A 72,089-nucleotide genomic window follows, 5' to 3' on the forward strand; every position below is an offset into this window, starting at 1 on the left:
CTGGAGCATTCGTCACGCCAAACGGCATTACTACGTACTCAAAGTGTCCGTAGCGAGATCTGAAAGCCGTCTTTTGTACATCTTCCGTCTTGACAAGAATCTGATGGTACCCAGATCTGAGATCAATTTTCGAAAACACCTCTGCTCCCCTCAACTGATCTAATAGATCATCGATTCTTGGCAAAGGATATTTGTTCTTTATTGTAACCTTGTTCAACTGTCGATAATCCACGCACAACCTTGAACTTCCATCCTTCTTCTTCACCAGCAATACAGGAGCTCCCCATGGAGACACACTTGGACGGATAAACTTCTTCTCCAACAGATCTTCGATTTGCTTTTTCAACTCTGCTAGTTCAGCAGGAGCCATTCTGTATGGAGCCATAGAAACCGGGCCAGCTCCGGGCACTAGATCTATTGTGAAATCGATCTCTCGACTAGGTGGTAAACCTGGTACTTCTTCTGGAAAAACATCAACATATTCTTCTACCACAGGTATTCCGATGATTTGTTCTTCAGTATTTCCTCTTTTCTCCTGAGCTAACACCACATAGCAGGTAGCTCCATCTTTGATATCTTTCGCAACGACTCGAGTTGAGCTTAGTTCTAAATCGTTCAAATTTAGAAACTCTATCTTTTGTTTCCCGCAGTCAATAAGAACGTGATTGGCAGTCAACCAATCCATTCCCAAAATAATGTCTAGATTTTGAAGGGGTAAGCAGATCAAGTTCACTTTGAACTTGCGTCCTGCAATTTGGATCGGGCATCCGACACAGACTGAACTGGTCGCAATAGGTCCCGATGCTGGTGTAGAAACTACTAATTCACACCCTAGATCATGCATCGATAATCCGAGTCTTTCTAAACATGCTAGGGATATAAAGGAGTGTGTGGCTCCAGAGTCAAACAAAACATATACGGATTCTCCTAACAACATACAGGTATGTAAGATTAATGTACCTGGCTTAGTAGCCTCTTCTACAGACATTGCAAATACTCTTCCTGTTGCCCGGGGCTTTACTTCAGCAGAATCTTGTTGTTGTGGTTCACCCACTTTCTTTTTCTTTGGACAGACATTAGCAAAGTGTCCCGGATCATTGCAGATGAAACATCTCTTCCCTTCAACTCTTTCCCCAATAAGTTTAGGGCAGTCACGTCTGAAATGTGCCCCTCCACACTCAAAACACTTCACTGTTCCTCGATATGATAATTGTGGTTTTTCATAAGGTTTTTTGTTGAATTTCATTGAAGATTCTCCCTTTGCAAGTCTGGAAACTCTACTTGGATCAAACTCCAACAATTCTATCATTCTGGCTTTCTCTACCAATGCTGGAAACTCTTGTATTTCCAATGGCATAAGTACCTTCTTCAGTTCATGCCTTAGTCCTCCCTCGAATTTTCGACATCTCCATTCTTCTGTGATATTCTGAGTATAAAACCTCGAGAGATAATTAAATTTTACTACGTACTCTTGTACTGATAACCTTCTTTGTTGTAAGGTCAGAAACTCCGCCTCCCTTGCAAATTTTGCACTGTTTGGAAAATATTTTTCCAAGAACCTTATCTTAAAGTTCTCCCAATTCACAGCCTCACCACGAACCGTCATCAACTGTTGCATACTTTCCCACCAATATTCAGCCTCACCCACCAAAAGAAATGATGCATAAGTTAATTTTTGTTCTTCTGAGCAAGTTATTACCCGAAAAATCTTCTCGTTCTGCCTTAGCCAAGAGTCAGCCTCATCAGGAGTAGCCTCCCCATTAAATTTAGTTGGATCATGCCTTAAGAAGTCATTCAAGCTAGAATGATTTTGAGGTACTTGATCAACTTGTTGTTGCTGCATCTTTGTCGAGTTTAAAATTTCTTTAAAAAGATAATTTCAACTTATAAGTTTTACACAACATAATCTTCCCAATACAAATTTATTCTTTTTACAAAAATTCCTGAAAGTTTTTCCCCGCATCTCTCTCATCTCTAAGCTTTTTCAACCGCATCTGCAACATTATCTAATCACATATAACATGAGTTATATGATCATAGTACAAACAAATAAGGGTAAGCCAACCATATCATAAAATCATTAAACTTGTAATAAAAATATTATAATCATGTATTTTTGCAATTGATAAAATATCATTATTCCGATGTCATTAATTCATCATTATCAAAATCATCTTCCTCATTCCCATAAATCTTACAAGTGTACCATGCATACTCATGAAGCCTTATGGTCAGACCGCTCTCTGCCTGCTTCCTTAAGCCTCACTTATATACTATGTCTTACTTTCTGAAGCCTTATGGTCAGACCCCTCTCTGCCTGCTTCTATAAACCTCAATGTTACTTTGTTCATACCAAACTCTCATGGTATAACTCGATCATACTACTCCCGGTAGTAACATCATTTCATAAGTAATGAATTTCTCATATCCACCCCAACATTTCATAAAACCAACAATTCATACCCTCTTATCCACCTAACTCAATCATGTTCATTCTTTAATCATGAATTCATAATAACCCGTTTTGGTATCAATAAATTAAACACATTGCCAAATATCATGCTTCATATTATAAACTCATTTTGCTCATAACGAGTATAACTCAACATATTTTCACCAAACAAAGATTATGGATCAACAAAAATATATCAACATATCTTAGGAACTACATAATAAAGTCTGGGCTCAATGTAATAACAAATAAAATATATATGAAGTTTTTACCATGATAACGTTATGCATCTACAATTGACTTAGTTTATTTTATTTTCATCCTATTAGAGATCTTTCTTTACCCCAATTGGTCACCGGAGAGGACCCAGATGTCTGAACGCATCAAACTCACCTTCAACGCCAGCACATATGACTAGTCACAACGCCAGGGCTGCTCTATGATCAGGGATGTGCCAACTCAGGTTTTTAAGGTTCCTCTATCCTACCAACAAAGGGAGGCCCTTAATAATTTACAATTTATTTATTTAATTTATCTACCTTGTTCTCTTATGCTCTAAATCTAAAATACCTAATTTTAATATTTTACTTCCTCTCACAACAACCTCAAACAGTATCTGTATATTTAATACCCATATACAAGTTATTACAGAACCCTTTCTCCAAACCTTCCAACAAGATCAATTTCAGCCAACAAACTCATTCAATAAATTCATCACAATAAACATCCATAATAGAATTCATACAAGATAATTATAAATAATTAACAATAATAAAATATTACTATAAATGGTCATAGAAGAATACAATATTTGACAATCATAAAAATAATCTTAATATAAAATTTTATGGGGAAACAAGAAGTTGAATCTGGCAGAGCCGGTTAGACAACTTCTAATCCATCCAACAATACAATATAATTAAATAACAAGAACAATACATGTTTGGGGAAATAAGAAGTTGAATCTGGTAGAGCCGGTTAGACAACTTCTAATCCATCCAACAATACAATATAATTAAATAACAAGAACAATACATGTTTGGGGAAATAAGAAGTTGAATCTGGTAGAGCCGGTTAGACAACTTCTAATCCATCCAACAATACGATATAATTAAATAACAAGAACAATACATGTCTGGGGAAATAAGAAGTTGAATCTGGCAGAGCCGGTTAGACAACTTCTAATCCTTCCAAAAATTGCAATAAAATAAATAAGTAAAGCAGTAAATAGTTTGGGGAAACAAGAAGTTGAATCTGGCAGAGCCGGTTAGACAACTTCTAATCCTTCCAAAAATGTAATAAAATAAGTAAGGAAAGAAATAAAAATGTTTGGGGAAACAAGAAATTGAATCTGGCAGAGCCGGTTAGACAATTTGTAATCCTTCCAAACTACAATAAAATTAAATAAGGAAAACAATAAAATGTTTGGGGAAACAAGAAATTGAATCTGGCAGAGCCGGTTAGACAATTTCTAATCCTTCCAAATTACAAAAATAAACAACTAATAACATACAAATGGCATAACATATTCAACATCACAATTTACAACTATCACACTCGGATATCAACACAAAAGCATACTCTCATTTAAATTCAAGATCATACATAAACAAAATATTCCATATTCAAGATTTAAGATCAAACAAAAGCAAAATATAGCATATTCAAGACTCAAGATAATATAAAAGGAATTACTCAAAGTTAGCTCCCCTTACCTCTATTCCAGACTTAGTTTCCTCTTCTCAAACTGTTCTCCGGAAACTTCCAGAATTTCCCCTCTTCAACTAGAATTTCCTCCAACTCTCTTCTCTCACAATTTCTCTAGAATTTTGGTGTAAATCTTCAGCCTCCCCCCTTGGCTATTTATAACCAAAATTTTTACTATTCATTTTTACTATTCACTTTTACTATTCATTTTTACTATTCAAAAATTATTTTTTATTCACCATTCTTATCTCTGAATGATTAATTCTACGTGGAGTGTTCTCTTCCACAATTTATTTTAATATTTTTTTTTAACCATTCACTATTCACTATTCACTATTTACTATTTACTATTTACTATTCACTATTCACTTTTATAAAAAAATCCTAAATAAGTTATGAAAATTTTGAAGCTCTCCCTCTAGAATTACTATAATTTTATATCCAAAAATTTACATTTTTCTATCCATTAAAATTATTATTACTAATAAAATGCTAAAAATTACTATTAGAAATATATATATTTTTTATGGGTCTTACAGTCTCGAACTCGAAGAAGAGGGAAGGGGTTTCCCTGCTTGCGAGTGAATAAGAGGAGTCAGCGTTGGTGACGTTGACGCGGTGACCGACGACGAGCTTGGCGGCGACCGGTGGCGCTGGTAGCACCCTGGCTAGTGCCTCGCGGCGACCGAGCTCGCACAAGAGGCGATTGGCGGAGGAACGAGAGAGCTTCTCTCTCACCCTCGAAGAGAAGAAGGAGAAGGGAGGACCTGACGCCATGGTCGGTGATACCTCCGATGGGGAACATTGATGCTGGCGACGCCTTGGACAGCGACTCGCGACGATCGATTGGGTGAAGGCTGAGGCGGACGCACATGAGCGGAGGAGATGAGCGCTTCTAGGGTTCCTCTGGTTCCCTTTTGGTTTCAAGTGGAGAATGCAGAGACCAATTGGTCTGGTGGGAGAGGCGAAAAACCTTAATGGGTTTCGGATTGGTAGAATGCAGTTGATTGTCTTCGTCTTCTCTAGGATTCCAATTTCTCTTCTCCCACTGACCAAATCCATAATTCTCTTTCTCTAATCTTATTTTAGTAAAAATGTTTTAATTTGAAGAATTTTACCCTTGATTGAGGGAGAAAGGGTGTGTGTCTGGAGAGTGAGGGTTTGAGGGTGGAAGTTGGTAGGAAGCAGTTTGGGCGGAGGAGCGGAAGAGGTGATCAGTGGTTGGAGGAAAGAAGAAGCACCATCGCCACGTGGATTTGATGATTATAAAACACATCACCCATTGAATTTAATGCACAATGCCATGCCATCAAAACATAAAATATAGCTTAGCTAAATTTAACGCCGTCTAAGAGTACTTAACAATTAGGGTAAAATTGACTTATTTTTACAAAAAATATGATTCAGTTGAGACAAGTGCAAAAATAGGACCCAACTGAGATTATGATAAAAAATTGAGGACCAAGGGTTTAAACATATATTTTTTATTCTTTTTTATGCTAAAACTAAAGTTTAAAAAAATTTATTTCCTCTTTTGTTTTTTTTAACCTACCATTAATGACAAACATTTTTTTAATATTATATATATATATATATATATATATAACTTTTTTAAAATAAATTTATTATCATGACGAAATTGGTGTTGTTAAATGTTTCGGTTGTAGGGGCCGAGTCGTCTAATACCTCCACGTCTTTCTCTTCCAGTCTCTCAGCCGTCCGGTCTCGCTTCCTACTCTTCGTTTCACTCCTCTGTGTGCGGGTGGGGGAGACCTGCTAAAGATTCTCCGATGCTAAAGTTAGTTTCAGAGCGATGGTGTTTTCAATAGAACAGTAATAAATGTGTAGTAAATGCTCCCTCCTACCACTCACCTTTGACCTGTATTTATAGTTTTTGTTATGGGCTTGGGATTAGTGAAAGGTTAATCACGGCCCAACTTCGGCCCAATAGCTTTTAGCAGCTACTTATCTTAATCTTAATCTTAATCTGGTCAACTAGTAGTAGGGTCGACCGGCCTCCTGATATTTGGTCTTACAGCCAGCCGGGTCATATGAGTTGCTGTTCATCCGGATGCCGAGCGGCAAAGTCGCGTAATTGGGTAGTCACTGGACATATAGATGTCCGATCTATACGCTGCCCGACTCCTCCGGATAACGAGTGACAAAGTCGCGTAATTGGGTAGTCATTGGCGATGCGGACGTTCGGTTCCGGTCCCTATTGGTACATTAATTATATTAATATATATACCTATCACTGTTTGATTTGGATTATTAAATATGAAATATTTTATTTTAGTAGCATAATAATATTAAACATATTCAATTACTTTAACCATTAACAAATTTTACTTTAACTATTTACAAATTTAGAATAAAAAAAATTACAATTTTTGTACTAAAATTATAACTCTTTTTATTTTACTGAAATATGTCAATTTATTATACTGAAGTCATTATTTATCTTTCTTTCCCCTCTTTTAACTATCTTTTTTTCCTCCTTTAACTGAAACATTAGGAACATTAACTGAAACATTAGGAACATTGTTTCTATTCTTCTTCTAAAATCAAAATCAGTAATTTTAAAATATTCTCTGGCGATATGTCTGGGTAAAAAGTGGAGACGAGAATATGTATAAGTATAGCCGATTGGACTCATGAAAAGATTAAAAACAAATTAGACTATTTTATTTTATTATTATATTTTTTATTCTTTTGTACTAAAACTAAAATTTGAGAATTTAAAGAAAACTTATTTAAGTCTTTTGTCTTTTTTTTTAACCTAATGAAAAACATTATTTTATTATATTATAAATATATATATATATATATTATTTTTTTAAAATAAATTTATTTATCATGACGAAATAGTGTTTGACAACTATATTACTATATTATTCTGGTTTGGATTATTAAATATGAAACATTTTGTTTTAGTAACATAATACTATTGTGGATATTCAATTACTTTAACCATTAACAAATTTTACGTTAACCATTAACAAATTTTGACTAAAAACGAAATTAAAATTTTTATACTAAAATTATAATTCTTTTTATTTTACTGAAATATGTCAATTTGTTATACTGAAGTCATTATTTATCCTTTTTTTCGTCCTTTAAATTTTATTGATAGAAATTTATTCCAATTTAAAAAAATTATCATTATCGATAAAAACTAATACATGCAATTGAGAAAAGACTATACGCATTGACAAAACACACAATATATATATATATATATATATATATATATATATATATATATATATATATATAAATATATATATATATATATATATATATATAATATTCTCAAGATTTATAAATGATATCGTATTCAATTAACCAATAAAATAGACAGTATAGATACATTGCAGTCTCATACTATCTAAAAAATTGAAATAGTTAAAATGTATATAATTAAGAGAAGAACATAAGATTGGATTATCCATCTCCTTTTCTAATCCAGAATCGTTTCTATTGATAACTAAAGTGTTTTTGCTAGTCAACTCCTTTTAAATCTTACACTGTGTCATCTTCCAACAATGAATTTTTGATATACATGAGTGTGGAAAATATCTAGTTAATATTTTTCGAGTTGTATTTATTGATCATAACGTAGACGTGACCATGTATTTTTCCCTCACTGGTGGTTGGTTGGCTATATGTAATGCTTAAGCTAATAGTAACATGTGAAACAATTCATACATGTTAAGACTTAAGTGGGAAAAACTTCCTAATTAAGAGTATAAATTCCTCTATAAGCCTATGTATTGTTTGTAATGATTTGGAAAGTTCATAGAGAGTTTTAGTTTTTGTCTTTATCTTTGTTCCAGACAGGAGGTCTTTTGTTCAAAATTGCACTTGAATTTTCCACGTTAATGAGAGTCTCGGTTTCATTGTCTCTTGCCTGAAAATAATAAAGACATGACGAAACACAGCGAAATTTTTAGTCCATGACCGACACAAAAAACACAAGAACATGAAAACTGACATAAAACAAACCTGTGATACTTGACCACCACCTTCGACTGGTTTTTGTTGACTCTCAAGAACACAACAGTAGGAATATATAATCATCCCAACCATAGCTACCATAATTCCCAATATGTTCCTCCAACTGAAAGGATCATGGACAATAATATATCCAAAAGCCAATACAAGACATGTCTTTAGATGTCCAAGAACCTGATAGGTCACTGGAGATGTCTTTCCAATTACAAGAAATGTACTAAAATTCACCGCGATAGAGATCAGACATGAAAGAATAATGACAATCTACAATGCAAAAAAGAAAAAATAAATAAAATTGAAAGGTCATTATTTAAGAAATAATTTATGTTTAAAAGTAAGCACACATGTCGACTATTTAAATCTCACCGTCACTTTTGTCGTGTATTTGAATGAAAAAACATTTAAGTTTGTCAGAAGTTTATCCAAATATGGTCCGGAGATTAACAATGTAGCTGCTTGATATATACATGACTGGTACAGAAGTTGGGTAGAAGAAACCTTAAACTTCTTCTGTATGGTATTTGTCATCTGAAAGGGACTAATTAAGATTTCAACAAAGTACATCAACACTAAATTAATGTAACATCCAAAAAATAAAAAAGGACCAACCTTTTCTTAAGAACTCATATGAAATATATGTGTGTGTTTTCTCATCGTCAGAATAGATTTATACATACAAAAATATATGTATATATAAATAGAAGTTGCATTAATCTAAAAGAAATCTATCTTCTCACATGATAAATGAAACATAGATTGACATGTTTATTTGTGATGTAATTATTGTCATTATTATGCAGAAACAATCATACACTTAATGATATATTTTATGTGGCATTATGAAAATTAGTTTGAAAATACTAACAATTAATGCATGTAATCTACATCACAAAAAATATTCTTTAATTTGATTTTGAAAAGTATTATATTGCTTCAGAAATTGAGGAGTTAAGAGGAGTGAAAATTTCTTTAAGGATACAATCTGAGCAACACATGTTGTAATGATTGCCAGCAAAGACAAGAAAGCTCCCAAAGCATTAAGCTGCAAATCAGTAATTGTAGCAATTCCAACACCCACAAGGAGGATCACAAGAGAAAATTGTATTCTTTTACTGCAAAAATAAAACAATGAATACAATTGAAATCATTATCAATTATTAATTATTACAGTGGCATAAATAAAACAAATCCTGAGTAATGGATAAGGGTAATATCAATAATAATTAAGGACAAAATAACAAGCCAATGGAACTAATAGCCTTCAAATTTGTGAGATGCTAGAAAGGTCAACAAGAGGCCTAACATCTTGACAATCATATAAAAGACATGACTTGAAATTAATTATAAATCACTAATGAACTAGTTTCTTAAAAGTTAGCAAAGGAAGAAAGAACAACATTAAAAGATAGCTACACAAAATAATTATTTAATGAAACTTACACAAGTTACTATAAGAATAAATATTTAAAGAGATTAAAAGACTGAACAAGACCTGAACTTCTTTCCAAGAAAAAGGATCTCTAATAGAATAGTACATGGGATGATTGCCAGCTTAGTCATCTGAATGCAAATGCAAAGAGCTTGTGTCAAAAAACCTTGAAAAGCTGCTTAAAGAACAAAAATCAAAATGACACATGAGAAAAACATAAAGAAAGAACATGCATCATCACCTGATAGAACCCGACAGAATTGAAGCCCAAACTCAAATTTAAAAGTCCAATAGAGATTCCATTTAGAATTCCAAATCCCATCACCATTTTCTTCTCTAATGGTTTGTGCTCAAAAAATCTCAATTTAAGAGCCACATGAAGAGAACAAAATGTTACAAATAGATGCCAACTTGTTAAAGTTGTAGCTGCATGAAAATCCAAGTATATGTATAAAAACCTTAACTAAGATATTACACTTCTATCAAGTAATTTTCACTTGAATTGAAGGCATAAAAGATTATATATAGGTATCTAAACAACTAATTAGAACTTTTTTTATCCTTCAAAAATTATCACCTTTTTAGTGTCTTTTGGTTAAAGAATTTTCTATTTTCACAATTATTACCCTATTTTTTACATAATTTTACATATATGTTCATGATTAGAGAAAATAATGATACATTTATTTAATTTGCAAATACTTTTATGGTTTCCTTTCTTGCTTTTTCACTCTTATTCACAAAAAATCATCTTGTTTTAAAGGATTTGCATAGTTAAATAGAGAAAATAAAAGACAGAGAAAACACAAATCCTTTCACCTATTCCTGCATAAATATTAAAAATAATGTAATAGTTTTTAATTAGAAGTTAAAACAATATGTTTTCTCAAACTAAACAAGTAAGATATTGTTTTATTCATTTTTTTTCTCCATTAAAATTCTCCTTCAGAATTAATCCAATTTGAAACGAACACTAAATACAGACACATTTCTCAACAATACCTCAAATAACGGCTTGCCATGGTATCATCTTATTAAATTATGAAAAAAGTGAACGAGTCAGATGAGAACAAACTCATTGTAATTGTCACCAATAACATACACAGACAAATAATTGGTAATTTCTATATCAGTTTGCAAAGAACCAAATCCTTTATGAACTTACCGAAAATGAAACGCAATGAACTCATCAACGTTTTATTGCAAATCACAATCGACACCGATGACACCACTGACAAACTCAGTGCGCCAATAGTTCCCAATTGAAATTTCTCTCCCTCGCCCATCTTTTCCTTTGTTGTTGCCCTAAACAAATCAAAACACAAAGGAACAAAATGAAGAAAAATGTCCAAATATTGCAGATTTAATCAAAAAATGAAAATAACACAACACGTTGGAAAACTTTACACGAGGAAGATTTGATATTGGGAGTGAAACAAAATGGGTGTCAACGGATTGTGAGAAAAAGCTCTTGGATCTGATGATTGTGGAAAACCTACAATTCTGGGGTTATGGAAGTTTGCAGGAACGGATGAACTCAATGATTAGCACGCATGCAGAGGTAAAGCGTGGTGTAGTAAAATGGAACATGAATGAGAATGAAAACAAAAAGCGAATTGAATTGGAAAATCCGAAATGGAGGAAGGTGGCATTGATGGCACAGATGTAAGAGCTAAAATGCAAATTAGAAGGTGTTTCTTCTTCTTCTTCTTGTTAGTTACATTTACGGAGAGAAGGAAAGAGTTAATTTTAGTGTCCAAAAGCTAATTAATAATAAACATTACATCGTGTTTGGAACTTTACTAAAATATTCTTGGTTTTATATTGCTTAGTTCTTAGTTTTTACCTAAAAAATGGTGGATGGTGATGCACCTTTCTTGATGTTACCTTGTATCCATAAATAATTGTAATTTACACAAGTTTATTTATTTATTTTTGTAGTGTATAGCCATTCATTTACTAATGAACGTTCTCATAAAATAACTCTCATTCTACTTATTTTTTAAAATAATGTTAAGGGTACACATCAATAGATTTTTTATACAGTAAGATATATTTTTTTAATTATTATTGTGAATTACATTTAAGATCATTTATAACTGTTTGAGTAGAAAATGCTTTACCCTTACATTGCAGTGAAATTAAGTTTGATTTTTCTAGCATTTGTATATGAAAAATGTATACTAGTAATAGTTAACTAGTAATTAATAATAAATTATTTTATAAAAGAAATTAGTACAAAATAAATTATAATATGGGAAGGTAATATGAGTTTAGGAATTTCTTAAACCTTAGGACTGGGTACAGTTCACTTAAAAACTCTAAACTAAAGATTATTTATATTGTTTTGTACTTCAAAAAAATTAAACTATTTTTACTAAAAAATCAATTTAACTGTGAACTGTGGTTTAGGTCATTCTTTATCACAATTTTCTCCCCGTCTCTTACATCCTACGTTGCTTTCTCAACTCGCGCCTTGTTGAAAGCTTGCCGCCGTTAAAGGCTCGTAACCGTCGAAGGTTCTCCACCGTCGAAGGCTCGTCACCGTCGAAGGCTCGCCGCCGTCGCCGTCGAAGGCTCGTCGCGGTTGAAGACTCACCGAAAGCTTTTCCGCATTCTGCCGTCGCCGAACTGTCGGCTCTACCACAGGTTTGCCGTTGTCTCTCTAATTGCCACTGTCGAAGACCCATTTATGCTGTTTCCTTAATGTTTGCTGTTGAAAAATTGGTTTTTGTTGTTGTGATTCTAGGTTGTTTCTCCTTGTTTCCTTTGGCTCGTGGGTTAAGATTAAGGAACTCTTTGAAGATTAAGGTTCTAAATTGTGGTCGCAGAGTCTATTTTTGTTGAGTTCTTGGTATTGCAGCTACAATTGTAGTTGTGGACTGTTTTTTTAAAATCTTGTTCAAGGTTTAAAAGATCTAAAGACTCTTTCAAGGTTTCAAAAATGATTTGCATCTGCAATTGTGCCACAATTTCAAGGCTTTTTGGGGTCTCCAGTTATAAATGGGGCCGCATTTGTTGTATTTATTTAGTTTTCGGTAATGCATGGACTGTGTGATAAAAAATAAAAGCATTTGTTGTATTTATTTAGAGCCTTGGACTTATGGTTTAGTTTCAAGTGAGGAGAGGAACTGGAAAAAAATAAAAGCATCTTTTTTGAGAAGAGAACTCTTAATTGGAGGGGGAGGTATTTGAGGTCCTCATTTTCCATTCCCTCTAAACCTTTGAAGCAAACAACAAATTTTATTCAAATCCCTCTCTCCTTCCTTGTTTTTATATCTGTGTTGTACGAGGATTTGATCCCATGAACTGTAGTTTAAGTCATTTATGCAGAATATCCTTAAAATCTAAGGAAAAAAGATAAAAATGCTATATTTGTATTGATTTCTTGATTGGTAAATTGGAATGAAACTATTGGTGTTTTAAGGAAAAAATTTAAATACTTCAGGAACTGTGTTGATCTTTAACCCAAACCTATATTATGCCAATTACTAAATTGAAAATTTAACTTTGATTAGAGAACACCAAAAGCACTAAGGGATTTCTATCTACGTTTTGTCCTTGGCATTATACTTACTTTATCTGTTAATATTGGGTTTTCGTTAAATTTCCTTTTTAAGTATTTGGTTGAGTTAAATTTTTAAGTATCTCACCTATCCCCATCTTTGTTAGCAGTAGAGCTCAGCGCTGAAACACTGGAGGAGTCGGCTTCAATATTGGTGAAAGAACTGAAATTGAAAGGAAAGGAAACTCTTGATGTGTTGAAAGAATTGGCTGGACCGTGAGCAGTATACTACACTATAAAAATAGTTCAATGAACCACACTACACTATAAAAATAGTTCAATGAACCACACTACACTATAAGTGAACTAAAAAATAGTTCGGTTAATTCAGTGCAATTTTCCTAAACTGATTTATAGTTAAACTGGTTTATAGTTAACTATAAACTTTTACAGTGCAGTACACTATAGGACAGTTTGCCCACCCCTACCTATACCTGCCATCTCAGTCTAACGCAACGCATCATCTTCGACGACCAATGAACCGTATTCCGATTTGAATCTGTTTTCCGATGTTGGCCTTCTCCAAGTTCAGGAAAGCAGCGGAGGTCTCATGCGTATTCCGTCGAATCCAAAAGCCTCCCACATACCTCCGAAGATTTTCCCTTTCGTCCGAGGAACCTCCTTCTTCGGACCCGCAGTTTTCCCTTCGTTTATGCATCTTGCTTGCCCTCAAGTTCGATTCCTTATCCACCATCAAATACCGTGCTTTGGTGAGTGCGGTCCTTTGCACCAACAACTGGTTTTCTCTTTACTGGGAGGCCCTTGAGTATCTCAAGAAATCCGGAGTCTTGATAACTTCTGATTCGGTTTGTGTTTTGATTTGGGCCTATTGGCGAGTGGGTCTGATCGAGAAGGCTATAGAGTCGTTTGGTAGAATGGGTGAGCTTGGGTGCATGCCCGATGCTCGTGCCTATAACACCATTTTGGATATTGTGTTTCAGAAAGAGTTGTTTGTGTTGGGTTTTGCGGTATATAATCTGATGCTTAAGTCCAACTGTTGTCCTAATGAACGCACTTATGGCCGGCTGATTGGAGGGTTTTGTAGAAGTGATGATCTTAATGGTGCTCTTGAGATGCTCAATGAGATGCGCCAAAGGGATTTAGAGCCGAGTGTGATGACAATTTTAGCTATTTTTTCTGGTCTGTGTCGTAGGGGGAGGGTACATGAGGCACACAGAATGTTTAATGTGATGAGAGAAAGTGGGCGCAAGCCTAATTTTATGGCTTATTGTGTTTTGTTTAATGGGTATTGCAAGATGGGGAGGTTAGATGAAGCTGTTTCGATTCTGCAATTGTTAGAGAGAGACAGGTTACCCCTTAATTTAAAGGGCTACAGTCATCTGATTGCTGGCTTTTTTAGGGAAAGGAGATACAATGAAGCGCATTCGTGGTATGGAAGGATGCTAAAGGAGGGTATTGTTCCAGATATTGTTTTGTACACAATTATGATACGGGGTTTGTCGAGTGAGGGCAGGATTGGTGAGGCTGTGAACATGTTTTTTGAGATGACCCAGCGAGGCTTAGTTCCTGATGCTGTTTGTTACAATGAAGTTATTAAAGGTCTCTGTGATGCTGGTCTTTCGGATCGAGCAAGAGCTCTCCAACATCAAATTTCTGAGCATGAAGGGTTTCATAATGTTTACACGCATACCATTCTCATATGTGACATGTGTAAGAGAGGAATGATTGCCGAGGCACAAGAAATATTTAATCAGATGGAGAAGCCTGGATGTTTACCTTCAGTTGTAACCTTCAATGCTCTTATACATGGACTATGCAAGGCTGGTAAACTGGAGGAGGCACAACTCATGTTATACAAGATGGAGATTGGGAGAAGTCCTTCATTATTCTTCCGGCTTACTCAGGGTTCTAATCAGGTTTTAGATGGTGTTAGTCTCAAGAAAAAGGTGGAGCATATGTGTGAAGCTGGACAGATTTTGGAAGCTTACAAGCTTCTCACACAACTTGCTGATAGTGGGGTTGTGCCTGACATTGTGACGTACAATATTCTGATCTACGGCCTTTGCAGAGCTTCTAATGTTGATGGTGCGTTAAAGCTTTTCATGGATATGCAGAAAAAGGGTCTATCACCTGACTCTGTTACTTATGGGACATTGATTGATGGGCTTTTCAGGGCTAAAAGAGAAGAAGACGCCCTGAAGATGTATGACCTTATGTTAAAGAAGGGATGCCAACGTAGCTTTGAAGTTTATAAAGCACTTATGACTTGGTTGTCTAGAAATAGGAAGGTCTCACAGGCTTTCAGTTTTTATTTGGATTTTTTAAAGAACGTTCGTGGCAGGGAAGACAATTCAATCAATGCTTTGGAGGGATATTTTGTCAGAGGAGAAGTAGAACTTGCAATTCAAGGTTTACTAGAACTGGACTTCAGGTTTAGAGATTTTAATTTAGCTCCATATACAATTCTACTTATTGGATTTTGTCAGGCAAAACAATTAGATGAAGCATTGATTATATTTTCTGTTCTCAATAAGTTCAATATCAATATCAATCCTCCAAGCTGTGTATATTTGATCGAAGGTCTCTGTACAAAAAGAAGGCTGGATGATGCAGTAAACATCTTTCTTTATACTCTTGACAAAGGTTTTATGTTAAATTCAAGAATTTGTGAGCAGCTCATCAAGTGTTTATTTTGTTCCCCAGACAAAAGGGGTTATGCTATTCATCTTCTTCGTAGGATGCAGTCTGCTGGATACCATTTAAATAATCTGTTAGAGAATAAATAACACTGACCGATCAAGATGAATGAATTGCTTGATTCAGCGCTTTGCACATCCCCATCAAGTAAAGAGAAGATACTATGAATCAGGAGACTCAATATTCTTTCTAATGAGCCAAAGGTGTCCTTTAATTCGTATGTATGTCTTGAATGTTAAATTATGTCTTTCCAGACTTATAAATGTAAAATTCATTGGAATCAATTGAAATATATATCTTTGCATTCTTGCTTCTAGAATTTTACTTTGCACTCGGACTTGAGTTGTCTAACCTCCAGTTGAAAATATAAACACTTCATTTCTCTGAATTTTGTTCATTGTTGAAAGAATTTGAAAAGCGAGTGGGAGAGCTTTTGAGCTTTAGATGTTGTGAAGCTTAGCTGGTATGATATATAGAATTTAGTAAGAGAAAGAAACAAAAAATAGGGCAAAGAGGGGAAAAAAGAAGAATAAAATAGAGGGGATAGAGAGAAGAGGAGACATTTATAATAGAGGGGAAAAAAGACTCTTGTAATAGTTTAGTTTTGGAAATTCATTCTTTGTATAGATAGGAAACATTTATCCTGTGGAGGGGGAACTTAGCTCCCTTGGAGGCTTTGAGTGTACAGATTGGAGGAATAATAACAGATTTACTCAGTTTTACTATCTTTTCTTCTCGTGTGGTGTGTTAGTGAAGCGTCTAGATAGATTTCTTACCAAGAAACCTATTTGTAGTTTGTAGTCTTTTTTATTTATAGGGGAAATGAGGTTTTCATTACATGAGATTACAGAAATTGAAAAGCCCTTTCCTAGATATTTTTAAATTCTTTCCTTTTTAATATAACATTTGAAATGGTTACTTTTCTGGTTTCCGCAAATAGGTTACTAGGTTACTGAAAATTTATGATGAGTACAATAGATGGGTTTTCATCTCAAGTTTTGGTTCTTAGATTTGTCTTATTTTATTTTTACCTGTTTTGGATTTTTATGAATTTTAAAAAACGATATTTTTGTTTCTTCAACCCCACAGAATAATAATTTTAAACAGTAGATTGTAAATAGCTGTGAGTATGCTGATATTGAGGTTCTAAACTGGCTTATTTTTGGGTAATCTTGTATATTGACGTTCTCTATTTAGGATTAATTAGTACCATATCAAAATTAAAGGAATACATAGATATATGACCATAATTTGATCACAACTTAAAATTCAAACTTGGATATACAGTCCCTGGTAGGATATGTGTAGGGTTGTGAAATCATTTTCTATCAGATTGATTAATGTGTAAAGTGCATTGAAGATGTCGGGACATTATTGATGCCATTGTTCTTGACTATTTTCTTAACTTCTTGCAGTGCTCATGTTGCTGGGGAAATTTCTTTTGCTTTGACATTTGGCGTGCTTGTCACACTTGCTGAGTGATCCTTCGCATCAGACATTTTTGGGTTTCTTGTTTGTTGTATGCTTCATTACATTTCTCCCTCGGTATTTTCAAAAGCTTTTCTGCTAACCTTAGCATGGAGGAGGGAAAGAAGACTGCCATTGTCCATGTTGTAGACCAGCAGGCAAAGGCGAATTTCTTAAGGACAGTCACTATGTGATTCTGAATGAGAACTTGCCATGAATAAAATTTCATGGGGTTCCAAATGGATTCCAGGTCTTTTTCACATTTTAACTTGAAATGATCAAATTTAGTGATGTTTAGAGAATTACCTGTTTATATATCAAAGGAAGACATTTAGTTTATTACTTAAGAATAACATATCAAAAGCTAGGTTTAGTTTTTTATTTCTAGGTTGCTTATTGTTATGATTTTCTTTGCAAATGAGATGTATGCTCAGACTGATGATTGCTTATGTAACCTCATGTTCTGATGTCGTTTATGTAGTCCGGCAATTACAGCTCAATTCGCATAAGAGCCAGCCACAAAGCATGCACAGATGTCAAATATGTTTTAGGAGCCTACGGAAAATTCCTTTATTAGACTTATATTGTCCTCAATTTAACATGTTTTCTGTTGCAAAAGTTGTTGATCCTTTTTTTGAGTGCAGTTGTATCTTCAATATTGATCAGGTTAGTCAATCTTCTGTCCAATGATGCACACTATCTTTTCATTATTTCCATTTTAATTGATAGAATACATGGACATTTTATGCCTATTGAATAAAGCCTACTGCATAGCACTTACTAAAACTGTGGTTGGTGATCTTTGTTCTTTCATTTTCTGTAAGACTGATGAAAAGAAAAACATGTAATGATGACACTTCTACTCAATATTTCAGTTGTCTTTCCCCTTTTCTCCAAATAAATTACAATTCATTAATAATGTCAGTTGTCCTACACAACTATTTACTGCTACCTGCAGTCTATTTATACAGAACCACACCATTTGTATACTGAATTATTGAATAAGGATTTTGCTTCTTGTTTTGCAGCGTCAGTTTAATGGTTTCAACTCGTGGCTTCATTGCATTATTGTTATCTCTATTTTTTGTGTTTTATTATTACCTTTTAGCCTCATCATGATGTTGAGCTGCAGGAATACAAGACAATACAAGACTTTTCCTGTGATATGAGAAAAACAGTACATAATAGAAAAGAAACAAAAGCTAATTAGGAAGAAGAGAGATAGAGAAAGGAGGATAGAATTCTCATAAAAAACCCGAAATATAATATCCTCAGAATAATGAAGCTTCTTCATATAGTTTACATTGGAGTGTATAAAACAAAAAAGGCCGCATCTTTCTTCACCTTTATATTTTTCTTCCTGCACCCTCAAAGCCTTCATAAAATTACACTTTTACACCTTTCTTCTTTCATCACCCTCCACCTCCATTTGCACCATCCTCCTCTCACTCAACCATCTCCATTTGTTTTTTCCTTCATTTTCACACATCCCATCCACCTCATTCTTTATAATGGGTATTCCTCTTTGGAAATACCTTTAAAACCATTCATTATCAAATATTTTTTTATACATTCCAAAATAGGTATTGTAAAGAACTTTTTGGGATTTGAAATATCTTCCCAAACAATTATTCTTACAAATTAAAAATTTATTCTGAAATAGGTGTTTTCAAAGATATTTTCTGCATTCCAAAAGACATTTTCGAATTATGAAAGAAATGTGTTTGAAACACTTATTCTGAAAAATAAAAATATATTTTGAAATGAATATTCTGAAAGATGTTTTTGAAATCTAAAATATATTTTGGATTTTATATTTTCAGACATCCATTCAAGAATATTAAAGAAAAAGGAGGTATTGGGATAAATTTTACCTTTTTATTATAATTTCCATGAAGAATAATGTGGGATTTATGGGTTTTATGGGGTGCAGTAACAAAAAGAGAGGGTGCGGAACATTGAACATAAAATTTACTAGGGCTCACGGTCCGCCAAAAAAAAAGATAGATTAGGATTGGCGTGTCACAAAAAAATGAATTAAAATTTGTAACATTCTGTCAAAGGACAGGTTGGCTCGTCATTGTTTATTTTTTTTTTAATTTTTTTATTTTGAAAATTTATTTATACATATATATATTAAAAATATATTTAACCATATAAATGTTTTTAAAATTTTAATTAATTAATTATTAGTTTTAATTAGATAAACCAAATAATTATTATATCTACATCTTAAATCACTTTTATAATTAACAATTACAACTTAATTTATGAATTTTAATCATTTAAGTTATAATATTCTTACATATTTATATTTTTAAAAGGATATAATATATCTTTTAAATTATTTGTTATTTTAATTTTTAATTTAAAAAAATATGTGCGTGAACCAACTCGTCGTACTCTATTCTTAATCTGCAAATTTGGTAGACTAAATAAATAAAGCTAAAATGGGTTGGTGGGTTTCGAAATCTCTAAAATCTAAATGAATAAGGTTAAAATGAGTTGGTGGGTTGGAAATGTAAACTCTAAAATTAATCTTAGACATCCATTCTATATATTATTCTCACTTCCATATCACATTCTTAAAAGAAGTGTTCTTATAAAAAAGAGTGGCTTCTAAATTGTGCAGAAGTCGCTTTTGAATTCAGAGGTTTTAACATTATGGGAGTGCAAGACGAAAGCATATTACCCCCTACTCACCCAACGCACCTAACTTCCTTTTCTTCATGTTATTCACAATAAACCACACATTGTTGCCACAACTGTTTCTTCCTCGACACCTATAATTTTGTTTTCATTTTGTTTATCTTAGATTTTAAGGTTAAATATATTTTTAATTATTATATGTATATATTATATACTTTTTTAGCTTGCAATACTTCTACCATAACTTGTTATGGCTTTCAATATATTTTTATAAAGAACTTTTGAAGTTGAATATATCTCCGGTTATGTTGATAACATTATTGTGGAAGCAACATCACACCAACTCTTAAAATTATTGTAAGAAACGTGCATTGTAATATCTAGAGCTAGACAAAACCAAGAGGTGAATTGGTTTAGTAATTAAAAATTGTACTTTTTAAAAATCTTCTCTTTTTAAAATTTGATTTCACAATAAAAATTATTCTTTTAAATATTAACAAGAAATAAAGAGTAGAGGAAAAGAGAAGTTTGCACAAAGAATTTTATACTGATTCATATCAAAAGACCATACGACTAGTTGTTAATCTCTTTTAAAGAAGGATTAACCCATTACTAAAAATAACCAATAACTTACAATAACAGAGAACAAGGTTAAGGATAGAAAGCACTTCCTTCAATACACAAAGGATGAACAACACCTCCTTTGACACACAAAGGATGAACAACTTTCCTAACAATAACAACAACACTCAATGATAAGACACACTTACTGAAAGTTTTCGCTCTACCTATACTGAGTTTCTCAAAGCCCTTTTTTCACAAATAGGAAAAGTTTCCCTTAGACACACAACTCTAATACTTTTAGTGAAAAATTCTTTCACTACAGGAAATGTGCGAAATACCGACAGACATATGTCGACGACCTTTGGTCCGTCGGTATTTGGTAAATACCAAAGGATTTATCGACGACTCATGAAAGTGGTTTTTTCGAAGGTCATCTCCTTCGGTAAGCAGCATGTGCCATTACCGAAGGGTGGGATATGTTGGTAAGCAGTAGAGTTTAGTTAAAAAGGGAATTGGGAAAAATTAGTTTCCCCCCTTCGTTCAATCCCATTTCGCATTTCTTCTTCTTCTTGCGCGTTGTCCCAACGTTTCTTGGTTTGCTTGTGTAGAGGCTCTCTCCTTCAGCCAACGTGTCTGTCAGCCACCTTGTTGGTGATTGACTGTGTCCCAATCGCATGTTCATGATTCGGTTTGTCGCAATCACCATTGGAGTTCGTCCATCGCAAAGGTTGGTTAAGCGCTTGGTTTTGCGATTAAACGGTGAGTTTCACCGATTGTCATCGAGGGTTGGGCTTCCACTTGCTGTGACATGTGCGTTCTTCTTGCAAGGTTGTTGTTCGAGGGTTGGATGGTTGTTCTTTGAGGGGTCTTGCTGGAGTGTAGTTCGTGCGTGTGAGTGAGGTTGTCTAAAGCATGTTGGTGGAGGTTTTTGGTTGTGTTTCTTCCCCTACCATTGAGGTAAGTAGGTTTCTAATCGAACCTGAATGTGTTGAGCCCTTTTTCCTAGGTAACAGGGTGTTTGATGATTAATATTTGTTCCTGTTAGGTTTTGCTAATGTCATTTTTCCATTATTGTGCAAGGTTTTGCACGGCAGGAAATGCGCGAAATACCGACGAACATATGCCGACGGCCTTTGGTTCGTTAGTATTGACCAATTAGCGAAGGATTTAGCAACGACTCATGAAAGTGGTTTTTTCCGACGGTCAAATCCTTCGGCAAGCAACATGTGTCATTACCGAAGGGCGGGATCTGCCGATAAGCAGCATAATTTAATTCAAAAGGGATTTGGGAAAAATCAATTTCCCTCCTTCGTTCAATCCTATTTCCAATTTCTTCTTCTTCTCGCGCGTTGTCCCAGCGTTCCTTGGTTGGCTTGTGCAGAGGCCCTCTCCATCAGCTAGCATGACTGTCAGCCACTGTGTTGGTGATTGGATATGTCACAATCGCCATCGGATTTCGTCCATCGCAAAGGTAGGCTCAACGCTTGGTTTCGCGGTTAAACGGTGAGTTTCACCGATTGTCATCGAGGGGTGGGCTTCCACTTGTTGTGATGTGTGCGTTCTTCTTGCAGGGTTGTTGTTCGAGGGTTGGAGGGTTGTTCTTGGAGGGGTCTTGCTCGAGTGTGGTTCGTGCGTGTGAGCGAGGTTGTCTAAAGCATCTTGGTGGAGGTTTTGGGTTGTGTTTCTTCCCCTATCGATGAGGTAAGTAGGTTTCTAATCGAACCTGAATGTGTTGAGCTCCTATTCTTGGGTAACAGGGTGTTTTTGATGATTAATATTTGTTCATGTTAGGTTTTGCTAATGTCATTTTTTCATTAATTTACAAGGTTTTGGGGCTGAGGCGTGTCATTGCTGAAGGGTCCAAGAGTTCATCATTTCTAGGTAGGTAAAGTTCGTTCTCTTATGTTTGGCTTGCTTCATTTTGGGTTTTAATTGCGTTTGAAATGGGGAAGCTAAAGTTTTGTTAAGATGGAATTGGTTTTTGCAAATGTGTAATGGATACTAGTAACTGGGTGGCTTTGTGAGAGGTATGAAACTCCTTTAAGGGGAAAACTTGGAGTTTGAAAAGAACAGTTTCATTGTGCGTAGGAGTTTGAAAACTTCAATGTGATTAAAGTTGATACCATTACTAAATTTTTGTATGTAGTTATTGACTTGATGTTGCATGGTTTAATAACTATTTGCTATGGTGTGGTTACATGATAGAGTGAAGATACTTATATGTATTGTACTGCTTGGTAGTGTACTTAGGTTTAGGTATAAGTGTACATTGTTCTATTAAAGTAAGTATTAATATTACATGTGTAGGTAAAGGGAGCTGATTTTGGTCACTGGTTTATGTGTTTGAATGCTTGATATCCATGAGTGAATGTTCGTGATCATGGTGTTGTGATGCTTATAATTTTTTTGTTGTCTTTAGTGGTTTATTTGTGGAATTATACTAGCTGTGTTGGGCAGACCAGAAGTGGTTTTTGATGAGAAATTTTATGATTATGTGTTGATATTAGTGTATGATATATTTCTGTTGTCTTTAGTGTGAAAAGTGGGCAGATTTGGTAGTTTTTGGATGCTACCACCTTCCTTGCTTCTTAAGTGGATGGGTAGGACCAACTTTTGGCCCCTCCTTTTGCTTAATCAATGGATATGAATGAGATAAGGGATCAATAAAAATGATTCATTTTCCATCCCTCCTCATCTCACAGATCTTGCCTTCTATCTCTCTTTCTCTTTCTCCTCTCTTGTCTTCTCTCTGCTGCATATTCTTCTTATATATAACCTCTACACCTTGTTGCCCACCCTTCCACCGAAATGGCCTCTTGGAAGAAGACCATCACAACACCCTTAAAAATATCGAAGTACACCTTCATTGCTAAAATGAGTAATTATAAGGATGAAGCAAAGTACAAGGACGAACCAACATGCATATATATTGGTTATATACTATCTTGAATCCCCCAAGTTACCAGACTAGAAGGAGGAACCAAAGTTATAGTTGTTTTATAGTTCATATAATAACTAAAAAACTGAAAATTCCTAACTAAGGCTAAAGTAGAACATCTCTAAGGTTAAGCTTTATTAACTTTGCTCCAACTAGTAGTGGTTAAGGGCACTATAGTGGTTAATTTGGCCTTCAACATGTTAAAAGATATGTCTCTTAGTGTCTCCAACAACCTGGACATGAATTTGGACTTCAATTGTGAAAGTCAACTCTAAAGTCAAAAGTTCAGCATATAAAGCTTGAAATTGTTTTTCAGATTGTGCACTTGATGTGATCAGTGATTTCTCTTCCTTTAATCAACATTTAACCACTGGATTTCTTTGCTTTTGATCAGCTCTCAAATAACTCCATTTAATTGTCCTTGGTTTACCTTTTCTGCACCAAATCAAGTTAAACTACATAAAACTAATGAGAAACACCTAAAAATCACTACTGTGACTATAATGCTAAAAATTTGCAAAGTGCACTAAACGAGGCTAAACTAGACAAAAACTAGGCTAAACTAGACAAAAACTTTCCTAACAAGTTTAGGATAGTTACACCTTGCTAATAAAAAACTCCCTACAAAAACTACCTAAAACTTAAAGTAGTAAGTAGAATAGGCTAAAAGTGCTAAGAACGAAAATTTTATCAAAGTACTAATTGAAATTGTAAAATAACTATCTAGACAACTTTTGAAACATAAAAGAAAGATAAAAATGAAGTCACAATTCGAAAATAAGAAGAAAATCAAAATTTGACTATTGAGCACCTAAATTTACACTTTAATAAAGTGAAATAGATTAGGATGAAGATGTCCATTCTGTTTTAGAGACCTAAAACTATCTACACACGTTCTAATGGACAAGAAATGACAAAGAATTGAGTGAAGTTTTGATTCCTAAGACAACTTCTAAAATCAGTACTCATACCTCAAAATTTGAGACTTAAAACATAAAAAAATGTACTAAATAGGTGAGAATTTCGAAATTCGCCTAAAGTAACCTAAGAATGTGTAATCTTCATATCCTAACAAGTTGAAACCAGTTAAATGAAGGTAAGAAACAAGTCAAATTGGCTCAAGTACCCAAATCTCAAAATTTGGCTACTTAAAACCTTAAAGTGTTCTAAATAGGTGAGAAATTAAGAATTCACCTAAAGTAGCCTAAGAATGTGTAATGTTATTATCCTAACAAGTATAAAGTAGTATGTTGACACTAGGAAACTACTCAAAAGCAAACAACTACCTAAAATTCAAAGTTTGAGTATTTAGAACCTAAAGTAGACTAATTTTAAGTAATGGTAACATCCTAATAAGTGTAAAGTAGTGACATGAACCTAGGAAAGTAGTCAAAAGCAAAGAACTACCTATAACTAAAAGTTGGAGTAGTTGGAACCTAAAAAAGTCTACTAAAAGGGTGAGAAAGTGGCAATTCACCTAAAATAGACTAACAATAATTAATGTTAATATCCTAACAAGTATAAAGTACTGAATTGACACTAGGAAACTACTCAAAAGCAAACAACTACCTAAAACTCTAAGTTTGAGTAGTTGGAACCTAAAAAGTCTACTAAAAGGGTGAGAAATTTCCAATTGACCTAAAGTAGACTAACAATAACTAATGTTAATATCCTAACAAGTCTAAAGTAGTGAAATGACACTAATAAACTACTCAAAAGCAAACAACTACCTAAAACTCAAAGTTTGAGTAGTTAGAACATAAAAAAGTCTACTAAAAGGGTGAGAAATTGCCAATTGACCTAAAGTAGACCAATTTTAAGTAATTTTAACATCCTAACAAGTCTAAAGTAGTCTAATAAACCTACGAAAGGAGTCAAAAGCAAAGAATTACCTAAAACTCAAAGTTTGAGTTGTTAGAACCCAAAAAATTTTACTTAAAGGGTGAGAAATTGAAAATTGACCTAAAGTAGACTAATTTTAACTATTGTTAACATCCTAACAAGTCTAAAGTAGTGGAATGAAGCTAGGAAACTTCTCAAAAGCAATGAATTACCTCAAACTCAAAGTTTGAGTATTTAAAACCTAAAAAGTGTACTTAAAGAGTGACAAATTGCAACTAGACCTAATGTACAATAATTTTATGTATTGTTAACATCCTAACAAGTCTAAACTAGTGGAATGAAGGTATGAAACTTGTCAAAAGAAAAGAATTACCTCAAACTCAAAGTTTGAATATTTAGAACCTATTAAGTGTACTTAAAGGGTAAGAAATTGCAACTAGACCTAATGTACAATAATTTAAAGTAATGTTAACATCGTAACAAGTCTAAATTAGTGGATTGAAGCTAGGAAACTTGTCAAAATCAAAGAATTACCTCAAACACAAAGTTTTAGTATGTAGAACCTAAAAAAGTTTACTAAAAGGGTGAGAAAGTGGCAATTCACCTAAAGTAAACTGACAATAACTAATGTTAATATCCTAACAAGTCTAAAAGTGAAATGACACTAGGAAACTATTCAAAAGCAAACATGTACCTAAAACTCAAAGTTTGAGTAGTTTCAACCTAAAAAGTTCACTTAAAGGGTGACAAATTGCCAATTCACCTAAAGTAGAGTAATTTGAAGTAATTTTAACATCCTAACAAGTCTAAAGTAGTGAAATGATGCTATGAAAGTGGTCAAAAGCAAAGAATTCCCTAAAACTCAAAATCACACTACTTAAAACCTTAAAAAGTGTAGTAAAAAGTACCTAATTGAGTCATTACATGTCAAATTTCGTTCTGCTGTGATTCTGTGATGTTTGGAAGTTTAAACAAGTCCAAATTGATGTATTAAAGCTGTTAGAACCATTGATATGAAGTTAGAATGACCTGTATGCAATTTAGTATGTTAAAGCATCATATTTGACCCATTTTTGAAACTTGCAAAGTGAATCTGAGTTGCAGTTCTGTTTTGTGCCTAATTAGAGTTTAAACAAGTTTATTTTGATGAATTAAAACTATTGAAATGATTAGCAAAGTGTCAGAATGGCTTAGGCCCAAAATCACTTCCAAAACCACCAATTTTAAGTCAATTTTGGGAAGTAGAAAGGTGATTTTGAGTAATAGTTTGGTTTATCCTATGTTTTGAGTTTTAACATGTTTCAATTCATCAAACAAAGTTGCTGAAGTGGTTAGTTTTGATAATGAAACTTCTGAGTCAATTTTAGTGCTGTTATAGTCTTTGATTAATTTAAACTCAAATTTTGTAGTGTGGTTGATCAACATTTTGAATAATTGAGTCATTACATGTCAAATTTCGTTCTACTATGATTCTGTGATGTTTAGAAGTTTAAACAAGTCCAAATTGATGTATTAAAGTTGTTAAAACCATTGATATGAAGTTAGAATGACCTGTATGCAATTTAGTATGTCAAACCATCATATTTGATCCATTTTTAGAACTTGCAAAGTGAATCTGAGTTGCAGTTCTGTTTTGTGCGTAATTAGAGTTCAAGCAAGTGTGTTTTGATGAATTAAAACTGTTGAAATGATTAGCAAAGTTTGAGAATGGCTTAGGCACAAAATCACTACCAAGACCAATTTTGAGTCAATTTTGGGAAGTAGAAAGGTGATTTTGAGTAGCAGTTTGGTTTTGAGTTAAATTTGAGTTTTATCATATTTCAATTCATCAAAAAAAGTTGCTAAAGTGGTTATTTTTTATCTAGAGCTGCTATTGTGTAATTTTATATCTCAAACCACCAATGTTTGGGTCTTTGTTTGAGTCCAAATTTTCCATTTCTTCTATTTGGCATTTAGACCATGGCTGAACACCTTGCAATTTTATTTCCTTGTAGAAGTTTGTTATCAAACGTGCAACCCACCTAAAAATGGCTACTAAAGAGGTGAGTATTGAATTTGTTTTATTAATTTCATAGTTTGAACAATTTGAGCATGTATGAATTGTATGTTTTGCTTATTATAACCTTCATGTTGTGCCAATTGAGCATGTAAACTTATGTAGATGATTTATTTTAGTTTGGTGCTGATTGATCTGTCTAAAGCCTACTTACCTACTTTTCTATCTTTTGTTTGGCATTTTGACATCACAAGTATAGACTGATACTGCGTCTCACCTGTCACCTCTGCTAAGCAATCTGTAAAAGACACCTAAAAGTATCTACACAAGTTGTAATAGACTAGAAATGACTGAGAATGGACTCAAGAATTGATTCTTGACACAATTTCTTGAAATCACTACTAAAACGTCAAAATGACTACTAGAAATGCACTAGAATGGTCAAAATTTGCAAACTGCACTAAACTAGCCTAAGAAACTTCAAATAAACCGTCCTAACAAGTTTAGAATGGTAAAACCTAGCTAATTAGAAACTCACACTACAAAAACAACCTAGAACTCAAAATATGACACTCTGGAACCTAAAACTAGTTACTAGAATAGGCTAAAATATGACCCTCTGGAATCTATCTACTTCCCATATCCCCCGCACTTTTTCTCATCTTTTCCTTTTATTTCTTTCTCATTTAACTTCCACCCAAAAATCATACTCGAGGACCTTGCCCCCCACCATGCTTCATTAATTCTTCATAGTTGACCAGGTTTGACTACATAGTTGACCTAGAGTTGACTTTTTCATATGTTCATATATCTTGTATGTTCATTTATTACGCTACAACTTCATTAAGTTAAGTAGTCATTTAAAATCCTATGGTACTACACACATTCTCAATGGAATGAGAAGGTTAACAGTACTATAAACACTTAGAACCTACAAAATCTGTGGAAGTACTCTATAAAAGAGAACTTCAGTAATAATAAGTTGTCTCCCCCAAATTTAATACACAACCCTTAGGATGTCTGAGGCATTTCAATACTAAGGACTTCTCTTTGCATGCCCTTATTGTATGCCTATGATAGTAGTGTTCAAATTACCTTCCATGATCGACTTAAGTAGTAATAGGTTTTATTACTTATGTCACGTGGAGTGTTGCTGTTTTGGCTAAGTTTTTGTTTGTTTGGCTTGTCACAGAACATGACCCATTTTCCCAACCACCATGGATGGATGTACGATCGTTATTATAGTAGAATGAGAGGTTTGGAGGAAGCTTTTGTCATCGGAGTTGAAGAGTTTGTGGAGACAGCTCGACGATATCAATATTATGTTCTTGATGGAGGGATTCGATGTTCATGCATCAAGTGCGAATGTACAAGGATTTTAAAAGATGAAGTTGTCAAAGTTCACCTATACCAAAAAAGGTTCATTGCCTAATTACACAGTTGGGACATTTCATGGTGAAGAAATTCCCTTCACCTCCACTACAACTGAAAAGAGGCATGTAATAGGTTCGAATACTAGTGTACATACATCTTAGATAGATCAATTTGCCTATATGCAAAAGATGGTCGACAATGCTCTTCATCGACATGTTGAACAAGAAGTAGACGATAGTCATGACGAAGAGTCTCCAAATGAAACCACTCAGAGGTTTTACAATTTATTGGCAAAGGCAAATCAACCTGTATTTGAATGATCAAATGAGTCAAAATTGTTAGTGTGCATTAGAATGATGGCCTGTAAATCTAATTGGAACGTTCCCAATCAAGCATTGGACTTCATATCAAAATTGGTATTAGATCTGACACCTCCAAACAATTCTTTGCCCCATACAATCTACCACCTGAGATGTATATGAAAAAGCCTTACATGTTTTTAACGTGTATAATACCAAGTCCATCTAATCCCAAATCAGCAATTGATATTTATTTGGAGCTTTTGATTGATGATTTGAAGAAGCTATGGAATGGTGTTTGGACATATGATGTTTCAAGGAAGAAAAAGTTCCTTATGAGGGCAACTTTGATGTGGACTATTAATGACTTTCCAACGTATGACACGTTATCTGGTTGGAGCACGCATGGTCGATTAGCTTGTCCTCATTGCATGGAGCATACAAAGTCATTCCAATTGAGTTATGGTCGAAAAAGTAGTTGGTTTGATTACCATCGACGGTTCTTGCCTGTTGATCACCCTTTTAGAAGAAACAAAAAGGCATTTCGCAAAGGGCAAGTTGAAACGGATATGCCCCCACCAAGGTTGACTGGATCACACGTTTGAAGAAGAGTGAAAGACTTGCCAAAAGTCACTGAATGTGGTCAAAATAGGATAGAAGGGTTTGGGGAGTGACATAATTGTACTAAAAGAAGCATATTTTGAGATCTTCCCTATTGGAAAGACAACTTGCTAAGACATAACGTCGATGTCATGCACATAAAAAAAAAATTTCTTTGATAATGTATTCAACATGATTATGAATGTTATTGGGAAGACAAAAGATAATGACAAAGCAAGAAAAGATTCACCTTTGTATTGTGGGTGAAAAGACTTACAGTTGAAGGCGTAAGCTAACGCCCGATTGTTCAAACCAAAAGCAAATTACACAATGTCAAAAGACGAGGCAAGAATAGTTTGTGGATGGATCAAGGAGCTTAGAATGCTAGATGGATATTCTTTTAACTTGTCCAGATGTGCAAATGTTCAAAATGGTACTATTCAAGGGTTGAAGAGTCATGTATTAATGGAGACTTTCATCCTTCTTGCGTTCAGTTGTTTGTTAATGCACGTGTTAAATCAACTGATAGAAATGAATAACTTCTTTAAAGATTTGTGCTACACGACACTAAAGGAAAATTCCCTAAGAAAGTTGGAAGAAAATATTCCAATTATTCTCTCCAAATTAGAAAGAATATTCCCTTATGCATTCTTTAATTCAATGAAGCATCTTCCAGTTCATCTTGCATATGAAGCTTGGCTTGGGAGGCCAGTGCAATACAGGTGGATGTATCCCTTTGAAAGGTTTATGGGAGAACCCAAACGTTTAGTTAAAAATAAAGCTAGAGTAGAAGGATCAACTTGTGTAGCTTACTTGCATCGAGAGACAACATATTTTTGTTCACATTATTTCAAAAACTTCATGTTGTCCCCCACTAATGTCAGAAATGAAATGCAATTGCAAGTTGAACCATGTCAAGGTAAATTATCAGTTTTTCGACAATCAAGCTGTCATGCAGGGAAAGAATTCACTCATTGGTTAACTAATGCTGAATTCAACTCTGCTCATGTCCATTTCTTAATCAATTGTAGTGAAGTTAAGTTGTACCTTGATTATGTCATCATTCAACTCTTACCTTTGCAATGGTTAAATTGTTATACACTAATTCATTTCATTCATACAATATCATTTCTTGTGGTTGAGCAAGTTGTAGAAGGAAATGCTTTTGCTCGAATACACTCAGAGTTTCCTCAATGGTTTAGGTATCAGTTATGTTTTTTTCCCTATGTTTTGAGCAAGGTTAATTAGACTCTTGCTGTAAATTGTTTTTGGCATCTTTGTAGGTTTTTAACCAGGCACTAACTCCCACGGTTCAAAAGTTAAGACATCTCTCCAATTGGTCAATGAGATGTGTGAAAGAATGACACACTTACTTCACCAATGGTTACAAATTCCATACACATGAATGGTCTAAAGGAAAGAAAACAACAAATTGTGGTGTGTACTTCAAGCGTCTTACAGAAGGTTCTTATGATGATTTCTATGGCATCATTCATAAAATATATGAGCTAGAGTACAATAACACTACTTCTCCAAACATAGTAGTGCTTTTTTATTGTGCACTAGAGTGGATCCTAGGTTTAACATTGTCGAATTGCAAATGAGATTAAGATATCGACTGTTTGATCCTTTCATTCTAGCAACTAATGTTAGATAGGTTTATTATGTGCCATATCCACCATTCCGCAATATTGACAAACGTGGTTGGGTTGTTGAGGTTGCATTGACTCAAATGAGGTTGAGGAAGATGTCGCCTACCAACTTGACCAAATGTCACAAGCACAAGAAATTATTGAAGTTGAACGTATAAATTCATTGCACGACCTTGATGGTGGTGGAGTGAATTAGATTCACCAATATAAGGAGGATAAGAAGAAGAAGAAAATGATGATGATGATGATGATGAAGAAGAAGATGAAGATCATGATGACGATGATTGAATCTTGGACATCTATTGTAGCAAATTTAACTAGAATTTCAAAAACATTCCAATTGAGTTATGCAAAATATCATCTTAAAAGTTGTATGCAATTATTTAACATTCACTTTAATTTTTACTGATCCTTCCTTGGTCCTTTCTATTGTTTTACTTTATTTGTAACCATTTCAATGCAGTAATGACATGAGAAGGTTTAGAACGTCGTGATAAAGGAAAGGGGGTAGCAAGGCCTAAAAAGAGGCAACGGCAGGCACCACGATATGTACTTAGGGTGCCTACTACACTACCTACCACTGTTGCCCCTAGTCCATCATCCGTGGGGCCTCCTCCTACCCCTACAGAACACCCTCCTCCTACCCCTGCAGCAGACCCTCTTCCTTCTCCTATGATTATTACCCCCACTCCTCCCCCTGTGATTATTACCCTCACTTCTCCCCCTGTGATTGTTACCCCCATTCCTCCCCCTAACTCTACTTATATACCTTCCTCATCTTGTATACCGCCTTGTGAGACTGCCACACCATCTGCTGATCTAGATTCAGTTGATGATGGTGATAGTGTTGACCCGCCCCTCCATGATCGACCATGGATTGTTAGATATGGTAAATGGTAAGACTTTAATCCCTTTTTTAACCATTTTGATGTTTAAAGATTGTCTTAATTCAAATGACTTTTATTTCTTTATATGCAGGTTTTTTCCATCTAGGGTTACTTCTCAGACCATCACACGATCAATTAAGCAACAATATTTAAGTCCATGGCCTACTTGGGGAGCAATACCTGTAGATAACAGATAGCCATTATGGCATCATTTTAAGGTGAACAACCCATTAAATTAATTGTCATTCTTATTTTAGTATGTTCATTAATCAATGTTTGTTTTGTTTATTGTTATAGATGAAGGTGCAGTGGAAACCTGGAAATGAAACTCATACAAAGAAATTTCCACATGAAAGTATCTCATCGGCTGTTGATAAACAAATTTTTAATCCCCGAAAACGGAGTCAAAAACTTGTTAAGACCTCGGCAAGTGTACTGAATCGTATCAAGTAATAATAAATGGTAAGACCAAGTATCGTTTCCCAAGAGACTCATGACACTAAACAGTTATGTGATTACTTAACTAATTAAGACTCTAAAGAACAAATTTTGGGGTTTTTGAATGCAAATGCGATAAAATAAACATGAATGCAATTTGATCAATTGAGGATAAACACAAGAATGAATGGATGAAGTTGATGATATTGTTGTTGGGTTTAGATTTCACCTAATTTACTCTCATGCATATATGAATTCATCTTCTTCATTAATGTTAATGTCACTTTCTAATTTACCTTAAACCCGATGTCTCCGTGAAGAAAGCCTACTCCTAATTACTAGTTCACAATGTCTTGTCTCCCTAGCAATTAATCATGCATTACATTCGCATAGAAGCTTAAAGGCAACCAACCCTCATATCCCTAGGTCTAGGCAATACTGCTTTTGGGAGAATTTCCCTAGATCTAGATTTCCCCGTATGTGTCCATATCGAAAAAATCAATGATCATGCAATTGAATGAGTTAAACAAAGCATGCATAGAGTGTAGAGGAAAAACCCTAACAATTAATGAAGTAAATCATATATAATCAAGAATCAATTCAATACATGAGAGTTTAAGAGGTTACATCTTTTCCAACAACAAATAAGGTTTAGCTCTCCATTATCATAAAGGAACTAGATGAACAATGAAAGAATGAGAGAATGAAAGAGAAAGAAAAACCCTAGAAAGAGAAGAGGAGACTCCTACATCCCCAAATCTTCCCCCAAGGGGTGAAAAGTGTGTTTCTGTGCTCAAGCCATCAAAAGATACCATCCCTAAGACGTGCAAGTCCTTAAATAGAACATAAAAATAACAGAAAACAGGTCCAAGCCCATGAAAATAACAGAAAACAGGCCCAAGCCCATAAAAATGGCGCTCAACGACACTTTTGCCTCTCAACGGTAAGTGCAGCTCTCCAGAATGAAGCTCAGCTGCATTTTTAGCCCTCAATGGTGATTTCGACACTTCAAAACTGCCGCTCAGCGATAATTACCGCTTAGTGCAACTTTTTCTGCACTATGGTTGACTTTTCTACATTCTGGTTGACTGATTGACTTTTATGGTTGACTTTTTTGCAATCTGGTTGACTTTTCTGCATTCCAACCATTTGGTACTTTAACTCTTCTTTCAAATCATTCCAATAGCATACAAAATCAAGGGATTCTAGCACAAAAACATTAAATTCACCTTTAACTCTCTTATTCACAAAACTAAAGCAAAAACATGAGTTTAAGCAAGCTTCTAAGTCAAAAATGGTGTTTTTAATATCAAAATTAAGTATAAAAATAACGGTTTTTCAACCATTATCAGCTGTCAGAGAAGTTTAGGGATGCCAGCAATGCAGGAAAGTGCCCTTACTGGTCTGGCGAACACATTTGGAACTCTTGCTCATTGGAATTCAGTAGAGTTTCGCAATAAGTGTGCTACAACCTAGAGGAACATAACTTTTGAAAAGGATGGCACCCTGCATACTGATGGGTCGATCACGGTTCATGAGCATGCCATTCGTATGGTAAACCTTCATTACTTTTCTATTTCTTTCATATATAACTTATGTATTTTCTATTTCATGTACACTTCTAACTCTAAACTATGTTACAGACACAAGCTTTGGGACGGGCGGTCCATGTTGATGAGGTCTTTGCACAAACTCATGTTTGGAAGGGAACTAATGAATTTGTCGATGAAAGATTTCGGAAGACTCATGTAAGAAAATAACACTGCTACTATTAGTAACTTTTCATTATGTTATTGTATCATTCCCTAACATTGCTTTTAATGCTTGAACAACAAGAATTTTCTACGAGACTTTAAGAGGTTAGATCCGAACATGGATCCACTCCTACACCGAATGATGCAAGTAATAAGGACAACGACATCCGTAGGACACAATGTTGGGTCGATGTCGTTGGTGGGAAGGAAAAGGGACGAGTGTACGGTCCACGATAAGTTGCTGCAAACTATACAACATTAACAGGAGGTACTCTAAAGCACTAACATTCTTCTTCCACCATTACTGCTTACGAGGTTGTTATGCGCCTGACGCAGGCACTAGAGCAACATGACCAGGAAATCACTCATTTGAGAGCAATGTTTACAAACTTTAAGGCCTTGGTCATGAGAGTGCTGCCTGAAACTTCAAAGCTTCAGTTCATTGTCCCTCCGACCAAGCAACCTTCCCCGTCACCTACCGTCCCAGAGTAGCCCACATCAGTCCACCCCACTCCAGTCCAGCCCACAGTAGTCTAGCCCACACCAGGCCAGCCATCTACAGAGCAGTCGGATGATGAATATCATTATGATGATGACTATGTAGATTATTAGTTTTCTTTTGCTATTGAACATAGTTGTTAGAACATTTGGATGTTAGAACATTATGATTCTGCTACATTACATTTGCTCATGTCTTTCAAACATATACAGTGTTGGTTTAGATGAACATATTCTCGGAAGACTCATGTAAGAAAATAACATTGCTACTACTTTTTATTTATGTTATTGTATCATTCCCTAACTTTTAATGTTTGAACAAGAAGAATTTTCTATGGACTTTCACAGGTTACATCCGGACATGGGTCAGCTCCTACACCGGATGCTGTGAGTAATGAAAACAACGACATCCATAGGACACAATGCTGGGTCGATGTCATTGATGGGAAGAAAAAGGGACGAGTGTACGGTACAAGACAACTTGCTGCAAACTATACAACAACAAGAGGAGGTACTCTGAAGCACCATCCTTCTTCAACCACCACTATTGACGAGGTCGTCGAGCGCCTAACACAACTACTACAACAACGTGACTAGGAATGTCATGATTTGAGAGATGAATACAGTGAATTGGGAGATGAGTTTACAAACTTTAAGTCCTTGGTCATGAGAGTGCTGTCTGAAGCTTCACACCTTCATTCCACCGTCCCTTCGACCCAGCCACGTCCCTTCCCGTCACCCGCCGTCCCTTAGCAGCCCACGTTAGTCCAACCCACATCAATCCAGCCCATACTAGTCCACCCATCTACAAAGCAACAAGATGATGAAGATCATTATGATGATGACTATGTAGATTATTAGTTTTATTTTGTTATTAAGCATAGTTGTTAGAACATTATAATTATGCTACATTACATTCGCTCATGTATCTCAAACATATACATTGTTAGTCTAGATGAACATATTGTTTTATGTTTCATGTTTCAATTACAAGTACAAGTTATTAAATTTGAAAAATACAAATGATGTTATATTGTTGTTTACTCCATCAATGATTTGATGATTTTGGGATCCATCTTATGGAAGTCTGTTTGTGGTTTGAAAATGTTATGTAGGTTTGTCTGTGCTGTGAACATGTTATGCAGGTTTGTATAGTTGGATAACAAATACAAATATAACTTAATTCTGTCTGGTTCTTACCGACGGACTTACCAACGACCTTTGCGCTTCGGTAATTACTGACGGATTTTGTCCTTCGCTAATTATCGACGATCTTTGTCGTTTGGTAATTAGCTACGATCTTTGTCCTTTGGTAATTATTGATAGTCCTTTGGCCTTCGCTAATTACTGAGGATCACGTCTTTGGTAATTACCGATGGTCACATCCTTTGGTCATTACCGTAGGATGTGACCGTCGATAATTAACAAAGGGCAAAGGTCGTCATTACTTGTTACCGACAAAGGATTTACCGACAGATATATGGTTGTCGCTAATCCGTTAGTAATAAGGCATTACCGACAGATTTTGGCTGTTTCCAACGGACTAGGACCATCGGTAATGCCCTTCTTTTTGGTAGTCTATGAACTTTTCAAATCATCATTACAAACAATACATAGTCAGAAAATTAAGAATCACGTTCACAACTACTACTGATAATCGATTATCATAAGTGATAATCAAATATTCCAAAACATTTTCAAGTAAAAATTTCTTATTATGGTACTCGATTATTCTTAGTGGTAATCGATTATCACAGAGCATTTATGACATTCTTGATTTTAATTGGATAATCAATTATTATTAGTGATAATCAATTATCACAAACTTTTATGAAAAATAAAATGTTTCCTGAGAACTTTGCTGCTTGAGTTGTCTACCTATTGACTCTTGAACTACTAAATTAAATATAATACACAAGTTACAAGACTTTAACAAAGAAATTGTTAAGACTTTAATGTATCTTTTGAATCAAAGCATCCTTTAAATCTTCAACACCTCTTAATAAAACATCATCATCAAAATCCTTTATTGAAGCAATATGTCTATCTTCTTCTTTTTGCTAACAAACATCACAAAGACTATTAGTCAACATATGAAACGACTCTATATATAACAGTCCAAAATTGAAATAAAAATAGCTAAAACAAAATAGAGGAAGCTTAGCCTAGCACCCACTGTGCTAGGTTAGTCCTAGGGGAAACATGAATGTACGCATACCTAACAGAAAGGACAAAGGAATTTCAAAAAAGGAGGTGAAAGACAAAAATAAAAAAGGTTGCAATGTAAGCAGAGAAAAAAAAAGAATCATGAAGAGAGGTTTGTAACAATAGTTTGCCTTTCATGTATGAAATCTTGTTATTAAACATTGTCCTTTCTTTCCCTTGTTCTTTTACGTATTCCTTTGGTCTTTTCACCTTTTAACACGTGGCTCTTTTCATTTATGCTTGTTACATTACTCCACCCTTTTATAACAACCTTGTCCTTAAGGTTGATTTGTGGGTAAGCCTTCTTCATCTCATCTAGATCTTCCCAAGAGTTGTTAGCATCTAATAGTGAATTCCACTAGACCAAAAGTTTTGAATTCTCCTTCCCATTTTTATTAATCACACAAATATCCAGAATTTTGTGTGACAACATCACTAGACCAAATTCATTTATGGTCAGAGGTAGAGGGAAGTATTTTTGTTTAGGATCACCCTAGAACTTTTTAAATAGAGAGATGTGAAATACTAGATGTATCTTTGCATAATCTGACAATTGCAATTTATAATACTGAAGGCTCATTTTTTGGTTCTTTCTAAAAACAACGGAATGTTCTCTATGTGGTTGTAATTTCACCAATGTTAGGTCCCCTACCTCCAACTATACATCCACCCTCTTTTTAGTCGCCTTCAACTTCATGTAGTTATGTGAATGATGTAGTATTCCTTTAAGTTTTATCAAGAGCTTTCCGAAAGTCTTAGAGATATGTAGGATCATTGTCACTATGTTTATATCTTATGATAGAAGGAGGTGATTTTCCATACATGGCCTGGTACACAGACATACCAATGTTGTGATGGAATGAAGAGTTATACCAATACTAAGCCCATGACAATATATTCATCCAATCCTTAGTATGATCAAAGACAAAATAACTTAAGTACATTTCTAAGTTTTTCTTTAAATTCTCAGTTTGGCCATCTAATTGCATATGGTACACATAAGTCATGGCTAGTGTGGTGCCTTGAGATTTAAACAATTGTTTCCAAAATTTACTGATAAACAACCTATCCCGATCTAATACAATGGACTTTGGAAACCCATACAACTTAACAATGTTATGAATGAATGCTTTTGATATTGTTTCGCTATTAAAACTAGGTTTCAAGGGAATAAAATGAGCAAACTTTGATAATTTTTCAACTGCCACCATGATATTATAGTACCCTTGAGATATGTGTAGGTGTTTGCCTCTCGGCAAGTGTAACCGAATCGTAGCAAGTAAAAATCGTGGTAAGATCAAGTATCGTTTCACTATGCATTTCATTGTCATTAGCAGTCATGTTCTCTATCAATTCTGTTGCTTCCTTTGGAGTTTTACATTTAATATTACCTCCTGCTGAGGCATCTAGCATCAACTTGGTTTGTGAACCAAGACCTCCTAGGAAAAGTAGAACTATTGCTGCTTCATCAAAACCGTGCATGGGAGTCTTTCTCAATAAGCTTTTGTACCTGTCTCATGCTTAACCTAATGTCTCCTCCATGCCCTATCTGAAAGAAGAGATCTGTTGCTTCCCTTTATTGACTTTGGATTGTGGGAAGTATTTGTTTAGAAACTTTGCAACCAGAGCTTCCCATTCTGTAAAACTACCTTCTCGAAAAGAATTTAACCATAACTTAGCATTGCCTCCCAATGAGAAAGGAAACAAGCTAAGCTTGATTGCTTCGTCTGGCACTCCATTTATCTTCACAGTGTTACAGATTTCATTGAAGGTGGTTGGATGTTCACACGGGCTTTCATGTGATAGCCCATTAAACTGATTGCTTTTCACCAACTGTATTAACGCTGGTTTCACCTCCATGTTTATGGCATTGACCCTCAGCCTTGCTATGCTGTTAAAATGTTGAGGGCCAACAAAAGTGGTGTAATATGCAAGAGTCCGTCTGCCATTATTCTCCTCTGTCATGATTTCAGTGTTATGGTCAGACCTTGGTGGTGAAGGCTGTAAGAGTGTCTCAGAAGAAGGGAATAGTTCACGTGAAGTTCAAATTCTCCTCCTCCTTCTACTTTCGTCCAAGCCTTTAAGAAGAGGTTCAGAAATCTTTTTGCTTCTAGTTCTAATGTTACCATGCATACACAAGGAAACAAAACCCTAGAAAAATTTTGTTAGTACAGAAAGATAGACAAGTGAAGATATAATTGAAAAAATAAAATAAAATAAAATAATAACCGAAAAATAAAAACAGAAAATAAAAACAGAAAAATAAATATTCACAAGTCAAAATTAATTAAAAATCACACAAATATACTAGTTAAACAAGAGTCCCCGACAACGGCGCCAAAAACTTGTTTACCTCTTGGCAAGTGTAACCGAATCGTAGCAAGTAATAATCCTGGTAAGACCAAGTATCGTTTCCCAAGAGACTCAAGTCCTAGACACTTATGTGATTAATTAATTAATTAAGACTTGAGAACAAAGTGTTATAAGTTTTAAATGCAAAAGACTGAAAAGTAAATATGTATGCATATGATGATCAATGGCAAGAAGAAACAAAAGCATGAATTGAATTATATGGATGAATATGTTGTTGGGGTTTATCAAGTTCATCTTTTCCACTCTCTTGTATTTAGGAATTCATCATTCTTTTCATTAATGTTAATGTCACTTTCTAAATTACTTTAAACCCGATCTCTCGGCGAAGAAAGCCTAATCATAACCACTAGTTTACAATCTCTTGTCTCCCTAGCAATTAATCATGCATTATAGTGAACAGAAGCTTAAAGGCAACCAACTATCATACTCCTATCTCTAGCTTGGTAATATACTGTTGGGAGAGATTCCCCAGATCTAGACTTCCCCGTACATCTCCGTATCGACAAAACCAATAATCATGACATTGAATGAGTTAAACTATGCATGCTTTGAGCAAAGAGGAAAAACCCTAACAATTAATGAAAGAAAGCATGTATCATATAAATGATCTTGAAGAACAAATTCCATACAAGAGAGTTTCTAAAGATTTACATTGACTCCCCAACAACAAAATAAGTTTAGTTCACCATATTCATGGTGAAACTAGATGAAATACAATGGAAAAATGAAAGATAGAACCCGAGAGAGTTGAGAAAGGAGCCTTAGCATCCAAAATCCTCCTCCAAGGGGTGAAAGAGAGTGATTGTGCTTCGTCCTAGCCAAAGATACAAACCCTAGAACGTCCTAAAGTTTATATACTATTCTAAAATTTACAGAAAAGTAGGCTCAAGCCCAAAATAATGCCGCTCAGCGGTACCAGCGCGTAGTCAATTCTTCCCCTCAGCTACATTGTTACCCCTCAGCGATGCCAACGGGTGTTCAGAAGTGCCGCTCAGCGGTAAAATGGCGCTGAGAGGTACTTGTGGCTTCACTTCTTTTGCACAGTTTGTGTCCCTTTTTGATTCCATCTCTATCCCTTTTCACTTCTTTCATTAATTTCATCTAAAAATCTGCAAAAACAAGAGAATCAAGCATAAAACCTGTCTAACTCTATTATTTCCAATAATTCAACAAAATCAAGAGTTCAAGCTAATTTCTAAGTCATAAAGGTTGTAATTGAAGTCAATTTTAAGCATAAAAATAACAGTTTTTCAACTATTATCATTAGGGAAGTTATGAAATTCATTATTATGTCCTCCCAAATGAGGTTTGGAATGGGAAGTGGTTGAAGAAGTCCAATTGGTAAGGATTGAGTGATCTTAGCTTGTTGACAAATAACACATTCTTGAACAAACCTTATAATATCTTCTCTCTTTTTGTGCTAATAAAACTAAGCATTAATTCTTGCAATTATGCGTGTAGTTCCTGCATGCCCTCCTACTTTAGATGAATGAAATTCATTCATGTTCATCTTTAGTAAGGTATCATCCCTTGGTAGCATAATTCTCCCTTTCCATGTGAGGGCATCTTGCTTAATTGAATAATCTCCCGTCTTGTGAGGGCATCTTGCTTAATTGAATAATCTCCCTTGGTAGTCATGATAAATTTTCATCGATGACTTGACATTTTTTGTTTCCATTGTTATATTTTCTAGCCATGAGTTTGAGGGTTCAAACCAAGCCATAGAAAAACTTCTAGATAGGGCATCAACAAGTATATTTTCCTTACATGGGGAGTATTGAATTGTGAAGTCATACCCTAGGAATTTGGGTAACCATTGTTGTTGATCCGGTGTTTGAAGGGTTTGATTGAGAAGCTCTTTCAGTAATTTCTTATCAGTCTTAATAATGAACTTGTAGCCCAACAAGTAATGTCTGAAATTGGATAAATCTTATGTTATAGCATAGAACTCTCTACACATGCAGATTGTTTCTACATCCTCATGGATGGCTCTTCGAGAAGTAAGCAATAAGATGTCTATTTTGGCTTAAAACAGCTCCTAAGCCTGAATCTGAAGCATCTATTTCCTACATAAATGGTTTAGTAAAATTAGGAATAACTAGCATAGAGGAAAAAGTAAAGGCTGACTTTAATTCTTCAAAACCTTTTTTTTGCTGATGTTGACCATTTAAAAGAATCTTTCTTGAGTAAATCTATGAGGGGTGCAACAATATGAACATATCCTTTCACAAAGTGTTTATAATACCCTGTTAAACCTAAGAATCATGTTAGCTATTTTAAGTTTGTGGGTTTAGGCCATTTGTTCAATGCTTAAAGTTTCTCAATGTCAATTATGACTCAATCGCCTGTCAATGTGTGGCCTAAATAACCAATCTACTATACTCCGAAAGTACACTTGGAGAATTTAGAAGAGTTGTTGTTTGAGAATACTCAATACTATCTCTAGATGTTGAAGGTGATCCTTTCAATTAGTGTTCTAGACTAAGATGTAAAAAAAAAATTAACACAAACTTCCTTAAGAAACCCTTGAAAATTTGATTTGTTAAGCTTTGAAAGCTTACTGGTTGGACAACCCAAATGGCATTACTAACCATTCCTACAAGCCTTGATGTGTTCTAAAAGCCATTTTATGTTTATCCTTCAGATTTAACAGGATTTGATGATACTTTGATCTTAAACAATTTTGAGAAGTAACATGTTCCATACAACTCATTAATCTAGGAATAGGGAAACTATCTTTGATAATGATGACATTTAGAGCTCTATAATCAACACATACTCTTCTACTTCCATATTTTTTCTTGACCAATATAATTGGAGAAGAGAATGAGTTGGTATTAGGTTGTATGATTCCTTCTTTTGACATGTTGTATACTAGTCTCTAAATTTCCTTTTTCTAGTTGTGCGGATATCTATATAGCTTCACTTTAACTAGGTTTGACCCTTCTAACAAAGGGATTGAGTGGACATGAGTTCTGGAAGGCAATAACTGATAATGCTAATGTTTACCATTACCTAAGCATCATTTTAGTAGCAAAATAAACTTTTTTCTAGCTTGAAACTTGCTTAATCCTACTCTTTATCTTATGTTTATAAATAAGTGTATTTTAGGCTACACTGATGTAATATCATCACTAATCCCTCTATTTTGTAGCTAATACTGTGTTTGGAAGAACCTCCACCAAAAGTATACATCTGAACCAACCATAGAAGCAAGCAGATCTGCACAAAATGGGAGAAAGAATGAATGGAAGATTGTTGAATCAAGCTCGGGCCCCCCTCACTTAGGGGCGTTGGAGCTGATAACAGTTGGAAAACTGTTATTTTTATACTTAAATTTGACCTTAAAGACAACCTTTATAACTTAGAAACTAGCTTGGAATCATATTTTTATTGAAGTTTTGGAAATAAGAGAGTTGGACAGGTTTTATGCTTGATTTCCTTGTTTTTGTAGGCTTTTGAGATGAATTGAGTGAAAGAAGTGAAGGAGCTAGGAGTTGAATTCAGAAAAGGAAGAAAAAGTGCATAAAAGGAAGAAGCCTCAAGTATCGCTCAACGCCATTTATTGTTGAGCGACACTTTGAAGACTCGTAGTCACCGCTGAGGGGCAAAACTACAGCTTGGGGGCAGAATAACAGTCACGTGCTTACCGCTGAGTGGTATTTACCGTTGAGCAGAATTCTTATGGGCTTGGGCTTACTTTTCTGTAATTTTTAGAATACTATATAAGGTTTTAGTTGACCTAGGTCATGTATCTTTGGCTGGGACGAAACAGAAACACACTCTTTCACCCCCTGGAGGAGGATTTTGGATGCTACAGCTCCTTTCTCACCTTTCTAGGGTTTTATCTTTCACTCTTTCATTGTACTTCATCTAGTTTCACCATGAATATGGTGAACTAAACCTTTATTGTTGTTGGGAAATCAATGTAATCCTTTGAAACTCTCATGTATTGAATTTCTTCTTCAAGATCTTTTTAAGATACATGCTTTCTTTCATTAATTGTTAGGGTTTTTCCTCTTTGCTCAAAGCATGCATTGTTTAACTCATTCGATGTCATGATTATTGATTTTGTTAATATGGACACATATGGGGAAATCTAGATATGAGGAATCTCTCCCAACAGTAGAATAAACCTAGACATAAGAGTATGATGATTGGTTGCCTTTAAGCTTCTGTGCTATGTAATGCATGAGTAATTGCTAGGGAGACAAGACATTGTAAACTAGTGATTATGATTAGGCTTTCTTCGCCGAGACATCGGGTTTAAGGTAATTTAGAAAGTGGCATTAACAATTAATGAAGAAAGATGAATTCTTGATTACATGAGAATGGATAGGATGAAATATATAATTCCCAACAACATATTCATTCATATATTCCAAACCACGTGTTCTGTTTCTTCTTGCCCATTGATCAATACATGCATTCATATTTACTTTTCAGTATTTTGCATTTAAAACTTACAAGAATTGGTTCTCCAAGTCTTAGATAATCAATAAATCACATAATTGTCTAGGCCATGAGTTCTTTGGGAGAACGATACTTGGTCTTACCAGTTTTATTACTTGATAAGATTCGGTTACACTTGTCGAGGGTAAACAAGCTTTTGGCGCCGTTGCCGGGGACTCGTGGTTTAACTAGTCTATTTGTGTGATTTTTGATTAACTTTGACTTGATTTGTATTTTTTTATATTTTTCATTTATCTTTTCATCTTTGTATTTGTAAGTTATCTTTTTGTTTTTTGATTTTATTTGGTCTATCTTTTCTATCTTTCTATCTTCTATTTTTTTTATTTGTCTTCTCTATCTTTTTATGCTAACAATTGTTTCTAGGAACTTGTCTTTTTGTGTATGCAGGAAGCAATTCGGACAAGAAGCAAGACAAATTCAGAACCTCTTTTTGAAGGCTTGGACGAGAGTAGACGGAGGAGAAGAATCCATACATCTAGAGAACTATTCCCTCCTCCAGAAACACTTTTACAACCTTCACCACAAAGGTCTAACCAAAGCATTGAAAATATGGCAGAGGAGAATAATGGTAGACGCACTCTTGCAGATTACACCACTGTGGTTGGCCCTCAACATTTTAACAGTATAGCAAGGCCGAGGGTCAATGCTGCAAACATGGAGGTGAAACCGGCATTGATACAGTTGGTCAAGAGCAACCAATTTACTGGGCTATCGCATGAAAGTCCATATGAACATCTCACTACCTTCAATGAAATTTGCAACACTTTGAAGATTAATGGGGTGCCAGATGAAGAAATCAAGCTTAGTTTGTTTCCTTTCTCATTGGGAGGCAATGCTAAGCTATGGTTGAACTCTTTTCCAGAGGATAGTTTCACTGAGTGGGAAGCTGTGGTTGCAAAGTTTTTAAACAAGTACTTCCCACAATCTGAAGTCAACAAAGGGAAGCAAGAGATATCTCAGACAAGGCATGAAGGAGACATTAGGTCAAGCATGGGATCGGTATAAAAGTTTGTTGAGAAAGACTCTCACGCATGGCTTTGATGAAGCAGCAGTAGTCCTACTTTTCCTTGGAGGTCTTGGTTCACAAACCAAGTTGATGTTAGATGCCTCAGTTGGAGGTAATATTAAATGGAAGACTCCAGAGGAAGCAACCGAGTTGATAGAGAATATGGCTACTAATGACAATGAGTTGCACAGTGAAAGAGGAACTCCAATTCAACAGAAAGGGGTTCTACAATTGCAATCCAGTGATGCCTTGCTCGCTCAGAATAAAATCATAACTCAACAGTTGGAGAATTTAACAAAGACACTTGCACATTTGCCAAAGAAGCTAAAGGGAGTTGCACAGGTTCAACAGATGTGTGAATTATGTGGTGGTGACCATATCAATGGTCAATACGCTTTTCTAGTGGAGGCTTTGGAAGATGTAAAATTCATGGCCAATCAATTTCCATACCGCCAAGGTAATTACAACCAAGGGTGGAAACCTCACCCAAGCATGGGTCAAGGTGGGCAATCAGGGCAATTCAATAGGCCATAGCAGCAACCATCATTATGGCAACAAGTGTCTATACTTAATGAAAGATCAACAAAGTTGGAAGAAACTCTTCAACAATTTATGTAGGTAACTATTTCGAACCACAAGAGCACTGAAGCGGCCATTAGAAACTTGGAGATGCAAGTAGGTCAAATAGCTAAGAAGTTGGAAGATATGCCTGATAAGAATATTGGGGCTAATATTGAGGTTAAACCTAAGGAAGAGTGTAAAGTTGTAGTAAGTGTGAATGTTGAAAAAGTTGAGTTAGAGAGAAAAGAAGAGAGAAAAGGAGAGGATGAAAGAAAAGAGAAAGAAGAAAAGAGAGAAGAGAAAAAATTCTCCCTTATCCAAAAGATTATGAGAGAATAGAGAAAGAGAGACAATATGGGCATTGTAAACATATCTTCAATCAAATGGATGTTGATCTACTTGTGAATGAAGCATGGCAACAATTTTCAGCTCAGGTAAATCATATGAATCAAATCTCCAAAAGAAAAAGATATAAAGATGAGGAGATTAATGAATGCAAAGCTGTTAAGAAGAGATCACTTCCTCCAAAATTAAAAGATCCATGAAGTTTTACCATTCCTTGCGTCATAGGGAAGGAAAAGATAAGGAAAGCCCTACTTGATTTAGGGTGAAGTGTCAATTTGATGGCTTTATCTATACTTAAGCGAATTGGGAATCTTGAAGTCAAGCCAATAGAGATGACTTTGCTAATAGCGGATGGATCTTCAAAGAAGCCTTATGGTGTAGTGGAAGATGTTATGGTTTGTGTAAGCAAACTACAATTCTTGGTGGACTTTGTGGTGATGGAGATGACGTCCAAGTTCATCATTGATGTAGATGACGGAATGATAGTGCTTCAAGATCAAGAAGAAAGGGTATTCATTGATGTCTTCAAAGAAGAGCAGCAGGTGCAAAAGGAAGAGACTAGTCATAAAGCTACATGTCAAGATGTACCCATGACTAGTTTTAAAGATGCAAAATCGGACTTCACAGATAAAAATTGTTTCTTGTCATAGGTTAGGGAAGAAGAAAAAGATGGCAAAGGAAGGACGGTTCATGATGACTTGATGCAAGCACAACCCAAACTTCGTAAACATGTAAGATTCAAGAAAAAGTTGTGGGTTGTGAAAGACTATAAAGAGAATGGAGTGATAGAGATAGAATCTCCATATTCGAGAAGAGTCAAAGAGGTGAATCGGAAGCAGTTGATGAGTTGGTGTGATAATAGAAAGATGAACACCAACATGGAAGATGGAACTTAAACTTTACTGGGTCAAGCTAGTGACGTTAAAAGAGCGCCTGCTGGGAGGCATCCCAGTGATTCAGAAACATTGATCTCTTTAGTTTTTATTTTTTGGTTAATGTAATTTTATAAACTTTTGACATTTTTGTATGTTGACACTGTTGGTTATAGCATCTACTGATGGGTGTTAATGGATTTTTGGGTCAGGCTCGTGACGTTAAACAAGCGCTACTTGGGAGGCAACCCAATTGATTTACTTCATTTTGTTTGTTTATTTTGATTCTGCTTTAGTTGCATGATAGGGATTAAATGTTTGAGTGATGGGAGAACTTAAATGCTTGGAGTGAGTAAGAGGCATGAGTATAAGGCACCTAGGGTGAGCTAGGAAGAAGGAGAAGAAGTCACACAGATGCCTCTCAGCGGTAATTTCCGCTGAGCGGTAATACTGCAGACTTGGGATTTTACTATTTGGTGCATTTGGGGAGTAGGGCCCATTAGGGTATTTTTATATCCTCGGGTGCGGTTTTGCTTCTATTTTCATATCTACCTCTACACACTCTCAAGCATTTTTCTAAGAGTTCTCTCCATCTTTACCTCTTCCCCTTTACAAAATCTCTCTTTCACTCACTTTCTCAATAGGGTTCCATTCAAGTTTGGGGTTTAGTGAGAGCACTTCAATTGGGGGCTAATTTCTTCAAATTCCTAAAGAATTTTCATTCATCTAGCATCTCCACCCAAGTAAGTTCAAGCAATTTTAATTCTAGGGTTCTTGAAAGCATGGATTGATATGAACTTAGTAGTTTAAGCATGATTCTTTAGGGATTTTTATTTTTATGCATGATTTGATGAATTAATTGATGTTTGAACCGATTAAAATGCTTGATTTGGGTCTGGAACTACGAAGATTGCAGGTGGGTGGAGAATAAGACTTTCAAAATGAGATTTTGAAAAATCTGTAGAATCGCCGCTCAGCAGAAATTTCCCCTGAGCGCAATTCTGACAGAGTTGTTTTTTTTGCTTCCTTGCTTGCTGGTTGGATGTGCAGGTTGCGCTGAGGGGCTTTGTTTGCCCTCAGCGGTGGTTGGCATGGTTTTGGGGTGTTGTTTGTGGTTTACTAACGATTAACATCATCATGTCTTTTGGTTTTATGAATTGTGTTTGATGTAGGGATGGTCTCCTCTTCAAGCAAGAGATTCAAGACTACTGCTTTCAAGAGGAAGGATAGGGAACCAGAACACACCCATTCTAGCAAGTTCCTTTCTCGCAAGCATGCGAAGCACTTCAAGATTGCCCAAGATAGGAGGCTCCTAATGGAAAGGAAAGTTGGACTGATTCCTAATTTTGCTCCATAGTTTGGAGAGCAATTGGTGAGCAGGAATTGGAGGAGATTAGCTACATACCCTGCACCAGCTAACAGTGGTAAAAGAATTTTACACCAACGCAAGGAGGTTGGGTAATCATCCTGATGAAGATTACTTGAGCTATGTTAGAGGCCACGCCATTCGGTATGATCATGACTCTATCAACAGATTTTTAGATACTGAATGGGTTGGTGAGCAGTGTCAGTTCGCTCTCTACATGGAGGAAGGAACTGATTTTGATGATGTGGAGAGTGTTCTATGTGTACCTCGAGGACATTTCCAAAGGAACAGAAATGGTGTAGTGGTGAACATTAGGAGGACTGACTTAACTCCTCTAGCAAAGTATTGGATGACATTCTCTCATGCCAATATTCAGCCATGCTCCCATATTTCAGACATCACTGTTAGTAGGGCATTTCTTCTATGTTGTGTAATCAGAGATATGAGCATTAACATTGGTCAGGTGATAGCCAATGATATACAGGTGTGTGCCAACACTATGAACAGCAAGACACCTTTGGGACATCCCTCCTTGATTACGCACCTGTGTGAGGTAGCTGGGGTGAATACTTCTGCCCCACCGTTGGAGAGGCCTGATGACAAATTTATGAACACCGAAAACGGTGCCACAAACTTATTTTACCCTCGACAAGTGTGACCGAATCGTATCAAGTAATAAACTCGGTAAGACCAAGTATCGTTCTCCCAAAGGACTCACGACCTAGTTAGTTATTTGATTCGTTGATTATTTAAGACTTGTGAACGATTGATAGTAGGTTTAAATGCAAAAGACAGTAATTAAACATGTATGCATGAATGTGATCAATGGAAAAAAGAGTAAAACAAACACGGGATGAATTATATGGATGAGTATGTTGTTGGGGTTATCAATTTCATCTTATCCACTCTCATATACTTTAGGAATTCAACAATCTTTTCATCAATGTTAATGCCACTCTCTAAATCACCTTGTCAAGAAGGCCTATCCTTAATTACGAGTTCATACAATTCCTAGCATTCCTAATAATTAATTCTGAAGTGCAGGAGCTTAACGGCAACCAATATACTATTGGGAGAAATTCCCCGGATCTAGACTTCCTCGTACGTTCCCATATCGACAAAATCAATAATCATGACATCGAATGAGTTAAACAATGCATGCTTTGAGCAAAGAGGAAAAACCCTAACTAATGATGAAAGAAAGCATGTATCTCAAATAAGATGTTTAAACACTAATTCCATATATGAGAGTTTCGCAAGATTACATTGATTCCCCAACAACAATACAAGGTTTAGTTCACCATATTCATGGTGAATCTAGATGAACAATAATGAAAGAATGAAAGATAAAACCCTAGAAAGGTAGAGAGGTAGCCTGAGCATCCAAGATTCTTCCTTCAAAGGGGTGGAAAAGAGAGTGTTTGCTTCGTCCCAAGCAAAGATACAAACCCTAGGAAATCCTAAAGCTTATATACTATTCGTAATAATACAGAAAATTAGGCCCAAGCCCAAAATAGTGCCGCTCAGCGGTAAAATACCGCTCAACGGTAAGTGCGTGAGTTGGTTTCCTCCCCTCAGCGGCCTTTGCACCCCTCAACGGAGCCAATGTGGGTTTCTGAGTGCCGCTCAGCGGTAAACTGCCGCTGAGCGGTGGTTGCGGCTTCTCCTTTTGCACTTTTTAATGTCTTTTCTGATTCCATTCCTATCCTTCTTCACTTCTTTCACCAAATTCACCTTAAAACCTGCATAAAACACTGAAATCAAGCATAAACCTGTCCAACTCTCTTATTTCTAAAAATATAATCAACAGCATGATTTCAAGCTAGTTTCTAAGTGTTAAAGGTTGCATTTAGTATCAAATTTAAGCATGAAAATAACAGTTTTTCAACTGTTATCACAACCCCAAACTTAGAACTTTGCTTGTCCTCAAGCAAACAAAATGTAACTCAATCTTCTACCAATCTGTACAATGGTTCACTCATTCAAAAATCCTCTTTTCAAGATAAATAACAACTTCAATTAAACTCATGACAAAGATTTCAATCAAGACATGCACATGCTTTGGGTGTTCACAAAATCACTTAATATCCAGCAAATGCTATTTTTCATGAATGATCAATCAACTAAGCATTGATGTTCATGTGCTCATAGAATATTTCCTCACTAGGTAAAGTGTTTCACTCAAACACAAGCGTATAAGAGGTAATCACTCATTCACTCTACTATCACAATGTTACATGAATTGACTTTGCCTTTCATTTAACCACAATCAAATAAATTCACAAGCATGCATCATCACAAGGACTTTCAATGGCTTATAATGTGGCTGGGCTAACAAAAAAATTGGTTTTTCTAGATCACAAAACCCTTGAGTTAAGAGAATCATATAAACACAATCATTCTTACTTTTCCCAACTTTCCTTTGCATTGAGCTTTGCTTTTTTTTCTTTTCTTTTCTTTTCTTTCTCTTTTGACATACTTAATTCTTAGCTCTTAGCTCAATGCTTTCAATTTCCCTTTTTATTTTCCAACAACCCCAAACTTGAACATTTATCAATACCACAGAATATTTTCTACTTAACTCAATGTAAAGCTCTCAACAAGGGTTTTAAATTTATGTTCAAGGCTAAGGGTTCAAAGGATAGAACACCTAGTGTTCTCTTTTAGTGGCTTATTTCATGCAATTTGGCTAATATAAGGGTTTCCAACAAACGGCCTTGATCATATAATGCAAACAAGCAAATAATCCAATCATAGAAAACCTGGGCAAAGGTATTCATGCTTCCAAAGTAATAACTTCAAATTAATAACTCTGGAGCTCAAAACCTCACATAAAAGCTCATTCACAGTTGACATACACATCCTGCTTAATATCACAATCACAATCATAATAACTTGCATTTGTTCACAAAGCTTGTGAACCACCTGTATAAGCATGTAATGTACATATCTCAAAATCAATCCATATCAAAGCATCATTCAAGCATTACTTATCAAACATTCACAATTATCAACAAACCATCATAACAAATAAAGTTTCCAATTGAGTACATCAAACCCTATTCTAAAAAAAAAAAATAAGACAAATCCTGCTTTAGTGCTTTGAAAAACTCAACCCCCACCAATGATGCTCTCTCCCAACCCCAAACTTAGATGAACAACAAGTAAGAAAGTGAGTGGAAAAGAAATTTTCTCAAAAGGGGTGAGGGAAAAGTTGTAGAAAACTTTGGAAAAGTATGCAGGAGTGTGTGTGCAGAGAAAAATCTAAAAGGAGAGGCCAAGGCGCAGCTTAGGGTATAAAAATACCCCTAATGGGCTCGGATCCCGCTGAGGGGCAACCTAACCCCCTTCTGCGACACTACCGCTCAACGGTAGTTTGCCGCTCAGCGGCACTTACGGGAAGTGCCCTCCTTCTCCTTAGCTTAACCTAAATGCGTCCTAAACATACCCCTCACTGGCTTCATGCAATAAAATTTTCAGATCACTCATGCACAACCCTATTCTGCAACTAAAGCAGGATCATAACAAAAATTATACAGAAATATCAATCAACTGGGTTGCCTCCCAGGTAGCGCTTGTTTAACGTCACGAGCCTGACCCAAAATCCACCAACACCCATCAGTAGGTGCAAACTTTCTTACCAACACCCATCAGTACGTGTATACAAACATAGTATCCTTCAGTAGATACTTTTCCGACTAACATCCATCAGTAGATGTAAACCCTGTAACAAACTTATAACAAAAACAACAAAATGTCCAAAAATTCAAAATTACATGACCAAAACCAAAAATTAAAAGTTCTTAAATCATTGGGTTGCCTCCCAGCAAGCGCTCTTTTAACGTCATTAGCTTGACCCAGTAAAGTTCAAGTTCCTTCTTCAAGATTAATATCCGTATCCAACCAACTCCTTAACTGCTTCCGATGTACTGTTTTGACTCTTCTAGAATATGGAGACTCTATCTCTATCATCTCCTTTTCTTTATAGCCTTTCATAACCCACAACTTGTTTTTGAATCTCACATGTGAACCAAGTTTGAGTTGTTCTTTCATCCCATCATCATGAACTTCTCTTCCTCTGCCAATCTTCTCTTTTTCATGTACCTGAAACAACAAACAATGTTTACCTTTAACCTTGAGCTTTTCATCTTTGAGACTAGTCATGAGTACATCTTGAAATGCAGCTTTATGACTAGCTTCTTCCTCCTGCATCTGTCTCTCCTCTTTGAAAACATCTACAATAACCCTTTCTTCTCGGTCTTGGAATGCTACTATACCTTCGTTCACATCAATGATAGCTTTGGCCGTTTTCATAAACGGTCTTCCGAGAATAATGGGTATCTTTTCGGTCTCCATCTCCATCACCACAAAATCTGCCAAGAACTGTAGTTTGCCTACACAAACTATAATGTCCTCTACTATTCCATAAGGTTTCTTCGAAGATCCATCTGCCATTACTAGGTTAACCTTTATAGGTTTCACATCCACATCACCAATCTGTTCCAGTAAAGAATAAGGTATCAAGTTGACACTTGATCCTAAATCAAGTAAAGCTTTTCTGACTCTTTTCTTCCCTATTGTGCATGGAATGGAAAATCCTCCTGGATCCTCAGCTTTTGGAGGGAATGACTCCTTTTTGACAGTTTTATACTTCTTTGTATCATCATCTCTACTTCTTTTCTTTGTAGAGATTTCTTCCTCAGGTTTAGTATAAACTGCAATTTGCTGTAGTATCTCCTTCCAAGGTGCGTCATTGTCCACCATATTGAATAATTCAGTAAAATCAAATTGTTTCTCCTAATTCTTTGGAAAAGGAAGCAAATCATGATTCTTTATCTCTTTTCTCTCTTCTTTTTCTTTCTCTCCTTTCTCCTTCTTCTTTTCGTCTAACTCAACTATTTCATCATTTGTGCTCTCCACCACTCTACATTCTTCCCTGGGGTTAACCTCAGTATTAGTCCCAAAATTTCTGTTAGGCCTTTCTTCCACTTGCTTTGTAATCTGACCCATTTGAATCTCCAAATTCTTAATAGCAGCATCAGTACTCTTTTGAGAAGATTCAGATTTCTGTATAAATTGATTAACAGTTTCTTCCATCTTTATGAACCTTTCATTAAATGCAGCAAATTGTTGTCATAAAGTTGGTTGTTGCTGTTGTTTGTTGAATTGCCCGTTTTGTCCAGCTTGCCCATTCTGCCCTTGACCAATGCTTGGGTGTGGTTTCCACCCTTGATTGCAGTTTCCTTGACGGTACGGAAACTGGTTGGCCATGAAGTTCACATCTTCCAAAGCTTCTTCTGGAAAGGCACACTGACCATTTATATGGTCACCTCCACACAATTCACACAACTGTGATTGAACCTATGCAACATTCTTTAACTCTTTCGGCAATTGTGCAAGTGTTTTTGTAAGAGCTTCCAGTTGTTGAGTTAGAATCTTATTTTGTGCTAGCAAGGCGTCATGAGTTTGCAGCTGTAAAACTCCTTTTTGTTGACTAAGAGCTCCTCTTTCACTATTCAAATCATTATCACTAGTGGCCATATTATCAATGATTTCTGTAGCTTCTTCTGGAGTTTTCCATTTGATGTTTCCTCCAGCTGTGGCGTCAAGCATCATCTTGGTTTGAGACCCAAGACCTGTAAGAAAAGCCAAGACTACCTCCCCCTCGTCAAAACCATGTGTGGGAGTTTTTCTCAGTAAGCTTTTAAATCTATCCCATGCATGACCTAGTGATTCCTCCATACCTTGCCTGAAAGTTGTAATCTCTTGCTTTCCTTTATTTACCTTTGATTGTGGAAAGTACTTGTTTAGGAATTTTGTTACCACCTCTTCCCACTCTGTAAAACTTCCTTCTGGAAAAGAATTTAACCAAATCTTAGAATTGCCTCCTAGTGAGAATGGAAACAAGCTAAGTTTGATTGCATCATCCGGCACCCCATTTATCTTGACTGTGTTGCAAATCTCGTTAAATGTAGTGAGGTGCTCATATGGGCTTTCGTGAGACAACCCATTAAACTGGTTACTCTTAACCAATTGGATTAGTGCTGGTTTCACCTCCGTATTTGCTGCATTGACTCTTGGTCTTGCTATGCTGTTGAAGTGTTGAGGTCCAGCTACATTTGTATAATCAACAAGAGTTCGTCTATTGTTCTCCATATTTTCAGTGCTATGGTCAGAGTTCTGTAGTGATGGTTGTAACAGAGTTTCCGGAGAAGGAAAGAGTTCTCTAGATGTTCTGATTCTTCTCCTCCGTCTACTTTCTTCCAAACCTTCAAGAAGAGGATCTTCAGTTTTCTTGCTCCTTGTTCGGATTGCTTCCTGCATACACAAGAAAACAAATCCTTAACAGAATTGGTTAGCACAAAAAGATATAAAAGAAGATAAAATAAAAACAGAAAAATAAAAACAGAAAACAGAAAAATAAAATAAAATAAAATAAAAATAAAAACAGAAAAAATATAAACAGAAAATAACAAGTCAAAGATAATCAATAATCAAACAAATAAACTAGTTAAACCACGAGTCCCCGGCAACGGCGCCAAAAACTTGATGACAAATTTATGAACACCGAAAACGGCGCCACAAACTTGTTTTACCCTCGGCAAGTGTGACCGAATCGTATCAAGTAATAAACTTGGTAAGACCAAGTATCGTTCTCCCAAAGGACTCACGGCCTAGTTAGTTATTTGATTCGTTGATTATTTAAGACTTGTGAACGATTGATAGTAGGTTTAAATGCAAAAGACAGTAATTAAACATGTATGCATGAATGTGATCAATGGCAAAAAGAGTAAAACAAACACGGGATGAATTATATGGATGAGTATGTTGTTGGGGTTATCAATTTCATCTTATCCACTCTCATATACTTTAGGAATTCAACAATCTGTTCATCAATGTTAATGCCACTCTCTAAATCACCTTGTCAAGAAGGCCTATCCTTAATTACGAGTTCATACAATTCCTAGCATTCCTAATAATTAATTCTGAAGTGCAGGAGCTTAACGGCAACCAATATACTATTGGGAGAAATTCCCCGGATCTAGACTTCCCCGTACGTTCCCATATCGACAAAATCAATAATCATGACATCGAATGAGTTAAACAATGCACGCTTTGAGCAAAGAGGAAAAACCCTAACTAATGATGAAAGAAAGCATGTATCTCAAATAAGATGTTTCAACACTAATTCCATATATGAGAGTTTCACAAGATTACATTGATTCCCCAACAACAATACAAGGTTTAGTTCACCATATTCATGGTGAATCTAGATGAACAATAATGAAAGAATGAGAGATAAAACCCTAGAAAGGTAGAGAGGTAGCCTGAGCATCCAAGATTCTTCCTTCAAAGGGGTGGAAAAGAGAGTGTTTGCTTTGTCCCGGCCAAAGATACAAACCCTAGGAAAACCTAAAGCTTATATATTATTCGTAATAATACAGAAAATTAGGCCCAAGCCCAAAATAGTGCCGCTCAGCGGTAAAATACCGCTTAGCGGTAAGTGCGTGAGTTGGTTTCCTCCCCTCAGCGGCCTTTGCACCCCTCAACGGAGCCAATGTGGGTTTCTGAGTGCCGCTCAGCGGTAAACTGCCGCTGAGCGGTGGTTACGGCTTCTCCTTTTGCACTTTTTAATGTCTTTTCTGATTCCATTCCTATCCTTCTTCACTTCTTTCACCAAATTCACCTTAAAACCTGCATAAAACACTGAAATCAAGCATAAACCTGTCCAGCTCTCTTATTTCTAAAAATATAACCAACAGCATGATTTCAAGCTAGTTTCTAAGTGTTAAAGGTTGCATTTAGTATCAAATTTAAGCATGAAAATAACAGTTTTTCAACTGTTATCACAACCCCAAACTTAGAACTTTGCTTGTCCTCAAGCAAACAAAATGTAACTCAATCTTCTACAAATCTGTACAATGGTTCACTCATTCAAAAATCCTCTTTTCAAGATAAATAACAACTTCAATTAAACTCATGACAAAGATTTCAATCAAGACATGCACATGCTTTGGGTGTTCACAAAATCACTTAATATCCAGCAAATGCTATTTTTCATGAATGATCAATCAACTAAGCATGGATGTTCATGTGCTCATAGAATATTTCCTCACTAGGTAAAGTGTTTCACTCAAACACAAGTGTATAAGAGGTAATCACTCATTCACTCTACTATCACAGTGTTACATGAATTGACTTTGCCTTTCATTTAACCACAATCAAATAAATTCACAAGCATGCATCATCACAAGGACTTTCAATGGCTTATAATGTGGCTGGGCTAACAAGAAAATTGGTTTTTCTAGATCACAGAGTCAGGCATCTACAGAGACTCATGAGGCAGAGCCATTTCAGATGAGGGACATGTACATGTCTCTTATAGATGCCCGGATGCAATCCATTCACAGAGGGTAGGTGGCCACAGCTGAGATGATCATTGGGATGTATGATACACCCCCAGCACATAGGTGGACCTTTCTCCATAGGCGCTTGAACGTCAATGTACCACGACTGACGCGCGCTTGAGCGCCACACCTTTCTGGGTGCTTGAGCGCCATTTTTTGCTGACATGGGAAATTTGTCTATTTAACTCAGAAACGCAAAGGGATTTGGATCTTTGGTTTTTTGGAGCTCATGCAGGCGGTGAAGAGCTTATGGGAACATCTCCTCCTCTTCTTTAGGTCTCCTTCTTCTTCCATCATCATGTTTGTAAGCTCTAGGGTTCTCCATGGAAGTGGAGAACTAGATTCATCTTATTAAGGTTAGATGTAGCCTCTGAATTCTTGTGTAATTGTTGAATGATTAAAATATATATCAATTACTAGTATTCTTATTTTCGATCTTAAAGATTGCATGTAATAGGAATGTTGATGTCTTGAATTTGGGGTTTCATGGATTATGGAGACATAAGATGGAACCTAGAACTGAAACAAGAGTCCTTGTGGTCATTGATTATAGGGATGAAAGATGATTCACATGTTGTCTTAAGATCCTTGTGCTCATTAATGCGGGTTTTCTTGTTAGATTTTCTAAGGGATTAGAGTTTAATGTGAAAAAATTAGGCCCTTTCACCTAAGGGATTAGATTTAGAGTGTTTTTGTAGATTTGTTTTAGTAAATTGATGGAGAGGAGATGAAATTGGGTAAGCACAAGAGTGAAATAGGTGAAAACTAACCTTAGCAATGTCCTTTCATACCATTTCTAGTTGAATCCATGTCTAAGTGTCTTCAAACACCAAAGTTCAACCTTGGATATTTGTAATTTTATCTCTTTGCACATTTGTAAATGGGTGTTATGTTCTTGAGTCTAGACGAGTTGTTAATCGCATAATTCTCTAGTATTACGAGTCTCTTGGGAAAACGATACCTGGTCTTACCATGGTTTATTACTTGAAACGATTCGGTGCACTTGCCGAACCAACCCAACAAGTTTTTGGCGTTATTGTCGGGGACTCGTGTCAATACTAGACTTGTGTGAAATTTCTAACTTGTTTGGACTTTCGTTGTTTATAGAACTAACTCTTTTTGTTGTAAATAGATTTTCACTTTTACTTGGGCTAATTTGTGACTTTAGCTTAGTTGTGTCTAAGTGTATGTAGGGCGATTTTCATACAAGCAGGATTACAACCTCAAAAGCATTGTGGAGTCCCTAAGATTGAAGGAATTATAGGAGACAAGGAGACAACTAGCTTGAGCATCACAAGCTGCCCCCAAATTCTCCCTTGCTTGATATTGTTGCAAGTGTTACGGGAAAGAAATAGAAGAAAGGGAGAAGCAAAAGAGGAAGCTTAGTCACCACCACTCTTTGATGGGAGTCAAAGAACTCAAGCCTTGCAAGCCAAAGTTGATCAAAAGAAGTGAGCGTTTAAAGATGTCAAAGTAGTGGAAGGGCTAAGATGAAGATTTATATGCTTTGAGAGTTGATTTGGTGGCTAGAAAGAGGTTCAAGAAGAGTTGGTGAGAGGAGCACACCAACAACAACATTTGCACTTCATTAAGTAATCTGTCAGGCTAATGAAATTAAACAAGCGCTTTTTGGAGGCAACCCGGTTTTCTTACCATTTTTACTTGTGTTTGTGTAGTTTTTGTTTCATGTGAATTAGTAACTTATGTTTTGCATATGTGCCTTATTGCATTTTTTGTCATTTTTGAGTTGCAATGGTATGTTTATGGTTGTTATGAGTGTATTAGGTTAGTTTTAGCTTGTTTGGTGTGTGAGTGCATTTAAAGAAGGTCTGGAACCAAAATTTTGCAGAATTCCGATATGGCACTCAAGCACCGCTGGCTGAGGGGCGCCCAAGTGCGACTGGTACATTGGCTCTCCTGGCTGAGTCATGCTTAATCACCCATGACAAAAGGGCGCTGAGGCACCCAAAAAAATGGTTATGCACAATTTTTTTTATTTCATTATGAGCTTTTCTCTTGTTTTGCACTCTTTCATACACTCCCTTTTCTATGTTTGTGAACCAATTTCTTTAGTTGTTACCTTTGGAAGGTGTTAAACCCTCGACAAGTTTAACCGAATCGTATCAAGTAATAAACCTGGTAAGACCAAGTATCGTTCTCAAAAAGGACTCACGGCCTAGACAGTTGTGTGGTTTGTTGATTAGCTAAGACTTGCAAACCAATTGATTAAGATTTAAATGCAAATACTCAAAAGTAAATATGAATGCATGGATTGATCAATGGTAAGAAGAAACAAAACACGTGAATTGAAATATATGGATGATTATGTTGTTGGGGTTTATCAATTTCATCCTATCTACTCTCATGTATTCAGGAATTCATCTTTCTTCATTAATTGTTAATGCCACTTTCTAAATTACCTTAAACCCGATGTCTCGGCGAAGAAAGCCTAATCATAATCACTACTTTACAATGTCTTGTCTCCCTAGCAATTAATCATGCATTACACAGCACCAAAGCTTAAAGGCAACCGACCATCATACTCCTATGTCTAGGTTTATACTACTATTGGGAGAGATTCCCCAGATCTAGAATTCCCCGTATGTGTCCATATCGACAATATCAATTATCATGACATCGAATGAGTTAAACAATGCATGCTTTGAGCAAAGAGGAAAAACCCTAACAATTAATGAAAGAAAGCATGTATCTTAAAGAAGATTTTTAAGAACAAATTCCATACATGAGAGTTTCAAAAGGATTACAGTGATTCCCCAACAACAATAAATGTTTAGTTCACCATATTCATGGCGAAACTATATGAATTACAATTAAAGAGTGAAAAGATAGAACCCTAGAAAGGTGAGAAAGGAGCTGTAACATCCAAAATCCTCCTCCAAGGGGTGAAAGAGTGTGTTTTTGCTTCGTCCCAGCCAAAGATGACTGACCTAGGTTAACTAAAACCTTATATAGTATTCTAAAAATTACAGAAAAGTAGGCCCAAGCCCAGAAAAGTGGCGCTCAGCGGTAAATACCGCTCAGCGGCAATAGCGTGTCTTCTATTCTGCCCCTCAGCTGCATTTTTCCCCTCAGCGGTGCCAACAGGTCCTTGAGAGTGCCGCTCAGCGGTAATTGGCGTTGAGCGGTACTTGCGGCTTCTCTTCTTGTGCACTTTTTGTGTCCTTTTCTGATTCCATCTCTGTCCCACTTCACTTCTTTCATGAAATTCATCTCAAAACCTGCAAAAACAAGGAAATCAAGCATAAAACCTGTCTAACTCTCTTATTTCCGAAAACATAAGCAAAAACATGATTTCAAGCTAATTTCTAAGTCTTAAAGGTTGCTTTTGATATCAATTTTAAGTGTAAAATAACAATTTTTCAACTGTTATCAGGAGGCTAAATTCTAAACCTTCCTTCTTTGTTTATGTAGTTTTGTGATTAAATGTTGAGTGATTGAAGGTGTATTTGTCATGTGTGTTTCAATTTAATTATCTTAGAGGGTTTAAGTGTGTTTTGTATCTGGTTATTTGTGGTTAGTCTCTTGTTAGAGTGATCGGTGTATTGTTAGAGTGATTGATGTATTTTCATATGTTTTAGATTGTCTTATTGTGCTTTGGTGTGGTGTAGTATATCTTGGTGTGTTTTCAAATGCTTAAATATGTTTTGACATGTTATGGTGTGCTTTATTTAGGATGTTTTGGTGGGATCTTAAATGCTTAAATATGATTGGAATGCATATGTGTAGTTTTGAGTTGTAAAGTAAAAAGCTTTGGAAATGTGCATTCAATTTACCATTCATGCATTCAATTTCATTCCCTATGTTTTAGACAAGTTTCTATAATGCAAACATTATATTATGGATTGAATTGAGTGTGAATGAGGGTCAAATACAAAATATCCCAATGTGAGAGGCCTAAAAACTTGAACTGTAGAATTCTGCAGAATGGTGCTCAAACGCTCTTATCTAAGGGGCGCCCAAGCGCCCGTGGGTAAAGGTCTCCTTTCCCCAACGCCCTAACGCCCATTGACCAGGGGTGACCAAGTGTCAGATCCTGGTTTAAGCACCATTTTTTTTCGTTTTTGGTTTTGATTGTTTTGTTTCTTTGCACTGTTTTGGACATTTCTTTTAGTGTGTTTTTGGAACTTTCTCTTCAGTTGTAGACTATAAGATACTAATTTTACTTTGAGCTTTCTTGTGCAGGATAACATCTTCCTTAGGACTTTAAAGGTTTCAAAACCACCATTGATCAATCTTTGAGGCATGCGTGAGTTGAGCAACCTATGACTTGAAGATTTTGCTGCTCGTGTAGCATGGCCTAGGGGCAGACCCCTACTGATGGGGCAGGTGGAGCAGTTGTAGAGTATAAGCCACTAGGAGAAGGAAGATGTTACACATGAAAAGTGAAGCTAGTGTTCTACACTACTAGAGCTGCAAAGAGTCCACCTAGTCCGGTTTTTCAGTTTTAATTTCTACACTAGTGCAGAATTGATCTTTAACGTCACCCCATAGACGTCCGTCCACCAAAACCCCAACGTAAATAATTGATCGGTGGCATAAATGTAAATAATTCAGTGTGGAGACGTCCGTCCTGGAGGGGGCCGGACGTCTATAATATAGTAGACGTCCGACCCCTCTAACGGACGTTCAAAAGGCTGACGGGAGGGTTGAAGATTCAGCCTTTTGAATGTCCGTCCTGGAGGGGGACGGACGTCTATATATAGTAAATGTCCGGCCCCCTCCAGAACGGACGTTCAAGAGGCTGACAGGTTCAACTCCCCATGTCAGCCACTTGAACGTCCGTCCTGGAGGGGGACGGACGTCTATATGTAGTAGACGTCCGTCCCCCTCCAGGACGGACGTTCAAGAGGCTAACTGGTGGAGTTGAAGAGTTGATTGATTCAGCCTCTTGAACGTCCGTCCTGGAGGGGGCCGGACGTTTACTATATATAGACGTCCGTCCCCTTCCAGGACGGACGTTCAAGAGGCTGACTGGTGGTGTTGAAGAGTTGAAGAGTTCAAGAGGCTGACAGGTTCAACTCCCCATGTCAGCCACTTGAACGTCCGTCCTGGAGGGGGCCGGACGTTTACTATATATAGACGTCCGTCCCCCTCCAGGACGGACGTTCAAGAGGCTGACTGGTGAAGTTGAAGAGTTGAATCTGTCAGCCTTTTGAACGTCCGTCTTGGAGGGGGCCGGACGTCTATATATAGTAAACGTCTGGCCCCCTCCAGGACGGACGTTCAAGAGGCTGACAGGTTCAACTCCCCATGTCAGCCACTTGAACGTCTATCCTGGAGGGGGACGGACGTCTATATATAGTAGACGTCCGTCCCCCTCCAGGACGGACGTTCAAGAGGCTGACTGGTGGAGTCAAAGAGTTGATTGATTCAGCCTCTTGAACGTCCGTCCTGGAGGGGGCCGGACGTTTACTATGTATAGACGTCCGTCCCCCTCCAGGACGGACGTTCAAGAGGCTGACTGATGGTGTTGAAGAGTTGAACCTGTCAGCCTTTTGAACGTCCGTCCTGGAGGGGGTCGGACGTCTATATATAGTAAACGTCCGACCCCCTCCAGGACGGACATTCAAGAGGCTGACAGGTTCAACTCCCCATGTCAGCCACTTGAACGTCCGTCCTGGGAGGGCGCGGACGTTTATAATATTATAGACGTCCGTGGGATGGGGGCGGACGTTCACTAGTGCAGAATTGGCTCGTTTCAACTCGCCATGTCAGCCACTTGAACGTCTGTCCTGGGAGGGCGCGGACGTCTATAACAGTATTAATATTGTAAACGCGAACCCGCGAGCAGTTACGCTCGTCTTCCCCCTGTGAACGCTGTCTGCGCCATTGATTTTCCAGGTGCGTTTTCTCTCTTTTGGACCGTTTAAATTGACTTTCAATCCGATTACATTGCTCTGTGATGAAATACCTTTGATTTGAACCGATTAAAAATCGTTTTCGGTACGTTTTTTTGCAGTCTCTTGCGTGTTCTTGGGCGGATTCTTTGACTGTTTTTGGGCTACGTTTTACGCCGTTCCCTCCTCGATTTCCCTCCCTTTGACTGTTTTTGGGCTACATTCTTAGGCCGTTCCGGCAGTGCACAAACGGACGTCCAACCCCCCAGCCCCTACCACTAACAATACAGCCAAGTAGACGTCAAGGGTCGAGGCGCCGGACGTCTATATAGACGTCCGGCCTGACACAACGGACGTCTATATAAACGTCCGGCCTGACATAGCGGACGTTTATATAGACGTCCGGCCTGACACAACGGACGTTTATATAAACGTCCGGCTTGACACAACGGACGTCTACATAGACGTCACCCGCATAGACGTCCGTTGGAGGTCGGACGTCAAAAGGCCCACAGAACGGACGTCTATAGCCCGTTCTACACTAGTGCTAGTTTTAATTTCTTTCAGTTTTTAGTATTTGGATTTCTTTTTTGACTTGCCTAGTGGATAGTTCTTTTGCAACCGATTCGATGATTTGAGTGAATCATATGTTGTGCTTAAATTGAATGCAAATCTCTTGTGCTTGCTCTTTATCCATGAGGATTGTTTTGAAAATCTGATTGAGATTATGTGGTTGAGCTTGTTGAACAGAGATTGTGGTTGCTTGTATATGTTTGGATAAATGCTTGGTTTTAAGTGTGATCAATATTTTTGGCATGATTTTTATCAAATTTTGGAACCCTGAGTTAACCTGTAATATGTTATGCCTCAAAGTTTATTGTTGAATGTTATTACTTTGGAATCATAGTTGATTTTGCCTGAGTTTCTCTATTTGAACTATTTGCTTGCTTGTTACAAATTATCAAGGCCATCTTGTTCTTTAACCTACATTTTTGAACCCAAAAGCCAATGCAAAACCTTTGAACCTTAAAGAAAACTTTATCATTCTTGAAACCTTAAGCTTATTGAAAAATTGTTCACCTCCTTATCTTGAGTTGAGATGAACATATTTGTTAGGATGAGGATAATGGTTTAAGTTACTGGAATTTATTATCATAAGGAAGCATTGAGAAAACAAAAGTTGAGTTAAAAAGAAAGAAAAAGAAGAAAAGAAGAAGAAGAAGAAAAATAAAAATGAATTCAATGAACAAAGCTGGGATATAAGTTGAGAAGTGGTTTATTAAATTATGAAGCAAAAAGAAAGACTAATGCTATATCATGAAGTAAAATTGTTTTCTCTCTTAGCTCAAGGTACTTTGTTGTCTAGAAAAACCAATTTTTCTTCTTAGCCTAGCCACAAAAAGTCTTTGTGATATTAACTTGCTTATGAATGTGTTTGATATTATTGAAACGAAGGGCAGAGTTGAATTGTGTAACACTGTGATAGGTGAGAGTAAGAAACACATCCTTATACACCATTGTGCTTGAGTGAAACACTTTTATTGGTGAGGATTGGTTCCATTCATTCAATGAAAACATTTTTTCATGTCTGTTGATCTATCATTTGCATCTATCTTGTGCTTTACAATTTGTGAGCACCATGGTTGAAGTTTAGCTTGCTAAGGCCATATTATCTCTTGAATGTAATTTCTAAGTTGAGCAAGCATGGTTGATTTTCCTTATTTTGATTGAAATTGTGTCTTGAGTTGGTAGACCATTACAATTGAATTGTTTTTCTAGGTGAAGTACTTTTGCTTGAGGACAAGCAAAATTGTAAGTTTGGAGGAGTTTGATAATGTTAATTCTTACCATTATCTAAGCATTATTTTAGTAGCAAAATCAACTTTTTTTCTAGCTTGAAACTTGCTTAATCCTCTTCTTTATCTTGTTTATAAATAAGTGTGTTTTAGGCCACATTGATGTAATATCATCATCAATCCCTATATTTTTTAGCTAATACTATGCTTAGAAGAACCTTCACCAAAAGTATACATCTAAACCAACCACAAAAGTAAGTAGATCTACACAAAATGGGAGAAAGAATCAATGCAGGATTGATAAATCAAGCCTAAGCGCTCTTGGCTCAAGGGTGCTGGAGCGCCACTACATCATGATCGTCACACGCCCGAGGGCCCTCCCTGTTGGGACGCTGGAGTGCCACCGTGTTGATGTTGCACATAATGTTGATACTTTGTTCCTACGCACCCTTTCTCCATGGTGCTTGAGCGCTAGTGCATCACGACTAACACGCGCCTGAGCGCCACCCCTTTTTAGGCGCTTGAGTGCCATTTTTTGCTGACATGACAGATTTGTCTATTTAACTTAGAAACACGAAGGGCTTTGGGTCTTTGGTTCTTTGGAGGCGTGATTTCACTGTTAGAGCTCATGGAGGCCATGAGGATCTTGTGGGAACATCTCCTCATCTTCTTTTGGGTCTCCTTCTTCTTCCACCATCATTTTTATAAGCCCTAGGGTTCTCCATGGAAGTGGAGAACCAGATTCATCTTGTTAGGGTTAGATGTAACCTCTGAATTCTTGTGTAATTGTTGAATAATTCGAATATATATATATATATATATATATATATATATATATATATATATATATATATATATATATATATATATATATATATATATATATATATATGCATTTTCTATCAATTGCTAGTATTCTTGTTTCCAATCTTAAAGCTTACATGTAATAGGAATGTTCATGACTTGAATTTAAGGTTTAATGGATTATGGGGAAGTAAGATGGAACCTAGAACTGAAATAAAAGTCCTTGTGGTCATTGATTCTAGGGATGGAAGATGATTCACATGTTGTCTTAAGATCCTAGCTCATTAATACGGGTTTTCTTGTTAGATTTTCCAAGAGATTGGAGTTTAATATGAAAAACCTAGGCTCTTTCACCTAAGGGATTAGAGCTAAAGTGTTTTTGTAGATTGAATTTAGTAAATTGATGAAGAGATTGGAGTTTAATAGGAAAAACCTAGGCTCTTTCACTTAAGGGATTAGAGCTAGAGTGTTTTTGTAGATTGAATTTAGTAAATTGATGAAGAGGAGATGAAATTGGGTAAGCTACAAGAGTGAAATAGGTGAAAACTAACCTTAGCAATGTCATTTCATACATTTCTAGTCTAGTCCATGTCTAAGTGTCTTTAAACACCAAAGTCCAACCTTGCATATTTGTAATTTTATCTCTTTGCACAGGTTTGTAAATGGATGTTATGTTCTTGAGTTTATATGAGTTGTTAATCGCACAATTCTCTAGTATTACGAGTCTCTTGGGAACACGATACCGTTGATAGGGGGAGCTATGTGAAAGCTAAACCCAAACCGTTGTGTGTTTTTGATGATGACAACAACATAAATGTTTTAATAGTTCCTTTCACAACAACTGAATTATGTAGTTGTGCTTATATGTTTGTTTGTGCCATAACTGTTTAGTTTGCATACGTATTGTGGTTATACATGAGTTTATATTTGTGGTATGCATATTCATAGGTCTATATGATAAAATTGTTTGCACAATGCATATCTGTATGAAGTAATTGATTATAGTGTTTATGTAATAAGTTAGATTCATCAGATATCAACAAATGCTTTAACTGTAGCAAACGACAAGTTTTAACCGATTACATTATATGTTTAATCGATTAAAACTCGTGCCTTTGTTAACACCTGATTGGTGAGTGCAGGGATGTGTTTTCAAATGAAAATGTTTTTAAAGTTGCTTAACTGTTATACTTAACCGATCACACGGTTTTTTTAATCGATTAAACTCTATGCACACTGAAAAATGTTTTCATGATAAGTCTTTACTAACATAACAATCATATTTTGAATTGTTTTGACTTATGATATTTGTGCAATCGATTACATTAATTGCATAATCTGTTAAATCTATTCTAATGTAATTTTGGTATAGCAGTGATAATTGTTTAATTGATTACATTAGTATTGTAATCGATTAATACCTAAAAGACTTGAGAAAAACTATATATTGATGCATAACGCTCTACATTAAAAAAAACTTTTGAACATTTGATCTTTAATATCTAATAAAAGTGAGTTGAGAAAGAAATTGTAGGTGTGCTCATTCTCCAAGAATCAAGAATTGTTTGTTTGGAGGATAGTAAGGATTCTTGAAGGAATTTCTGTGTGCTTTCTTTGGCTGATCATCATCCATACTCTGAGGTGTTCTGAACCTGATCAATTTTATTGATTTTGCAATCTGAGGATTGAGGTTTCCCTGTTGCCGGTGGCCAGGAAGAGAACGTGAGGTTCTGGTTACTTTGAGAGATGTCTCAAACGGTTTCTGCAGAAAGACAATTTTTCTTTCTATGTTGTATTCTTCTATATTAGATTGTGAGTTTGAGAGGAAATTACATTGAGAGAGGGTCTCTATAAGTCCTGCTATATAACTCAATCTTTATAGTGAAGAAACTTTCAATCTAAGGTTGATTGAAAGGGACTGGATGTAGGTATTGAGGCCGAACCAGTAAAAAAATCTTGGTGTTTGTCTTTCTATCCCTAAACTCTTTTCTTGCATTACAATCTTTATTTGCTTGTGTTTCTAGAAAGTACAAAAGATTTACAAAGATTTTCAAAAGAACAAAATTTTTTAATAACCAATTCACCCCCCCCCCCCCCCTTTTGGTTGGAAAATAGGGCCTGCACATTTCTACAGATACTTAGTCTTACCATGATTTATTACTTAAAATGATTCAATGCACTTGCCGAACCAACCCAACAGTAACCCACTATGAGAGCTGAAAAATAAGTTGTAGGTATATAATAAGAGAGTTAATTGTGGTTTTATATCCTCCAACAATTCTAACAATGGGAAAGCAGAAGTCTCAATAATTTGCATGCTATACACTTCTGCAATAACATTTGTATCCACCATTCTCTTAATATGATGTAGTTGAGTTGTGGTAGTTATGCTGTCACTTTCTCCTTGTAATGTAGTGAATCTTTCTTCATGTAAAAGTTTGATCTATAGCAACTCATAATCAGTCAAATGTGGCCCAATTGTCTTTAGCCAACTTGTCCCAAGAATGAGATTTGCACCTAAAATGGGAAGTAAAAACACTAACAATGTAAAATTATTCCCCAAGGCATGTAGTGTTAAATGTTCAACAAATTGTTCTGATTCTATATAATTACTATTGTCCACCATCACTTTAAACACATGAGCCTTCTCAATTGGAAGTTTAAAAAATTTAGCAACTTTAGGTTGTAAGAAGTTATTTGAGCCACCACCATCAATGAACACTTTTAGAGACAAGGTTCCTACATGAGCCATAAATTTAATAGTACCTACTCCCAAGCCACCTTTTAATGTATTGAGTAATAAATTATGATCATCACTCAATTGTAATTTTGTTTCTTCCTTCAGTTATGGATTGCATTCAGTTATGTCAGCATCCTCTTCTCCGAGTTGTAATACATATAATTGTCTGTTAGGGCACTTATGATTGAAGGAGAACTTCTCATCATAGAAGTAACATAAGCCTTTCTCTCTTGGCAATTGCATTTCTGCTAGACTTATCTTTTCACATTAGAATTTCTCATTGTTGGTCCTAGAGAGGTAGGTAATAAAGGTGGTAATGTTGTCTTTGTGTTTGATAATGGGTTTTTGGAGAAATTTTAGTGATTGTAGTGACAAAGGAACCAACGAAGGGTGAATGGTTATGTTTGGTTGGAGAAATCCTAACTGATTTTTTGTTAGGCCTGTATTTTTCTTCATAAATTCTAGCTAAAGCAACAACTCTTAATAAGTTTAGTGGAAAAAAGTAATTACATCACGCTTAATATTCGCATTTAAACCACTTACAAAACAATTGAGTATCAGTTCCTTAGACAATCCTTTTGATCTATTCGTAAGAGACATGAATTTTGAATAATAGTCCAAAACTAACCTGTTTTGTTGCAGCTTTAATAGTTCTATCATAGGACAATCAAAGGGAGAGGATCCAAATTGAGATTCTAGAGCTCAAGTTATTGTTGCTCATGTTGTAACAACTTCAATTTTCTGTTAGCATTTAGAACCACAACACTACGTCCTTTTCAAAATGCATTAATGCAATTTCAACACATTCTATATCTGGTGTATTGTGGTAATTAAAAAATTTGTTAGCTTTAAAAATCCATTCTAACACTACAGACGAACCATCGTAATAAGGAAAACCAATAGAAATGTTCTTGATGGGTGAAACCTTTATGAGCAGAGAAGCGTTAGATTTGAGTTCAAAGGGCTTCCATGAGTATGTGCTGAGTTTTGCAACAATTGTTGTAAGGAGAGCTTGATCTACTCTATTATAGTTTCTGAATATGATTATTTTTTCTTCCATCGTTTTTTGATGTTTTTCCATCGTCGCTACTAGATGACGAATGTGTGCTAATTTCAGTTTGCATTTCCTTCATTCTTGTATGTTTCACCACAGAAGTCAATGAAAAAACACTAATGAAACAGCTCTGTATATAACAATTTAGAATTAAACTAAAAATAGCTAAAACAAAATAGAGGAAGCTTTCGGTCAAGCTTTCAGAAAAACCTGGATGTACACGTACCTGGCAGAAGGGACAAAGGAATTTCAAAAAAGATGTAGAACACAAAAATGGAAAAGGTTAAATTACACACAGAAAAAGGAGAATCATGAAGAGAAGTTCATACCAACAGTCTACCTTTCGTCATAAAATTCCAAAATTTAACATTATCCTTTCTTTCTCTTGTGATTTTACGTATTCGCATGATATGACCCTTAATTCTTGATGTGAAAGGGTATGCTGAATAATTTAAATATGATTATTAAAATATATAAAGTGAGTTCACAAATTTCATCATATAGTTTAATTTTTATAATTGAGATAAGCTTTAATTCATTTTTGAAGAGAATATAAAGCTAAAATAAGCTTATGCAATCTTTTATCGCCAGTAGTTTAGCTCTTTTATGCTTGGAATATCAATATTATATTGAGAATATTTTTTCGAAACCTCATGATTACATTTGACATGCAGACAAAATTGAATGAAATGGTCAATTTTATTTAGGGGTGTTCTATTTTTATAAGGTGCGCAAAAGACAAGGTTACATATACTGTGTTTTGTCATGTTATATTTGTTTGCCAAAGGAGACAAATATTTTGACGACGGAGAATTTGTAGTGAGAGATATTTCAATGATACAAGTGTTTTAGAAAGGGAAATCTCAATCTCGATGATAAAGCTTTTGCTTTTATGTGGGAATGTCTCATTCATAAGAGGGCAAGGCCAGATTGATTGTTATAATTCCTCGGCCAGATTGATTGTTATAATTCCTCGTAAAATAAAGCATTTGTAAAGGCAGATGTGAGTTTAACACCCGAATGTACAACATTCAACAGCCAACGAGATTTTGAAATGTTTTGTATTTTGAAAAGAAAAAAATTAGTAGATTCAAAATCATTATAAATTGACTTGATTTTACCAAACATATTATCATTTCTTAACATAATGCATATTCATTTAAACTGAGAAGAGCATATTTCCAAAGAACATCACGAATTTTGAAGTTATCTTGAGATCATAAGGACATAAGAGAATAAAACAGAAAGATTAATTAGTTCCCTCATTAAGGATTAGGTTAGTTCAGAACGTTTCATAGGTTAGTAAATCCGCATTTTGTTTCTATATTAGGTACAATGCTGCGGCTAGAACAGAAACTTTGGTGAATTTTGAGGCGAAGAATAGTAGAAAAAGAAGTATTGAGCACTTTTCATTCTCAGATATTATGAAGAAGTTTACAATTATGGTGTGCATTATTCGCAGAATTGTTTTACCACTCTATACTAAACTGAATATTTCATACACGTTATTGGCTATATATGCCAATATCAGTATGAATATGCTTGAAAAAATATCATGACACCATCCCAGGAAGGGTGCCAATCTGTGTAGGAATATCAGATACTCTTCATGACAGATACAACATTGCATCTCAATATGGGGTGATATATGCAATGCAGATTCTGAGAAACATAATAATACAATCTTTTTCATAGCAGAAAGTCAGAAACACTTGCCTAAGTTGTCAAGTATTACGAAGGGAGCGAACACGATCTTGGATCAAGTTTCTTTCCCAGTCTGCTATATCCTCAAATGCATATTCTGGAAGATTCTCAAATGGCTCCTTGAATGGATCATTCTTAGACAAATCATAAGTAGCTCCACGTATTGCTGTTTTATTTGGTCCACAAGGTCTCTTTGAAGTTAGCATATCATAAGCTTCATTTAGCTGTCCACAGAAAAGTGCCACATTCATTTTTTTTTCAAAACAAAGTTGTACTTCTCATTTAAGAAAACTGTGAGCAATCTATCACCAAGAGAATGATGTGCAACCATAACACTTATGAAAAAAAATAGTGGGGAAATTGTTTTGGATTCAAATACAAGGTGAGGGTTTAGGACTCACATTCATGCGACAAAACCAGAACAAATAAGCAATTGCCACCGCTGGAGCTCTTCCAAGCCCTGCAGTACAGTGTACATAAACTCTTCCTTTCCCCTGAGAAATTGCCCATTCTAAGGATGCAACTGCTTTAGGTAGTTCACTTCGCAAGGACCCTGGATCAAAGTCTTTTGCCTAATAATGCAGACAAGAAAAAAAAGCGTGATAATAATTTAATGTAAGAACAAGTAAGCCAGAAATGGAACAATTTCAGAGTCAAGATAATCTTTCACATTCTTGACATGGAATATAGTCAATTGCATTGAAAAAGTAAATGGGTCCTTGGGTTAATGATTACACTTAGTCATGAAAACTCAAGACCGTTGGCAAAAGGCAAATGGAGCATTTAATAAACTCGATAAATTTTTAGTAGTTGAATATTTGAAGTTCATAGTATTTTTCGTAGAGATGTATCTTTAGATTCAAAAACTAATGTCTTCCAAGATTAAATGTCTCATTTTATAACATGTACTAAGAGTCTCATGCATAATATAAATAATGTAGCCAAATCAAACAAAAAAAAAAGTAAAATCTTGTGTATTCCCCTTTATTTATCTTGCCACTTCCTTCAAAAACTCTACCTGCTAACGACATTTGGCAATTCAAATATTGTTCACCCTGCGAGATTTTTTCTTTATCCTTCATAAATTTACAGAAACTGGGCTAGCTTACTCCTAATGTTGGGCTAGCTTACCGGTCTCCTAATGTGGCCAATTTCAAGTTCGTGACACCTTCTTATTATTGACTGTAAATCTATTCCCCAGTAATCAACATCCTTGTCCTGTTGCAAATTTAGAATGTATGTCACACCCTCTTCTTTTTTTAGGTGATCTATGTCTTCCGGTTTCTGTGGTTGAGAGCCCACAATCAAGTAGTCCGTTATAAAAGTATAATTCATACCTGAAAAATCAGTGGTCGCATCAGTTGAATGATATATCATGCAAGGAAATATTAATATTTGGAAGTAGAGAATGTTAAACTTCCAAAACATATCGGAGATATAAGGTTGATTTCCTGGAAGAATATTTTTCTTACCATCATTTGCATTTTTCATTGAAAAAACAGTATCCATAAGTTGCAAGTTAATTTATTTCCTTTTGGCAACATCCTTAACCAATCTTCTCATGCACATAAAGAATCCCTCTTTAACGTGCAGATCATCATCTCTAAAATTAGGTTGATACTGTAAGTAAGATTAACGAGATAACATGCAAAGACCTTCAAAGCTAATTATCTCACCTCTGATCAATGATTTTCCAAATAGATTCATAATTATGAAAATATCAATTATGGTATATCAGAGG

General features: G+C 35.8%; 4 protein-coding genes across 24 annotated transcripts in view; 2 read left to right on the forward strand and 2 right to left on the reverse strand.

Annotated features, from left to right (window-relative positions):
* Window positions 1-7,581: 7,581 nt before the first annotated feature.
* On the reverse strand, window positions 7,582-11,349 carry LOC108331121 (UDP-xylose transporter 3). Of its 2 annotated transcripts, XM_017565750.2 has the most exons (8): window positions 11,010-11,349; window positions 10,768-10,907; window positions 9,844-10,028; window positions 9,666-9,733; window positions 9,153-9,285; window positions 8,540-8,701; window positions 8,165-8,437; window positions 7,582-8,069 (listed from the first exon to the last, which is right to left on the reverse strand). In XM_017565750.2, exons 2-8 carry the CDS (start codon window positions 10,886-10,888, stop codon window positions 7,968-7,970), a joined length of 1,044 nt encoding a protein of 347 aa, XP_017421239.1. In that variant the 5' UTR covers window positions 10,889-10,907; window positions 11,010-11,349; the 3' UTR covers window positions 7,582-7,967. The 2 variants fall into 2 exon arrangements, with proteins under 2 accessions (XP_017421239.1, XP_017421240.1); XM_017565751.2 differs by lacking the exon at window positions 11,010-11,349 and having other exon boundaries at window positions 10,768-11,003.
* A 646-nt stretch (window positions 11,350-11,995) lies between these two features.
* Window positions 11,996-17,933, forward strand: LOC108331928 (pentatricopeptide repeat-containing protein At1g79540). Of its 5 annotated transcripts, XM_017566953.2 has the most exons (4): window positions 11,996-12,251; window positions 13,278-16,028; window positions 17,241-17,542; window positions 17,774-17,933. In XM_017566953.2, the coding sequence occupies exon 2, from the start codon at window positions 13,677-13,679 to the stop codon at window positions 15,912-15,914; it is 2,238 nt and encodes a 745-aa protein (XP_017422442.1). In that variant the 5' UTR covers window positions 11,996-12,251; window positions 13,278-13,676; the 3' UTR covers window positions 15,915-16,028; window positions 17,241-17,542; window positions 17,774-17,933. The 5 variants fall into 5 exon arrangements, with proteins under 5 accessions (XP_017422442.1, XP_017422441.1, XP_017422444.1 ...); XM_017566952.2 differs by having other exon boundaries at window positions 13,275-16,028; window positions 17,241-17,792; XM_017566955.2 differs by having other exon boundaries at window positions 13,278-16,046; window positions 17,241-17,792.
* Window positions 17,934-20,332: 2,399 nt separating this feature from the next.
* Window positions 20,333-43,330, forward strand: LOC128196306 (uncharacterized). 16 transcript variants are annotated; one of them, XR_008248456.1, is made up of 11 exons: window positions 20,337-20,987; window positions 21,114-21,462; window positions 21,586-21,976; window positions 22,077-22,206; window positions 22,332-22,386; window positions 27,280-27,327; window positions 31,670-32,102; window positions 32,185-32,311; window positions 32,391-34,085; window positions 34,175-34,279; window positions 42,816-43,330. XR_008248456.1 is itself a non-coding variant. In XM_052876696.1 (8 exons), exon 8 carries the CDS (start codon window positions 29,885-29,887, stop codon window positions 30,800-30,802), a length of 918 nt encoding a protein of 305 aa, XP_052732656.1. In that variant the 5' UTR covers window positions 20,333-20,987; window positions 21,114-21,264; window positions 21,334-21,462; window positions 21,586-21,976; window positions 22,077-22,206; window positions 22,332-22,386; window positions 27,280-27,327; window positions 28,474-29,884; the 3' UTR covers window positions 30,803-31,659. The 16 variants fall into 16 exon arrangements, 5 of the variants coding, with proteins under 5 accessions (XP_052732656.1, XP_052732655.1, XP_052732657.1 ...); XR_008248457.1 differs by lacking the exon at window positions 42,816-43,330 and adding an exon at window positions 42,516-42,763; XR_008248452.1 differs by lacking the exon at window positions 42,816-43,330 and adding an exon at window positions 35,132-35,757 and having other exon boundaries at window positions 34,175-35,032.
* A 26,695-nt stretch (window positions 43,331-70,025) lies between these two features.
* LOC108330712 (phosphoglucan phosphatase LSF2, chloroplastic) overlaps window positions 70,026-72,089 on the reverse strand; it is a 3,017-nt gene continuing 953 nt past the window's right edge. The window contains exons 2-4 of the mRNA XM_017565222.2: window positions 71,480-71,685; window positions 70,750-70,920; window positions 70,026-70,572 (exon numbers count right to left, since the gene is read on the reverse strand). Of these exons, the coding sequence (XP_017420711.1) occupies window positions 70,369-70,572; window positions 70,750-70,920; window positions 71,480-71,685 (581 nt within the window). The 3' untranslated portion in view covers window positions 70,026-70,368. The remainder of the gene's footprint in view (window positions 70,573-70,749; window positions 70,921-71,479; window positions 71,686-72,089) is intronic.

The sequence above is a fragment of the Vigna angularis genome, chromosome 4 (genome assembly GCF_016808095.1).
Source record: "Vigna angularis cultivar LongXiaoDou No.4 chromosome 4, ASM1680809v1, whole genome shotgun sequence".
Classification (NCBI taxonomy): Eukaryota; Viridiplantae; Streptophyta; class Magnoliopsida; order Fabales; family Fabaceae; genus Vigna; species Vigna angularis.

Bases quoted from the DNA above. Each gene is read 5' to 3' on its own strand.
- LOC108331121 (XM_017565750.2), bottom strand. From the start codon at position 10,888: ATGGGCGAGGGAGAGAAATTTCAATTGGGAACTATTGGCGCACTGAGT. The intron at 9,734-9,843 runs GTGATGATGCAT...ATTTGCATTCAG, and splicing joins ATTCTGTCGGGTTCTATCAG to ATGACTAAGCTGGCAATCAT. The intron at 8,438-8,539 runs GTGAGATTTAAA...TTTGCATTGTAG, and splicing joins AATACACGACAAAAGTGACG to ATTGTCATTATTCTTTCATG.
- LOC108331928 (XM_017566953.2), top strand. From the start codon at position 13,677: ATGTTGGCCTTCTCCAAGTTCAGGAAAGCAGCGGAGGTCTCATGCGTA.
- LOC128196306 (XM_052876697.1), top strand. From the start codon at position 29,885: ATGTCAAAAGACGAGGCAAGAATAGTTTGTGGATGGATCAAGGAGCTT.